This window comes from Thamnophis elegans, chromosome 1 (assembly GCF_009769535.1).
Source record: "Thamnophis elegans isolate rThaEle1 chromosome 1, rThaEle1.pri, whole genome shotgun sequence".
Classification (NCBI taxonomy): domain Eukaryota; kingdom Metazoa; phylum Chordata; class Lepidosauria; order Squamata; family Colubridae; genus Thamnophis; species Thamnophis elegans.
The window spans coordinates 81,972,875-82,037,514 of record NC_045541.1 but is presented as its reverse complement, the minus strand read 5'-3'; the positions used below and the strand labels follow the sequence as shown (position 1 = coordinate 82,037,514).

Sequence of the window (64,640 nt, the reverse complement as noted above, 5' to 3'; positions counted from 1 at the left end):
CAGAAAGATACTGTGCTCTATTTTAAACTTGTAGGAGGGGCTAAATTCTCAATCCTTCTAAGGGCATTTTACTAATACAGAGTTACAAATGAATTGTTCAAAATGTGAAAAAGATATTACTTGATGGTATCTATAGGAATTTTCTACTAAATTATTCCACATAAATTGATGGTCACATATATTAATGGTTTTGTTGGGTATATAGATAGTTCTGAGATTATTTAAAAATTTGAATAAAATGAATATATTTAAGTACATTTATTTATGATGCTAAGATAGTAAAGGTAGGCAATCCAATGCTGTTCAGATGTTTGGGGCTTTTGCTGAAAAGTAGTACATAAATATTCTAATTTACACATGTTTTATCAACCCTTGGCCCAAATTGGCCAACAGCTAAATATGATAGGAGTCATAAAAATCTGAAATGTACAATTGCTTATTTTTATAATACACAATATTTACTATGTTAATTACTTACTTAAGGCCATTCACTGAATTTCAGAGAAAATTGGTAATTTTATTGTCAACAAAAACACAACATGAAAACAACTGATCAAACTGAGAAAGTTATGTTTTCTATATAGCAACATTCAGTAACGTTGCTGTAGAATTACAAGTAGAATATGGGGTTCAGTTCTTATAATAGATTTTTCTTCCTAATATATTTTACTCATAGCAAATACACCTTAGGCATAATCCAGTCTACTGAGAGCCAGCAAAGCTCTGATTTCCTTCTTTCTCAAAATATGTAATGGAACAAGCACCAGGACTATATAGTCAAGGAAGACCAATACAAAAGGACTTTTGTACAAAATACAACAAGAAAGGCTTCCAATTGCTGTTAATAGCCCAGCAAAACGATTTCACCTTGATATACTATAAGAAAATTAAACAAGTGGAATTCTTGGCATACCTGTCTGGCAGAGGAAAATAACTTTATCACCTTCACATGTTTTGAACTGTGTGATCAATGGCAGACATAAAAACTTCATACTTCAAATTATTTGAAAGACCACTAGGTTGTCTGCTGCTGTTTTACAGAATCCCTGCATGCATTGGATTGAGCCTAAACTATCTCATTTGTTCTCCACAATAGCTTCAACAAAAAATTTAGAATGCTAGATCACATTTTAAAAAGCAGAAAATTCACAAAGCTCAAGTCAGTCTGGTATTTGAAGTTCCTTTACGTTGCAATAATTTGCTCCAGGACAGTATCCCAGACTTAAAAAAATAGTGTGCCTCAACCAGGGAAAAGACAATACAATCCCTTGTATTATCAGGACACTTCTGTAGGAACACAATCCTTCTACTCCCCAATTGCTAGAACTATAAAATTAACAGTGTCAGAAATCATATGAGAAGAAAAAAATCAGGATCCAAAGCCCTGTAATATGCTCTCGACGTGGAAAATACCGGTATTTAGACTACCACTTCATCTATTCTAAATGAATAGATTTCTAATCTAAGTAGGAGAGGAAAGCAACAAACTTATTTCCTTCCTCTTCTATTTGTTGGCTTATCGCCAGGATTATGTCCCATTCTTCAAAATCTGCAACAGAAAATCTTCAAAAATGGTAAGAATCTATTTAGGTTCTTTCTATAACTTAATTTTACTTCCTTAATCCCAAATAATTAGCGTTCAAATGAAAAAAAGCATTGCAGCGAAATACAATACATATTTTAAATATAGGAATGGACAAGCATATTTACAGATAGTCCTTAATTTTCAACTGTAATTGAGCCAGGGATTACAGTCATATGTTATGCTGGTCATTAAGTGGATCATCACATAATTGCTCCTGATTTAATGACTTTTGTCCTAGTTGTAAAGCAAACACCATGGTGGTTAAGTGAACACATTCTTCACAATGGACTTTTTTTTGCAGAAAACTGGAAGCAAACACCAGTATCAGCAAAAAAAAAAAATGTCATAAATTGTGGTCACGTCACTGTGGGACACCACAAATGCTGCAAATACCAGTTGCACAAATGTGATTATATGAACATAGGGGAAGGGACCGGAGGGGAAGGGGGGGAACAGACCATGGATCTTCAAAACCAGATCGTAAGAATCTTTTTTGGCGTCCAGCACAACTTTTAACTTTACAACCTGTGTGCAAAGCACATTCTCTTGCATTGAAACAATTTATAACATTAGCAGATAATGCTGGCTTCATTATTTTGACCAATTGCTGTATCCAAAGGATTACATATCCTTATGTATCCTTACTTATCCTGGACATAAATTGTTTCAACTTCTACCCTCAAAATGACGCTATAGGGCACTGCACATCAGAACTAGACACAAGGACAATTTTCCCCCCGAATGCCATCACTCTGCTAAACAACTAATTCCCACAACACTGTCATATTACCTACTAAGACTGCATTACTATTATTCTTCTCTTTCTTCCTAGTACCTATCTCTTCCCACTTATGACTATAACCATGTTGCTTGTATCTTTAAATTTTATATTGTTTTTTTGTTCCCTAGTATAATTTGATTGCTTATTAGTAACCTATGAATATCACTGTTGTATCTTATGATTCTTGATGAATGTATTCTATTTTTCTTTATGTACAGTGAGAGCATATGCACCAAAGAAAAAATTCCTTGTGTGTCCAATCACACTTGGCCAATAAAGAATTATCTTCTATTTTATTACTAGACTCGTGGGCAATTGGGAAAGAGAGTCTCCCTAGATGACAGGAAGATTATATTATTTAACAGAAAGAAACTAGAGAGCATACTAGCTGTGCAGGCACTTATCAGCTGCGCAGAAGCCATGGGAGACAGGTGGTCGGTCCCTCAAGTATCCTGGCCCTATGCCACACAGGCCCAACTCCTTTTCTAATCTTGCTTCTACCAAAGGAGCTGATAATGAAAAGATAGGAATCTCAGATATTTACAAGACTGGGGACAGGGCTTCTAAAGTAAATTCTGCTTCTCTGAACATGGACCTCTCCTGCTCTTGGAGGATAGTACAATATATTCTTCAAGATGCCCTATTATCAAGCCTCTTGGTGATCTTAAGTATACTTAAAGCTAGATTACAACAATATGCAAATTTATAATATAACTTGCTTGATTTATGGCTTAACAGGATACACACACACACAAACACACAGACTGTATATTTACCTATTGTACTTTAAAGAAGAAACCATGATAAAACAAACCATTGCTTCATGTAATGTGTGAATTCAGCTATTATTTCATATGCTATCTTAGTAATTCATCTTTTATTCTGTTTATGTAATAACGGAAGTTATACTGCTTTGCAGGAAGTATTCAAATTTGGCCAAGTGTCTTGAGAAACAAGCAAGAAAAACAGTAAATCAGCAAAGGCAAAGCTTAGAAAGTAAGAAATGAACAATAACAGCATTGTTTAAGTATCTTTCCATTAAAGATATTGAAACGGATGAGTTACAAGCAATGCTTAATGAAAAAGTGAGTTTTGTAAAATCAAAGGATTTGTTATTTTAGAATGAAGTGCATTCATCTTATTCAATGTTTTCCCCATAAAACACTTCAATACAGGTAGTCCTCAATTTATAAGAGTTTGTTTAGTGACTGTTTGAAATTACAATGGCATTGAAAAAAATGACTTTTGACCATTTTTCACACTTACGATGGTTGCCACATCTCCATGGTCATGTGATCAAAACTCAGACACTTGGCAACCAACTCATATTTATGACGATTGCAGTGTCCCATAGTCATGAGATCACTTTTTGCAACCTTCTAATACGAACTATCAATGGGAAACTATATTAATTTAACAACTGTATTACTGAGCCGTAGTGGCTCAGTAGTTAGAATGCAGTATTGCAAGCTAATTCTGCTGCCAGCAGTTCGAATCTCACCTGCTCAGGGTTGACTCAGCCTTCCATCCTTCCCAAGTCAGTAGAATGAGGACCCAGATTGTTGGGGGCAATATGCTGATTTTTTAAGCTGCTTAAAGAAGGCTGAAACCATTGTGAAGCCGTACATAAGTCTAAGTGCTATTGCTATTAACAACTGTAGTGATTCACTAAACAATGGCAAAAAAGGTCATAAAATAGGCCAAAGCTCATTTAACAAATGTCTCACTTAGCAATAGAAATTTGGGGCTTAATTGTGGTGGTAAGTCAAGCACTACATGCACATACATCTGATTAACCAGAAGTTAAAAGGACAGAAATGTTAGTCACAAAATACGCAATCTCAACTGCACTCGGGGAACAGCCTTTCTCAGAACACCTCAACAAAACCACTAAAGATTTCTAGCTGAAGATGAATGACATTCATTGTTTCCTTGGTTTCGTAGAAGGTTATTCAGTTATATCCATTTTATTCTGTTTTTTAAAGGAAAGAAATATTCTACTGCCTGTTTGTGCCCTGAATGCTATCAAATTCTATAGCATAACCATATATCCGTAAGCCAAATAATAAAAAGCACAACTTGATTAATATATGCTAGAATTTCTGGAATGTTAGGGCTGTAATTCAGCTATGTGAAATACAGTACACGTGTACATGGATACAAAGGCAAGTAAAGTTTGGAAGAATGTAGAAGTCTCTGCTCGATTACTACTCATGTACGTACTCTGTTTAGTACAACTGGCTATCATATATTTAACTCAAGTACCAAAAAAGCTTGCATCGAATACTCTCAGCTTAAACAAATTACAGAAAAATGAATGCAACTAACAGTTCTCTTGTCAGACTAAGGCCTTTTGCTACCCTTTCTCTCCCTCCTTCCATATGTATTTCTGAAGCCAATTCCCCCTCCCCATAACGCAATGTTTCTTTAATTGAGAAAGCAATCCTTTTCCATGACTTTTTTTTTTTTGTAAAATGGTGGGGAAAGGAAGAGAAAGACTTCGGAAATCCTAAAAAAAGTACCATATGTACATAACCATGAGGAAGTTAGTTTTCACTTCACTGACACCCTTGAACCAACCACCTTTCCGGGGGTTGAAAACAGCCCTTGCTGATTCTAACTCCGGTATTCAGGCTGCCAAGCTGAAAGGGGCAGGAGGCGACAGAGGTCTGGGTTTGCAATCCTTCTACAAAGCCTGGGCGGATTCTTCCTCTGTGTGTGTGTGTGTGTGAGAGAGAGAGAGAGACAGAGACAGAGACAGAGAGAAGGCGAATCCTTCTTCTCAAATACTCCGGATCCAGGGCTGGCTTACTCGGGCGAAGCGTCCGGAAAGGAAGAATTAGCGCAACAGTTTTATCATGGTTTCTTCTTTAAAGTACAATAAATAAAAATACACTGTATGTGTATATTATATATATATATGAGTGTGTGTGTGTGTATTCTTACACGGGAAAATACCCGAATACAACAAAACTAGCATACCTACACCCGTGAAAATCTACAAAAACATTGTGTGTATGTATGTGTATATGTGTATATGTGTGTGTGTGTATACATGTGTGTGTGTATGCACACACATACATAGACACACATGTATATATGTATGTAATAATAAATAGATATGATATAAATAAATAGATATGATATAAATAGATATGATAAACCATAATCAAGTCATATTATAAATTTGCATACTGTTGGGATCTAGTTTTAAGTATACTTACGACCACCAAGTTTGGGCATCCACGTCAACCCCAGCCCGCCGCGTCGTTCTCCCCCTTTCCCCCCCTCCCTTCCCCCTCCTTTCCTTCTCTCACCGACATGGCGCTGGATCCCTGCTGTTCCGAGGCCTTCTGGAGGACATCGCGGAAATCCATGACGGCCTCTCTCCAACGGTTCTTTTCCCTCCCCTCTTCGAAGGCGCTCGGGCGGCGTGGAGCGCCCCTCCGCTCTCTCCTCTCGCGCCTGCCTCTCTCTCTCCTTCCCCAGACTCGCTCCTCGCACAGCTGACGAAAAAAGTTGCTCGCGACGCCCCTCCCCCAATCCTCACTTCCGGCCCGCGGGCCTCTCTGCCTTCTCTCTTTTTAAACAGCGCCTCGGAGTTTTCGACCGAGTTGGTGGTTTGGGGTTTTTTTTTTTTTTTTTTTGTTTAGGCCAACGTCATTTCCGTCACTCGCTTCGTAAGCGAGCACGCACGCACGCGCCCTCCCCTTCCCGAATTATAATGATTTTTTTTTAATGTCCCTGCACATCACGTGATCTGGGTTTTTTTCCGGAAAGGCGGTGGGGAGCGGAAGGTTCTTCCACGTGTAGTGTGTGGGTTCGACAGGTTCGAGTCCTTCTGTTCCTCTCTTAGGGAATGATGCGGAGGACTGGGCTGGTGCTTTATACGGGCGGGTGCTTTCGCTGCGGTCTTCTTCGGAATCGGAAGCTAAGCAGCGTCGGGCCGGGTTGGGGGTTAGGGCTCAATGTAGGCTAGCTAGACTGGGTACATTGGTGGATTAACCATTAAGCAGACTAAGCAGGTGCTTAGGGCACCAGGCCCAAAGGGGGCACCACAAAATTGAGAAAGAAAAAAAAAACCCAATGAAGATTTGTTAAAAAAAAGTTTGTATAGTATGTACAAAAGGGGAGGGGCACCAAGATTTGTCAGTGCTTAGGGCACCTGTGAGCCTTAATTCGCCACTGACTGGACATTGCGATCCACTTGCGAAGGAGGGACTAAGGAGCTATTCCCCTTCTGTTGCAATTGCATGTAGTTGCATGAGTGTGTCGGGTAGTCGCTGGAGGTCAAAACTGGAAGCTTTCACTTTTGTATGGCTTTTTGTGTTGAACTTGCCATGAATTAATTCACTTTTCATCATGCATGTATGTTGAAGTAGGAATTTCTGTTATTATATTTTTATTCTAGCTTTGCTAAAATCACTGAAGGCATTGAAAGTACCTAATACAGGTAGTCCTCGACCTAGGACCACAATTGAGCCCAAAATTTCTGTGGTTAAATGAAACATTTGTTAAGTGAATTTCCCCCCATCTTTTACCACCTTTCTTACCACAGTTGTTAACTGAATCACTACAATTGATAAGTTAGCGACCTGGTTGTTAAGTGAATCTGGCTTCCCTGTTGATTTTGCTTGTCAAAAGGTTGCAAGAGGGGATCACATGACCTTGGGACACGGCGATGGTCATAAGTATGAACCAGTTGCTAAGCACCTGAATTTTGATCACATGATCATGGGGATTGTACAAAGATGCTAATTATGAAAAATGATCATAAGTCACTTTTTTCAATGCTTTGTAACTTTGATCGATCACTAAATGAACTATTGTAAGTTGAGGACTATTTGTAATTGTATGAGTGTACCTGGATACACTTAAGGTCAAAACTTAATTTTGTCTGGCTTTTTATGTTTAAGTTACTATGAATTCTTTTTATCATGCATGTATGTTAAAAAATAAATTTCTTCTATTATATTTTTATCCTACCTTTGCTATAAATAACTGAAGGTGTAGAAAATGCCTAATATTCCTCTTATTTTCCCCTCAATCCTGTGAGTGGCTTTGGCTTAGAGAGAGTGAGTGGGCCAGAGTCCCCAGCCATCTTTCATCTTTCAATTTCCTGGTTTCTGGGTCAACATTTTCACCACCACACCAAACTGGAACTCTTCAAACATCTTGATAAGAATGATTGATTTTATTTTTATTTGTAACATGCTCCAAATTGTGGAATTAGTACATTTTCACATTTCAGTTTCCATGTGAAGGTTTCTCTAATGTATCAGCACCTAAATAAGAAGTAACAGATTTTCTGGTCTGCCTGTTACATTGTAAGTATGTTACTTACACTTTATGTTATAGTCTGACCTTTGGACTTTCTATTCTGGATACAGTTTATGAAGGAGAGATTGAAAACCTTTGTTTCTTTTTTTTGGTATTGTGGTGGGAATTGCTACCTAGTTCATTGCAACAAATTTTGTATAATCTTCATTATGTTATTTTAATAAAACATAGTCTTAGTATGTTTTTCAGCCTTAGATATGAAGAGAAAATATGGTTCATCGAAAATAAAGCCAGAAATGCCTTATATCCTCTTCATAAGTGCTTGGTGACGAGGACAGGGATGCGGGAACTGGATTTAATAATAAACTTTGTTATAGTTTAATGTTGTTGTAAGTGATGATTATGTAACTGCTTCAACTAGCGTACCTAATTAACCTTGTCTGGATAGAGCCAGGTCTGATTATTTTCAATGAATACTAAGTCTATAAGATAGACTGAGAGTGAAGTATTCCAGAGGACAGCAGTGGCAAACTATTTTTGCATTGCTGCCAACTACATGGATGTGTCTAGAGGAGGTGGGGGAAACCAGTTCATCTTATTTGTTTGATTTATTAGAAGTTTAAAGTTTTACAACATTCACTCTTCATGCTTATTTTTCTGCAGTCCTGTGAGGTAGGTTGTCCTAAAAGTCACTGGATCAAAGTTATCCATTTAGTGGCTAAACGTGGACTGCAATCTGAGTTTCTGTGATGCAAGGCCAATATGTTAATACAATGATGTCCTAACTAGAAGATTTCATCTTTACATTGTAATCATTGGTATTATAAGGTTCAGGTATCATAGAGTAAAATATCTCAGAAGTGTTTAAGAGTCAGTTGTAGCAATAAGAAAGAGGGCCAGTTTACTCTAGTGGTAAGGCATCGTGCTAGAAACTAGAAGATTGTTAGTTCGTGTCTTGCCTTAGTCATGAAAGTTAGCTTGGTGACCTTGGGTGAATCATTCTCAGCCACGATATTGGGTTCTTGATAACAAGCCTGTTCAACAATTCCTTTTATAACCAATGGATTAATTCTTGCTTGATAAAAAAAAATCAAGCTCCACCTTAGAATGTTTTTAATTTTAATGAGAAAGGAAGAGTTATAAAAATAATGGGATTGAAATTGCCAATACTGTTGCTAGTAACTTCTCAGCAGCTTACCATTAGTATTTGAGTAAGTAGGTTTTCCATTTCACTTACTTTGGTGTAACCTTTGTTGAAAAAGTTTTTGGCATTATGTATGAATGGTATAGAATGAAAAAAATGAGAATCTGCTGAATGAAATCTAGATCTTTCACAGATTTAAAATATTGCTATAGAAAAATTCCACGTACAATGGCATCCAGTGTGGTGCCCCACTCCCTCCACCACAGGGCAAGAGTTCTACAGGTGTTTATTCAACACGCCCCCTCCAAACAGGTCCTCAGAAAGCACCCCTATTGCACGGGTCCAGATTCCAAGCTCAGTACAACAAGAGTCACTGGGTAACCAAGTCCAATAGCCACACAAGAAGTCCAGGAAAGCAGCCCAGGAATCCAATAGTCCAGGATCACGGCACGGGCACAGAACTTGGCACGTTGATCCAACAACACTAAAGGGCAAGGGCAAGGTAGCCCTTCATGAGAGGCAAGGTTGCCTCCTTGTGAGTAGTCTGGCTGACCGGCATTGTGCCTGTCTCCTCTTTGCTTTACATGTGTCATTGGATCCAGAGGAGGTATGGACTACACCACCTCATTGTTAAGGGAGGCAGCTGCTCCTGGTCCTAGGTTGGAGCCTCCTTCAGCCTCAGCTTCCCTCAACCTTAGACTCTGGCTTCTCCAATTGACCCAGCTGAGGCCACTTCAGAAGGCCAGCATTCTCTGAGCCCCAATTCTGACCAATACTTAGCTCCACACTTTCCTCTACAGACTCAAACTCACCCGTATCTGGAGAGGGGTTCCACCACAAAACCGTGATGCCCTTATCCGCGCCGACATAAGTGCGGAGGCAAATCCGCGGCGTCCGAAGCACTAAGAAAAAAACGACCCTACCGCTGCGACAACAGCGCGGTGACAGAAGGGCGTTCTACATGCTTCGTTCTTTGCCTCCAAAGGTAGCCCTCCTCCTCCAGCTGACAGCGGCAGCGGGCACGGGGCAAAGCGGGCTGCCCAGCAGCAGCAGCCCGCAGGAAGGGTCCAGCTCAGCCGCGGGGGGCAGCAGGAAGCGGAGGAGGATGCGGCAGTGGCGGCGGCTGAGGCTCTCCCGGGCCAGCGAAGCGGGCTTGCCCAGCGGAGGCAGGCTGCCCTCTTCTTCCTCAACAACATCTCCTTGGACGGGCGGCCTCTGCCACCAGCGCCTCCCCCGGAGGAAGAGGCAGGGCGGGCGGCGGCGGTGGCTGAGGCTCTCCTGGGGCCGGCGAAGCGGGCTTGCCCGGTGGCGGCGGCCGCCCATCCAAGGAGATGTTGTTGAGGAAGAAGACGGCGGCCTGCCTCTGCCGGGCAAGCCCGCTTTGCCGGCCCCGGGAGAGCCTCAGCCGCCGCCGCTGCTGCGTCCTCCTCCACCGCCTGCGTCGGCGGCCCTGCTCGGCCCCCCGCGGGCTTCCTGCTGCCCCCCGTGGCTGTGCTGGACCCTTCCCGCAGGCTGCTGCTGCTGCTGGGCAGCCCGCTTTGCCCCGTGCCCGCTGCCGCTGTCAGCTGGTGGAGGAGGGCTACCTTTGGAGGCAAAGAACGCCCTTCTGTCGCCGCGCTGTTGTCCCTGCGGTGATGACGCGCGGTGATGACGTCGCGACTTTAGCGACGCGATTTAATCTCCGCTATTTTGCATAGCGCGGTTTTGTCGTGCCACGCTGGAGAGGAGTCCAGGGGAGGATCCGTGACACTCTGTGCTTGTGAAACAAATGCCAAGGAGATCTCCAAAGTCCCTATGATTCTATATCTTATTAGTTTAAAAAGCAAACTAGCCAAATGTTCAATTAAGTACATGGATGCTCTTTTTACTTCAAAGCTTCCATGACGTGCTGCTATCTTTATTATAGATACAAATCAATAGGTTTTGAATGTGGGTTTTTAGTGGCAAGTAATTTTCCTCAATCATTTATCTTCGTCTAAAATATGTTTTTGGTTATAGAGGTACAATATCAACTGTCAGCTATTTTAATTTTATGAAAACCAAATGATGACTGTAATAATCGGTGAATCAGCAGATGGCACTCTTTCCTCTTAGTCCTGATCTGAGGCACTACATGTCAGCAAACGGTATGTGTTCTGTGTCTTTATCACATCCTGATCGTTCTTTTTAGAAAAATAAATACTATGAAATCCTAGATCATTGATACCTTGCCAAATGTAAATCTAAATAACACTAAGCTGAAGATTTGCTGTATCAAAATACAGATACTCCCTGATTTACAGTCATTCATTTAACGATCATCTGAAGTTACAAAAGCATTGAGAAAAGTGAGTAATGACTGTTACAGCAGTCCCAGAGTCAGCTGATCAAAACTAAGGTGCTTGACAAGTCTATATGTACTGAAATTGTTCCTTTAGTTCAGGATGATTTATACAGGTAGTCCTCAATTTACGACCACAATTGAGCCCAAAATTTCATTTGTTAAGTAAGTTTTGCCCCATTTTATGACTTTTCTTTCCACAGTTGTTAAGTGAATCATTGAAGTTGGTAAAGTTAGTAACCCGATTGTTAAGTGAAACTGGTTTCCCCATTGACTTTGCTTGTCAGAAGGTCACAAAAGGTGATCACATGACCCCTGGACATGGCAGGTGTCATAAATATGAGTCTTGCCAAGCATCTGAATTTTGATTATGTGACCATGGGGATACTGCAATGGTCATAAGTGCAAAATGGTCATAAGTCACTTTTTTCAGGGATGTAATTTTGAACACTCACTAAATAAACTGTCGTTAAGTTGAGGACTACCTGTTATCCCATTAGAATAAGAATGAATCAATTTTCTTGTACCACTTAAAACAGCAGTCCTTGAAAAAAGACATAATAGGCTTGGAAAAATGACTAAGCAGTACAGTCAAAGATTGGGGACTTGAACATCTTTCTTGTGTGGAAGAAATTAGATTGTGATTCTTTTGCTTGAAGACAATTTAGGGGAGACATGATTGAGGTGAAATCATGCCCCGAATTAAGAAAGTGACAAAGAACCCCCCCCCCCCTATTTCCAAGCACTAGGTCTGCCAATGAAGCTGGCAGGAAGAAGATTCAAAACAGGAAAAATAATTTACCACATAGCAAAAAATAAACCTTTGGAATACATTATTGCAATATAGTGATGGCTCCGAACATGGATTACTTTGAAAGGGGATTGGGGCTCATTTGTGAAAGTAAGGTCTTATCATGTCTACTATTAGCCTTGAACACTCAGTATTTCCATTGGCTAAGAGTAGCTTGTCTATAAGTACTGTTGCAAAGGAACAGGAAAAAGAGGGAAGTACTGTTTATCTCCTGCCTGATTGGCCTTTAAACGGGGTTTGGGCATGATCCAATAAATATATTGCTATGTTCTTGTAGAAATGTAGAAAACCTAGAAGTCTAGAAAATCTTTTTTTTTTTGTTCATTCTTGAAATGTGACTTTTGATAGCATCCTCCAAAATATTTTTATACATTTATTTGAATCTCATCTTTATTATTTTTATGAATAACTCAAGGTGATGAACAAAATAGGCTCCTCCTATCCCCCCCCCAATAACAACAATCCTGTGAGGAGGTTTGGGCTGTTTCCCCTACTGGCCAGTTATCAAACAATGTCAGGGGAGAAGATTTAATTTTTTTTAAATAATCCTGTATATCTAAAATAAAAGGCATGTTTTTATATAGTGTATTCGCTGCCCAAAGTTTCATCAGATAGATAGGCAACCTTGCAAATTTAAACAAACAAACAAATAAATAAATTGATGGGTCCATGTAAATCATCAGGATCTGAGTTCAGATCAAAGGCAGCTTCATTTTACTTGTATATTGCTTACGTGTATCTGCTCTATTTCCCAGCAATAAAAACTTTCAGGCCTGACGGCACTTGTTTGGTATTTGATTTCCTTGATTGGAGATTTACAGTGTTTGGGTTTCTATTTATTTCATATATTCTGGGTAAACATAAAATTAGGGCTCATAATGTCAGCAGTCTAACAAATCTCTGCTTTTGAACATTTCTTGAAAGAAAACTTCTTAGCGAGCTAAGTCCTCTCTCCTTTCGTGCACAGTTTTTATTTGGGAAAAAAAGATCTCTACCTATCTTTGACCTTCCTAAGGTCACTATGACCGGAATTCTGGATTCTGGATATTTATCACATATAGGGAATGTTAAAGAATTGAGGATTGCCCTCCCTTCCTAAAAAGTGTTATTTTATGGGTTTTTGTACAGTTGCTATTTTGTTATCAGTAAATGGGAGCAATAGCCTCGTTTTCAGCAATTTGACATGTCCAAAAAAAAAATTACCTTGAGCAAAGAGGTTCTCCGTAGAGCAGGCTTTAGTGTGTAGAGATTACTGAAAAATTATGTTTAGGCTGTGTGTGTTTGTGATTTATGTGTTAGAGACTTCTGTTTTTAAATCCATGAAACTAGGGGATTCTCCCATTGCTGAATGAACTTTCAATGTCGATTGAAAGATATCTTAACTGGCCTATTTGTTAGGAAAGAAATGTATGAACAAATCATCCTTGTGAAAATGCATGAAGGTGAGAAAAGTAGCTGCAGGCAAAATCCATAGTTTTAGAAGCTGGGAATGCTATTGTTTTTTGCCACAGTAGATAATTATGTTACTGCTTCAGCCAATAATGTACTGGAAAGTTACAGCTGAGCTGTTTTAAAGCATTTATGAGTCCTGTAGAGAAATTCTGGAACAGCTTTTGTTCTTCTATGTGTTAGTCCTGTGCTCCTAAATTGACTACAGTAGCTGGGCATTAGATGTATCAATTAAGAAGTTTCTTGTCTCTTTTAGTGATGCAAATGATGACTGTCATAGGCCTGGAAGGTAGAAGACTGTATATTCACTGCTGAGAGTCTCACATATGATGCAGTGTACTAAAACAGGAGAAGTGCAGGATATGCTACAACTCAGTTTTTACTCATGACTTTTTGGAGATGCTGAGCCAAACTACACACAAACATCATCCCTGCAAGTCAGAAACATGATATTCTCAAGCACATGTGTGCTTTAATTCCTCTACTACTTTATGTTTCATACAATAATAGGGGGTTTAGGCATACTATAAGAAATTGTATTAGGTTATATGCTTTTTAAATATCATTTTATATAATTTTTTTTAATGGTAAGAAATAACCCAAGCTAATATAGAGTAAGGAAGAAGAAAAAAGAAACCAGAGGCGGCTAAAAGTGCAAGAAAGAAAGAAAAGGAAGAGGAAAATATAAAAGAAAGAGAAAAATACAAAGAAGTGGCTTTCAATGGTTTTTATAGCATTCTGTGCATCTTGGCATACAGTCATGCTGTCCACATGAGCATGGAAATGTCTTCAGACAACTCTGGCTCCCTTGGCTAAGAAACAGATGAATACCACACCCTAGAGCAGTGTTTCTCAACCATGACGACTTTAAGTCCTGTGGACTTCAACTCCCAGAATTCCCAAACCAGCTGTGCTGGCTGGGGGATTCTGAGAGTTGAAGTCCATAGGACTTAAAGTCACCAAGGTTGAGAAACACTGCCCTAGAGCAAGATACAACTGGACAGGGGAAACATGGAAGTTCTATCTTCTCAAATTCCAGAGCAGGTAAGGGAACATCTGCTTCAGTGATGAACAAGTTTTGAGGTGTGAATGTTTTCCTATCATGCTATCTCAGCCAATGCTGTGAGACACCTGAACTGCAACTATTGTTTGGTTCAGAGAAAAGAAAATGAAGAGAATTAATGGACATGCTGTGGATCTTATTTCCTCCCTACCTATTACAAGCAAAGTATCCAGCTTTTTTTAAAAAAAAGATCCACTAATTAATGCTCTGCACCTAGAAACCCTAATGCATATCAGATACATTTATTACTCAGTCAAATTAATAAATAAAGCAGCTATGGGAGTTGGCTCTGTAGTAATAAACCTACCAGGATTCTAATACTTTACAAGCTTTAGAAATTTGAAAAGAACAAAATAATTTGTCAATGCAATGAACCTATATTCCAAACCAGGAAGTTTGTTGCACCATCGGAGGAAATAGGTTATCACATCACATGATTCTGTTCACAGTTGGTGCCCTTATCAGGTAGGTGAGTTGATTACTTTTGATGGGTCTGTAGTGCACAATAGATCACACTTTATTTTTTGAGATGCTGCAGCCTAGGGAATGGCAGGAATTCTTATCCCATGGTATTTTTCTGCTTCTGGCTGCTGATCTTAAGGGGAACATCACTAAAACTTGTCAATTCAGTATTTATATATGTTGAGTTATGAAATATTTTTATTTTGTATCTGTAGATGTTCTCTGAGTGGCTGAAAGGACAAAGATGAAAGCTGAAGAATGCAGACTATAACATTCAAGTGGCACTATTTGGAATGTATAAATCAACACTTATCTTTCACGAATGCATAGCTAATACCAATAGACAAGGCCATTTATTGCTTTTTTCCTTGAGAAAGGAACTGAAAACTTCAAGGTCCTAGTCTGTTATAAGAGTCCTTCACTGTAGCAGCTCTGAAGTGGCATACAACATATTGTAAGAAAAATACCAAAGATAACGGTTGATAGGGGAAGGCCTTTTGTGTTCTATTCTTGTTCAGTCACGTAGTGTTCTCAAGTAGTACAAGGATGACAATGGGGGAAAAAACTATTTTACCGATCTTGCTGGGTGAAAAGTTAGTGGTGCAGAAGTTCCTTGGTAGAATATAACTATATAATTTTTCCCTTCTGAAACAGAACATATCACATAATTTCCCTGCTAGTAGGAAAATCAGATGAAAATTCTCGTTTACAACTGCCTTTGTCCAAGCATTTAAGAGAACTGCATCTGGGATAGTCATGAAAACCTCAATACAGATTGCAAGATGAAAGAGTTATGCTCATTTTGCAACATGTCCATTCCTGGTTATAGAAATGTTCTGTTCATAGCCACAGTTTTGTAGTGCAGTTGTCTAACTAGCATCTTCTGCTTTTCTCCCCTCAAACAGGAAAATAGTAAATTTAGAATCAGGAGATAACAATGCTTTAAAAATATGATACCCACTTCCCCAGCAGCATTATATGTACCTGTATAGGGAGAAGTGGCTCTTCCCTCCAGTGATAACATACAAGTAGTGCTTGGTTAACAACCACTTGACAGTTACGACACCATTACCGAATGATACTTTTGTCCACTCCCCAAAGTTCCAGCCATCCCAGTACCCTATGATGATTTGAGTATGATCTGGGTGCTTGGCAACCAGCTCCCATATAAAGCATGGGAGCTGGTTACAGCATCCCAGTGTCAGATTACAATGATTTGTAACCTTCCCTGCTTGCTTCCCACAAGCAAAGTCAATGGGGAAACTGGCAAAGAAAAATTTAAATTTCTTGGGTAAGTATCCCCAGCCCATGTAACCTCCCTGAGCCTTGCTGCACTTGTTCTGCTGAAATGTTTTCAGTAGGTGCCCAGGCAATCAATAAAGGAATTGGTGGTACAAAGATTACTTTTCTCATGGTAGTTGTAGCACCCTATACAAATATATTGGGGACAGTTGTGGACTTTGTAAAAAGAAAGTTTGTCCTGACCTTGGTCTTCTATGTAACTTGGTAGAACCGCACTGTCCATCTTCTAAGAACGTACATTTCTTTCGTCTTTTTTATGTGTAACTCTCTGCCAATAAGTTAAAGCAAGAACCAAAACACTGGGAGCAGAGAAGCATTGTATCCAATTTTTCTCCGTGCCTCTTATCATAGCATGGCACAGTCACCTCAAACTGGGCGCAGTAAGAATCTTTGAAACCTCCATTCAGCTAAATGAGACAGTCCATTCATTGCTTACAATGAAGCATTTGTCTCTTGCAGTTGAACTATCAATGAAAGTTTATGGGAGAGATTTAGTAAAAACATTAGCTAAAGGAAGGACAATGTGAAATGGAAATCTGAATCAGGGATACATCCAAAATATCCATAGATATACAGATTTATAGACATCAGAGAGCAAAACTCACAAAGGAGTTTTGTGTAAGATGAGAATTTATGCAACAAGTTCTTTTGAAAAGCTTTCTGTAGGCTTAGCCTGAATCTGCTTTAAGTTGGCAAAAGGAAAAAGCATTATTCTCTTCTATTGTAAAACATGGAAGTAATTAATATCAATTAAAATTATTCCACAAATACATGAATTTAAATGAGAATATGTGCATTAGGAATTTCTCCTACCAGCTACTATGTATATTATGCATAATTTTAACAATGTTGATTTTTACACTCTAAAACTTTTTTCTTCTTACCTTTTGACAACTTTTATTTTTTTAAATCAATATATACCTGTATTATTGTTGGTATAATTTAATAATGTTTACTACATCATGGTTCCCATCTTGATAATATTCCAAAAGTCTTTCAAAATCTGGCTCATCTACTGTAGTCCTGGGGAGGTTTAAGGTAGTTATACTTCTTTTCTTGCTCTACTCTATATGCTTTCCTCCCTTCTAGACATGCATAATGTGTTTTTTTGACTTCATTATTTTTTCCTTTTTTAAAGTTTGCCCAGAGTTGTCTGGAATTGGACAACCTCTAAGTCATATAAGTTAAGTACATACATAAAGCCATTTGTAGATTTGGCTAAATCAATGACTCTCAAAGGTGCTTTTTCAGGAGGCAACTGGACTTTCTTGGGTTTTGTTTTTGTTTTGTTTTTGTTTTTTTAAAAGACATTTTGCTTTTCATGCAAGAAGTTTCTTCAGCTCTGACTGGGTGGTGTGGAATGGGGGATTCCATGCCCCACCATCCAGTCAGAGTGGAAGGAGCTTCTTAGATGAGAAGTGAAATGTCTTCAGTCGCCTCCTGAAAAAGCACCTTTGGGACAACCATGACCTGGATAACTGAGAATCTCCATAGACTAAATTAGTGAGGTGATTATTATGAAGAGTTTACAGTCCGGCTCAGATAGTGAAAGAAAAAGATAAGAAAAGAATGTAGAGAGATTTTTATAAGTTCAATTTGTGCTGAAAGTGTGGTAGAAAAGATGGGAATTAAAGGTAAGCCAGAAATCTCAAAAGAACATGGTTTTTCATAAAATATCATGATCTAGCAAATTATTTTAACTTCTTAGCCTTGGAGAAAGCTGTAGAGCATTGTAAAGCGGTATATAAGTCTAAGTGCTATTGCTATTATTCTTTCTCCTTGGCTGCTTCTATTTTTGGAATCATGTCAAGGTGGATTGCTTGGCTGACTGAAAGCAACACAGGATATTATGCTGATGGATCAGAGACTGCAAGTAATCCATAGGAAGATATGTGGAGAAAATCCCCTTTTGGATGATTAACCTTAATGTCGAAGACTTGGAACCATTCAAAGATGTTGTGATGTTGATGAATAAGGACAGAGTTCAATGATAGGAAGGCTTGGAGGCAAAATAAGTGGATTGGCATTGGATAGTATCGTTTGAGATGGTTGAGAGTGTTCAGTATGAGTACAGCAAGCAGATGAAAGTATGAGATCCACAGAAAGAAAAATAAAATGGATGCCATTAGAACAAGGGTAGTGAGAATTATAGGATTTGAATAGCTCACCCAACAAAGTTGTGGAAAGAGGGGAAGATGCTGGGAACACAGAGGAAACTCTTGACAAACAATAAAGAAAATGAACATTTATGAATGAGTTAACTGTTTTGGAAATACTAAGTCATGGCAGAATTCCAAAACGGGAGAGGATGATCAATTATAAATAAGGGATCACTCAAGAATAGAAATACTTGAATTTGGTGCAAAAAGCTATTTATTTATCATATAGGTGACCCAACTCAGCACAGACTAGGTGGCATAATGCCTAAAAACAAACAAATAACATCATGGAGCAGAACATAGGTGGAACAAATATAACCAATGCAAACTACACACTGATAGGCACAGCATGAATTTATCCTAAAGCTTGGAAAATATACTACATTTGTTTTAAAATGTCCAGAGTTCAGGTGGTCCAATATCTGGAGGGAAAATGTTATTCCAAAGGGCAGGTGCCATGACAAAATTCTTTGCCAGGGCAATTTCAGTGGACTATTAGAAAGCTGAAACCAGATTGTCAGATGCCCCTGAAAATAAGAGCAAAGAAATAGGTTCCGCCACAAAATCACGGAGGACAAAATTGCGCTCGACGAAAGCGCGCATTTGACGTCATCACAGCGCGACGAAAACATCGCGCTGTGATCGAAAAATGTAAAAATAAAGCTAAAACCTTACCCTAACCGCCCCAAACCTAACCCTAACCCTAACTCTAAACCTAACCCTTAACCTAACCCTAAATGTAACCCTAAACCTAACCGTTAACGTAACGCTAAACCTAACGCTAACCCTTAACCTAACGCAAAACCTAACGCTAACGCTCTAACCCTAACCCTTAACCTAACCCTAACCCTAAACCTAACCCTTACCTTTATGTGATTGGCTTGCTTTAATTTTAATTTTATTTCAATTTTTAATTTTTTTCATCATGCTGTGATGACGTCACATGCGCGCTTTCGTCGAGCGCGATTTTGTCCTCCGCGCTTTTGACAGGTCACGAAGAAATAAGCTTATTCACTTGCACATGGCATTGACTCTACTACCCAGTCCACCAAAGCAATTTTGAGGGTTATCTACCCATCATCTTCATTTCTGCTGAATTTGAAAAACTGAGAAAAGAATGAGCCAATCAGCATTTCCACTCAAGTTGACAAATGGGAGTGTACAAAAAAAGATCATTAAATCATTCCCTTGTTCACACTGCTGCTAATCCTGGAGAAAAAGTCCCTTCACCTCCACCCAAAACAAACAGGAAATAATAATGTTAATGCTTGGTTCCTATCCACATTTTCAGTTTATGGTTGTGTGTGCTGGATTGTTTGCAAATAAGGATCTCAGCATCTGCACAGTAATTTTGATTTTGATTTTATTAACATTTGTAGGCCGCCCTTTTCCCTGAGGGGACTCAGGGCGGCTCACATAAAATCAGGGAGGGGAAGTACAAACAGTAACATAGACACATATAATAAAAGTAATAAGCAACATACATTCATCATTCGGGAGGGGCGGCTATCCTTGTCCCCAGGCCTGACGGGCTAGCCAGTTCTTGAGGGCTGTGCGGAAGGCCTGGACGGTGGTGAGGGTACGAATCTCCACGGGGAGTTCGTTCCAAAGGGTCGGGGCAACTACTGAGTAATAGGATGAAACTGCCAGGCTACCCACCCAAATCTCTTTAAAAATTCACCAAGAGCTCTATAGTTGACGTGATATTGTGTCATTGATTTTATAATCAATAATCAACTGGCTACAGCAGAGGCTAAAAGGGGAAAAGTTCTTCACAAAATATATTTTTAGGATGTAGGAACTGGTCAGATTGTCAGGTGGCTATGATTTACCTTAACCAGACTTCTCTACCCACACTCAATCCATATATATATGTACACTATCCCAAAATGGAACTTAGAAACGCAGAATTTGGTTGAATGCCCAACAAAGCTTATGTGGGGTTGCCAAGGTCCAAAGTGGTTTTTGAATTTGTATAGAATCTTCCAGTGGAAATGCCTTTTGTTAAAATATAAGATTAGATCAAGGGAAGGATTTCTTTGTGTGGAGATGATCTTCATAGAATGAAATGAATTGTATGCAACTATAACACATACTCAATTCACAAGAGCTCACATTGTTTAACACCTCTCTTGATGTTTCAGATATAGGTAAGTAGGACAAAAATTAAGTTCTGATCCAGGTAAAGATATTTTACTATTTTAATCATGCATCCTATATTTTACTAAAGTTCATGGGTACCAGTGAAGAGGCAATGAATGCTCCTATCACTACACTAGCAAATATGTTAATAGCTTTACAGACACTTCCTTTGCAAGTCACTGTGGATAAAATAATGGGTAATCATTTTGCCACTCCCAGATAATTGCTTACTGCATCTTCAGTAACATCAGAATTTTCTTCTGAATTGTGTTTTTAATCTAGGTTATGATTCTTTAATAGCTCAACTCTGTTTTTGAGATAGACAGATATTGACTGTCTTCTTTACTGATTTCACCTGAAATATGATTTTGGGATCTTTGGTGTTGAGCTTATTCTTAGCTAAGCTTATGCAGGATGTGGAACTGTTAGCCTTTACCAAACAGGTGTCTTCCGTGAATATTGAACTACAGTTTTTTTTATAATTCCTAATCGGCAGAAGAGTGGAAATTAGCTGTTCCCCATTCTACAATTCAGAATTTCTCTCCATGTGTTGACACAATGGAAGTAGCTAAATTGGCCAAGTCTACAGTATTAACGTGCAGTGTATTTGGAGCCAAGTTCTAGAATGGTGCCACAGTTCTTGGTTACTATGGAGATTAATCTGTGAAAAGACATGAATACAAAATAAAATGTTAAATTGGGACCCCAAGCATGAATTTCCTTACTCTTTTATCTCTCTTTCTGTAAAGTACCCATGGAGATAGAGGAATGTCTCCTGGGTATAACAGAAAAGTCTACCAAGACTCCATTATTGATAAACTTTCTTTGCTCCAAACAATCAGCAATGAAGACAAATTTATCATAAAAGGCATTAAGGAATTAGTAAGGAGATTAAAATACAGCACAATACAATACAAATATAATATAACTTACCCCCTCTCCCTCCCTCCCCCTCTGTGTGTGTGTATTTTTCCATTCAATAGTGTCCACTTCTCAGAGACTGCTGGACAGATACCCTGCAGTTTTCTTGGCAAGGTTTTTCAAAAGTTTTTGGGCATTGCCTTTTTCCAAGGGCTGAGAGAAAGTGACTAGCCCAAGGTCACCCAGCTAGTTTTGTACTTAAGGCAGGACTAGAATCCAGAGTTTCCCAGTTTCTAGCCTGATGCCTGAACCACTACACCGAACTGGGGCTCAAGGGTTATATTGCTGCTGCTAAATCTAGTTAATCTACTGTGTTTTGACCCCCAAAATAAGAGCTTGGCCTTATTTTCAGGGAGGTATAATTTTTGAGGTGCAGGAGGCAGCAAGCGTGGTCACCTCATAGCTGCTGCCGTGTTGCAATATTTGGGGGGGCTTATTTTGGGGGAAGGGCTTATTTTAGCGCATGCACTCAAATGCCTGATTGGGCTTATTATCTGGGGAGGTCTTATTTTTGGGGAAACAGGATAGTTAATTATGATGTTCTTTGTTCTTGCATCAGTTACTGTCAGCCAAACAACCCACGTAATCTGAGTATATTTATAGGAGGTTCCTAGGGCGTTCCTGGGCTAAAATGATTGTATTCCCAAAACATGCTTAATATTGCTACTAACTTAATCCATTTTATGGATTTGTGCAATAAGCTAATCCAATCAGTTGTGCAAGACATTAAACTTTCAAAAGGTACCAAGTTTAACCTTATATATAAATTACAGATATAATTGCTAGGATTTTACTGAATGTTCATACAACTGAATTGTGTGACTTGAACAAAGCCACCGAGTTAAAAGAAAGACCAAGCAAACTGCAATATCAGTAGCTCACTCTGCAGAATTGCTGATGGTGTTACAAATGAAGGCCAACAGACAAACCCAAAGGTTTGGAGTGAACTAGATTCAGTTTTAAAAGTAATCATAATTGAATTATAACTGGAAGCTTTTTCATGTACACCTGAGTGGATGTAAAAACACCAGTTCATATACAGACAAGTTTGAGGTAATCAAAAGGTCCATTTGTTTTTGATTCTATGAGCCACGGTGGCACAGTGGCTCCAGTGCAGTACTGCAGGCTACTTCTGCTGCCTGCCGACTGCCTGCAATTTGGCAGTTCAAATCTCACCAGGTTCGGGACCGTGGCAGCCTGGGTCATTGCCAGTTCTGTGACCCAGGCTGAATCACCACTACCGGTTCGGCCGAATCGGGCTGAACTGGGAGCAACCCACCTCTGATCTGGAGATAGGACATGCATTCAAAATGATAGAGTAAACTTCCCTCTAAACCCAATAACGACAAGAAAATCTCAGGTGTGCCCATGTGTACGATGTGGCATCATTACCTTGACCATATCAGCTTTTGCCTGACACAAGGTAAACTTCACCCTCCATCTTTCAAAAGATTCCCACTCCGATTAAGTCTGCCACTGAGCAAGATGGGAGTTGTAGTCAAACACACCTCTTCCTGTTTCCATCCACAATAAAAATAAAGGACAAAGTATAGTTTTCTATTGCTAAATTGTTGATGCTGCCAGCTTTAATAGAAGGGAGGGCTATTTTGCCCAAGGGGATCAGGTCTCTTTGTCTATGCCTATGAATTAGGAATAAAGCCACTACTGAAGCTTGCAATTATTTGAATAAATGGAGATGTAAACATACAGGGCCAACCTTTTTTTTTTTTTTTTTTTAATGCTGCTGAGCTTATAATAGGATTTCCTTTGCTAGTGACTGGTTGTCTTTGCATAAGAGGCCCCATTTTAGCAGCATCTCTCTGGGATGTCTCAATCATACATAATTAATAGGGAGGTTAACACACCCATTAAATATTTAGATAATACGGCTGATAGAAATAGTGACTAGCTCCAAATGAACTCAGAGTTGTTTGGGGCCAGGGTTAACTCCCTTAGGGTTAAGTGTCTGGGGTAGCTAGATTATGGAGTTCATACCTTCCCGATTACACAGTTCAGACTTTTGCGCAAACAGAATCAATAATGCAGATGAGCTCCCATATATCACAGCATTCACAGTTTGGTCCTATAAATCAGTGGGATGCAAACTGGCGATACTTGTGGGCAATCTGAAGGGACAAATGTGGCCTTAGAAATTTTCAAATTTGTCCTCAAACCCCCTATCTATGTCCAACTCTTCCTTTCCCAACTTCAGATGCTACAGGGCTGTGCAAATGCTCCACCTGTCAGTTGTGGTTTTCCATCTATTATCTTCAATAGCACTTCCTTCTTCTGTGTCCCATTTCCCATCCCATTAGCTGTGCCCATTTCCTTCCTTTCTGTTCCAACCACACCCTTTATCGGGCCTGACCTTCATATGACCCCCTCCCCTCTTTTTTCTTTCTTCCTTGACTTGATTTGGCTTGTATCTCCCCCCCCCCATTTCTATGTGAGCGTTCTGGCTTGTATCAGTTATCTTGAAAATGTTTCTTGGGGTGGGGGGAATGTGTATTTCAGAGGCACTTTCCTCTATTGGATAGCAGAAATTACTTCATTTTTTTATGGGTTGGTTGGATTGCAAATTGGATCCTGTTTGTAGTAGATCTCTGACTTTTTTAGTGGCAAACTAGCTAACTAATAAAGAATGCATAGAGACTAATAAATAAATAATAGTAAAGTAATGGAAGTTTTGGCTATGCCGGTAGCAACTTTCTGGATTTTCTCAGTACCTGCTGAAGAGTGCTAGAAATCACTGGTTGAAGGGTGAATTAGAGTTGCCTTGTCTCCTTTATGACACTTTAAATGTAAATTCCTGGTTTCCGTGTGTGTGGTGGAAGAAAAAAAGGAATGCTAATTCCATGCTTTTCCTAAGAAAACTATAAATGTATATCCATGTAGGTAATGCAAGGGCATCCGTGCTTTCAATGTTTACTATTTAGTTATCTGTTTAAATTTCAGTTAGGTAAAGGTTCCCCTCCTACATATATGCTAGTTGTTCCCAATTCTAGGGGGCAGTGCTCATCTCCGTTTCAAAGCTGAAGAGCCAGCGCTGTCTGAAGACGTCTCCGTGGTCATGTGGCCGACATGACTAAATGCTGAAGGCGCACGGAGCGCTGTTACCTTCCCACCAAAGGTGGTCCCTATTTTTCTACTTGCATTTTTACATGCTTTCACTGCTCGGTTAGCAGAAGCTGGGACAAGTAACCGGAGCTCACTCCGTTATGTGGCGCTAGGGATTCAAACCTCCGAACTGCTGATCTTTCTGATCAACATGCTCAGCATCTTAGCCACTGAGCCACCATGTCCCTCTACATTTCAATTAATATTAGTACATTTTTTTGCTGTGGTCCTGCTCACATTGATGAACTAGCCCAGGTGCATCACTCAATAGTGTGTCTCTCAGCCTGCCTAAACCTACACAGCCTTGCTGTACATGTCTATTTACAGGTATATCTTGCCTTGCCCTCTTGCAGAGCAGGATTATTTCTTAAGAGATAGAGGCATTGGACTGAAACCTTGGTAGCTACTGTTGTGTCTGCAGTTCCACTGAGTACAGTATGTACAACTTCCAGTATGCATTCGAGTGTAAAAAAGCTGCAGCCTGCCTAGTTTTTTTTGTTTTGTTCTTCTGTTGCCTCCGATAAAGGCAGCCTTACTTTTTATGTTTTGTTCTAGTGAGCCCCAGCGACAGCTCTCCTTGTTCTTAAATCGGCAAAAGCGATCAAGGAAAGGACGATGAAAGACAATTAGAACCGGAAATAATAATAATAATAATAACAGAAACTGGCGATCGATGCAATTATATAGGTTTGTTGAGAACAAGTCAACATCTTTTGAGGGGGAAGCAGTTCTTACAATCGGACACCTCCCTGCTCCCCTTACCATAGGCATCGGGGACGGATCTACTCACCAGCGAGTGCAGCCCATCATAGGAGGAGAGCGGGGAGGAGACGTATTCGCTGCAGGACCGCCCCCCCTCCCCGCTCTCTTCCCTCTCTGCACATTCGCTCCGAGCATTATGACGTCACGGCGTTCTTTAAAAAGCACCGAGAAAACAATCGGCATTGAGAAAAATAGATGCCCTCCGATCTTACTAAAAGCGGTGGCTGTGATCCGCAGTTAGAGCGAGCTATATAAGCAAAGGCGAAGAACTACCTATAGAAGCCGCCTCGGCAAACATGGTGTCCCCGGTGACCGTGGTGAGTTCAGTCAGTTGTTTCTGTTTTCTTTTTGGCAAGAGTAAAAAAAAAAAAAGCCAGGCAAGATATTCAGGTATCATCATCAGGCGGAAAGGAGATTCGGTATCTGCAAGGCGACTTTGTGACCCCCCCCCCGGAGGAGTCTTTTTGATCGATAACAATAGATATAGAGTCGCTATGCGGCAGTAACGCTGCCTCCAGCACTCCGGGGTTTCTCCTCCTAGTGCGTACTCTCGCTCTTGTTTTCAGCCCTTTTCTTCCTTTCCTCCCCCCCCCCCCCCCCGGCTTTGTTAGAAAGAAAAGGTGGCATGCCAAGTGTTGCTTTTCTTAGCGCCCCCCCCTCCCCACCAAAAGCATCTGAAAGCTCGATTGGATGAAAACATTAAACACGTGACAAGAAAGCGTGACTTTGTTGATTTCATTTCTTGGATCCCCTCGGTTGGGGGTAGGCAACAGGGAAGATGTTTAAGGGGAAGGAGGAAGAAAGAGGATCCAGAGTTAAATCTCCCTTTAATGTCTGGCTTCGGAAGAGAATTAAAGTGCACCGATGTTTTGGGCGCTTTTGCTTGCCAACGCTTGGGTCTGCCCCGAGGCTGGCCTTGTAGTAGAACGTGAGCCGTCTACATGTAGATTGTCGGTCACGAGTTGATGTTGCCTTTGCCGAAGGAAGATCGGGGAATTCCTGTGAGAGAAAATCGGCATCAGCATAAGTTCTATTTCTTACTTTCCTTTGTCCCTTTCTCCTCCCAAAAACCAACCGTTAGATTGGCAATAATGAAACAGAAGCAAAAAACGGGAGAGCGACAAAAGTCAGCAATTGCTCTTATGTGAGCAGAATAATGAAAATTAACTAGATTTAAATTTAGGATGAGCCAGTTTGGCCTACTGATTAAGGTCCTAGCCCAGGAACTGTGAGTTCTAGGCATGAAAGCCAGCTAGGTGACTTTGGACCAGTCACTCTCTCTCTGTCCAACCCACCTCACAGGGTTGTTGTGGGGGAAATAGGAGGAGGAAGGAATGTTAGGTATGTTCACCATCTTGAGTTACTTTTAAAGTAATAAAGGGAAGATAAAAATGTAATAAATGAATGTGACCCCTGTAATAGATGAATGTACTGAAGGAAAATACTGGCCAGCTGATATAAGTAGTATGTATCTTACAAAGACAAGAGGTTTCAGACTTATGACAGCTTTACAATTTGGGAAGGAGACTTGAATTTGGTTCTCTGATCAGCCGTGAAGCATTCTTATTTTGCAGAACTATTAGAAAGATAATGTAGGCTTTCCTTAGAAATCATTTCCAGATTTCCTACAGGAGCAGAATAATAAATGCATGCCATTTTCTGTCAGTTTGAATATGCCACGCAGAGTTTGTTCATTTTTATCACTGAATGGCGTGGAGAATTTTGAATAACATTGCAACTATACAGGTCATGAACTAACAGTAAATAATAGGATAATTTGTGATTGATGCCTTTTAAAAAGTTCCTTTGAATCATGCTTTGATTTGGATTAACTTATATATTGTTTTTCTGCTTTAGGGATTGTTCATATTGGCTAACAGAACTGGGAAAAAAGACTCAGAATCCAAAAAGTTAAAAACATAAATCAATACTTTAATTAATACTGGTGCCATTTAAAATTAAAAGCTTGATGAAAGAAAGGTGTTCTTATCTAAATTAATTTATCTATCACAGAATCCTGAGCTATGGGATCTAAAAGCCAAAAAACCCTTCATTCCATAGTATGGAAGCAACAAATGAGAAGCCCTCATGCCAGAAAAACAGACCTGTGGTAGCAGAAGTATCTTCCAAAAGAGACATTTCTGCAGATCCATCAGCTGTGTAGGGCTGGTAACAGGAGAGAAATTCTTGGTCTCTAAGTGATTTAGGACATTAAAGTTTAATATCAGCAAATAAAATACGCCTGGTTTAAAATTGGCAGCCAGAGCAGATTTTTCAGTATTGTAAAGGCATCATTGGTCTGTATGCCTGTTAGCAACCAGGCTGCGTCCTATTGCATCAATTGTAGTTTCTGGCTGCTTTTCAAGTGAAATCCCAGGTACCACATATTGTAAATTATGCAACAGTAGAGATACTGCCTGGGAATTCAGTGACGAATTAGCTTTCCAGAACTGAAAACCTGCTGTTTCAATGAGAGTATAACTTCATCTAAAACAAGCTGAAGCTCTATTCCTACGTTCATTTTTCTAATTATAGGTTAATTGCAGTTGAGACTAGAAAATAGAAAAATGTTCTTTCAACACATTTAGAAGTGTAAAGGTTGACCTTTGGGGTGACAAGTAGGCTATTGGCATGAGAGGTGATGAACGTGCTTGGAGCTATCCTGCAAATTATACATTATTTTGCCTTCCAGAAAGAAAGAAACTTCTAGCTGTTTGTTTTTTAGTACTGATAAGAACTGCAAAAGAACAAAAGCTAGTTTTCTCTGATGGAGAATTTCTCCCTGATGACTGCATTATTGCAATCTGAATGTACAACATTACTGTACATTTTGCTTTTATTATTTGTCGGGAAAGGCTTCCATTGTGTAGAATAGGAATCATACTATTATATATTGATTTATCTGATTGATTATAGTCTACACTGACTGGCAGCAGATTTTTTCCTGGGATTCCAACCAAAATCTTTTTCAAACCTACCTGGAGAGACTCAGAATGAAACCTAGAAATGTTGACATCAAAGCAAATCTCTGTAGATTTACACCCCTCTACTTCAGGGGTGTCAAACTCAAGGCCTGGGATCTGTATCTGGCTAGCGGGGTGCTTAGATCTGGCCCACAGGGCCATCCTGGAAACAGCGAAGGACCTGTCCGTGGTGCCTCTACCAGAAAAATGGAGCATGCAGCCCTCCCCAGCTCCTTTTCCACTGGCAGAGGGTTGAAGGAGTCCATCACAACCAAACAGAGCTTACAAGGGCCGCCCACAGCCCTAACTAGCTCCATTTTTGCTAGCAGAGTATTGCAGGAGGCTGTCGCAGGTGAAAACGAAGTTCAGGAGTCCGTTTTTGCTGGCAGAGCGCTTGGGCCACCACAGCCACCCCTGACATGAGTGACATCAAGCTGGCCACACCCACCCTGGCTACACCCCCCCCCCAAGGTCAAACACAACCCTGATGTGGCCCTCAATGAAATTGAGTTTGACACCCCTGGTCTACTTCATCTGGGAAATATTTATGATCATCAGGTAATAGTGAAACCTGCATGGAACATCTTTCCCCATTTATATTGGGAACTGGGGAAATAAATGTACGCAGCAAGGATGTTGTGCACTGTTTTATTTTCACAGTGCTGATTGGTCTTTTTTTCTTCTGTCAATGTAATACAATGTCTGTATTATTTACACAAAGAGCATTATTTTACTACTGTTCCTGGATCTATCTATGTATTTGTTCCTGAACTGCAACTATTGTATCTGGTTACAGATTTTTCTCCCCAATAATTGAAAATATCAGAATTTTGCCACTTTTACAGTTTTGGTAACCTATCGGATTAGGAAATGGGTTCATCATTTGATCTTGAGCCATTTATATAGTAAGATTATCCCTGTCTTTTCCAGTGGGTAAACTAAACTAAACTAGACTAGATTAAATCTTTTATGTCTTGGTTAAAAGCCCCAAGGAAATTGTTAAACAGTGCGTTGCCTTCAAGTTAGTTTTTGACACCTCGTGAGTGCCTGGACTAGTCCCTGCTGTCTTCTTGGCAAAGTTTTTTGGAAGTGATTTGCCATTGCCCGCTTTTTAGAGAGAGGGAGAGACTGACTTAAAGTTATGAAGCTGGCTTTTTGACAGAGGTGGGACTAGAACTCACTGTCGCACAGTTTCTAGTCTGGTACCTTAGCCACTTTTCCAAACTGGTTCTCCTAATAAAATGAAATAACTAAAGAAGGAAAAGTAAATGTATGCTTAATCCAGATTAGATAGATGTGTTCTATTTACTCAAGAGGTAGACTGAGGATTTAATGGAAAAGAGAGAGCTATAAATCTATGTGAAGCAGAATCAATTGTTTGCTTTCAGTTATCAGCTAGTCAGCGTCCTATCTCTTAGTCTACAAAGGTCTCTGCCACATCAAATAATCAAATACTTTTCTTGGCTTCCTTCGGTTATGTAACGCTGCTTAATGCAGCTTGCAACCCATCTCTAAGCTCTGTTCTCTAGGTAACAAAGGCACAACAAAATTATTCAGATACTTAGACACTTATTCTGAGTAGCTACCTGCCAAGTTTTCTTATTATCAATGGAAATCTAAGAAAGATTTCCATTCAAAAGGCAAAAGAAAGGAATATCTGAGGTTTTGCTTAACACTATGCTTTTATTTATATAATTGGGGGCATTTCCTCAATTCCTTAATGTATGGCATTGCTACTACAGTAAATCTTCCATACAGTACATTTACTGTACAGTTTTTTTTAATTAAAAAGGGCAATGTGAAGAAACTACATAAGAAACACTGACCTGCTTTGAAGGAGAGCCATGCATCCTCTTCTCCTTGTTCAAATGAACATACTGCCACTGTTTTTGCAAGGTGGGAAAACATTTAGAGTCTCCCCATCACCATCCTACCTTTTGCAACAAGTACATTAACCACTAGTTTGGTCTAGTGGTTAATATGCAGGCATAGGAGTCTAGTCTAGTCCTGCCTTAGGCAGAGGAATCAACTGGGTGACAAGTGATCTCTCACTTTTAGGAAGAATGTAGTAACAAACCATGTTTCAAAAATGTTGCCCAAAAAATGTCATGAAAGTCCATGTCCTGCCCATGTAATCATGAGACGTCAGGATTGACATGACACACAGGCACATAATTATGATGACATTATTATAACATGCCATTTTAAAAAATGTTTAGAAATTTTAAAAAATCATATTTCAAGAAATATGAAATATTGCAAATACCACTCCTTTATTCATATGAAAAGAGGTTAATGAAGAATCATACTCCGCTAGAATATCCTCAACTGAGATATGTTAGATAAAAACTGAAGAGAAATTGAAGTATTTCTCATCTACAGCATGCTATCCCAGGGGATTGGGGTAGTCTCATTCCTAAGCCTCACTACCATATGCTGTAGATGATTTATTTCTGTTATATTTAACAACTGTGCTTACAACATTGCTCCTTAGTATTCCAGGCATATCTCACATGCATTAACACAGTCCTGTAAGATAGGCAAATAGAAGAGATTAAGGTTGAAGCCAAGAAATAATGGAACTACAGAAGTTCTCATCCTTTTAGGCTTATGACTGAAGTTGGCAGTGTGAAGGCAATGTATTGCTTACCAACCTCCTTGCTCTGCTTAATTATAACAATGAAATCCGAAGTAATTAACTTTAGCAATAATGTTAAAATGAATTGTTTTAATTAGAAATACACTGTAAGAAGCTTACATAGTGCAAACACAATATACTCCTCATTCTAATTGATTTTCAAGAATGGGAAGGTTCTTAAAAATAGTAGTTGTGGGTGCATCCTTGGTCTTTGTCTGGAAGTATGCTCACCTGTTCAGCTCTGGAACAGAAAGAAAACAGAAAACATAGGTTTGAGGTGGTTGACAGCATCCTGGAGTTGAGGGTTAGATGAGATGTTGGGCAGTAATTTCATCAGTTTGCCTTACTAATAATTGAATTACTGGCTATGTGCCACTTTAAATCAACCACTTTAAATCAAGGTGTTTCCATCTCTTTTAATCATTACTTTGCCCTACCTCAATCAATCTTCATAAGTGAGTAATCCCCTCCTGCCTTTTTTATCCTGGAAGAGACTAAGGTGAGAGTCTGAATAGGTCTAGGAATAAAAGATCATATTTACCTCATTAATAATCAACCCAGTGTGAAACTTACCTTCACTATCAGTTCACAAATGTGAGCACACATGAGTCAAAAACGGACATGATGACATCCGGGTGGGTGGGCGGAGCCTGCTACTGAGCGCATCTGAAAGGTAAGTACCGTGTTTCCCCGAAAATAAGACAGGGTCTTATTTTCTTTTTACCCACAAAGTATGGCTTGGGTCTTATTATGAGGGGAGTGTTTATTGTTTTGGGGTTGCCGGGCAGCTGCTCTTTTCTGAGCAGGCTCCCAAAGAGCCTGGCACAGCCTCAGGGGCAAATGGCTGTGTTGCGTTGTCGCAGCAGTGTAACACAACAGCCATGAAGCAACCACGGTCACGAGCAGCCACCTGAAAAAAACCCTTTCCAGCTGGGCACAGTGCCATTCACTGACCTAGGGGTATCGCCAAGCTGTGTGAGCCCCTGTTCACCGCTGCCTGGCTCCTGCGGCTCGGCGCCTTCAAAATGGCAGTGAATGGCGCTCTGCACGGCTGGAGAAGGGGGTTGTGTGAGTGGCTGTTCTGCTCCCACTCGTGCGCCTCCCAGCCTCACAATGCCCTGGCCCAGCTCTCCCCGCAGAGCCAGAGCACCTCTGCTGCCGCCGCCACCGCTATCCCAACATGGCTTTTTCGGCGGCTTCCAAACCGAGTCTTCCGGCAGTGGTCGCTCTGGGCATATGCTCTATGGTTGTATGCTCTGCCAGCAGCTGGCCTTTATATCTAAACTGTGTAGAATACACTCTACCAAATTATAGCATCTGTTAACATTGTTTTTAAAAACTCTAACCACATTGTATCTTAACTATGAGATAATACTTAGAAAAGTGAGGATGGTGAGGCTCAACCATTTTCATCATTCTGTCTCTAGATGTTTCCATTTATTTCTATTTTTTCCTGTTCTTTGAAACTGCAAATGAAGTGGCCTGTTTTATCTGGTTTCATTGACTGAAGTTGACTGTATTGCAACAGAATAATGGGCATTCCGTGTAGGCTAAATTCAGTAGGTATATATTTGAATGATGCTAATACGAGATTTTGCAGATTTCAATTTCTGCTACCTGTATTAGAACTACTGCAAGCTCGCAGAAATATTTGGGTAACACATTTGTGTTCTTTATTGATTCTAGCCCCAGTCTCATATGAAAGAGGAATGTTAAATTCCATTAATTTCTATGGGAAATATTTAAAACCAGCAGTAGCAGTTGTTAATAAAGCTAGGCTAGGAAGTATTTTGCTGTGTAATATCTAATACATTCTGTACTGTGTGCTTTTAAAGGGTTGTATTATGCTAGCTAGTGTGATTGGGGTGAGCCATAAACTGTTCCTAATGGCAATTCCTTTGTGAGTAAGAGAATTTCCCAGAATAAAATGACAATAGATTATTCACAGCCACTTCTAGCCTAAAACCCAGTGGAAAGGCAGCTGAGAAGATTTCTAATGTCAGTTTCAAGAAAGCCCTGTTCTTAAGCCAGCATTAATTATATATAGATATTGTTCTCTATTAAATAGTTTATTGATTAAATCATTGTCCATTCTTAGTGATCACCTCATAGATTTTCTTCATGATGATCTATCCCTGACCTGGTGCTTCATTTATGGTCGGATCCATCCACCTTGCTGTTGATCATCTTTTTCTTCTCTTTCTTTCCTCTTTTCCCAGCATTAGACCCTTCTCTAGAGAGCTAGGTCTTTGTATAATGTGACTGAAGTAGGAATAATTTCATTTGTACCTCAATGTGAGAAATTTGGGTTGATTTATATCTGCTCATGTGAAGCTTAAGGATATAAACGCTTAGAGAGAAATTAAAACTATCCACAGGAGCAAGAATAGATTAAAACGATGTAATCTCAGATCTGTTCGGTTGTTAAAAATCATTGCAGTTTGGATTAATTGTATAAGAAGCTTCATCTCTGACGAAATCGTGTAAGAAGCTTCCTTTCTGATGAAATGGTCTAGATAGCCAGTCGGATACTTTCTTTTTGGTGGTTCTGAGTTTACATTATAAAAGGACTCGCTAATTCTGAGTAGATGGGTTAATGTAAGAAAAAGGCTAACAAAAGGATACCTACAGGGAATAATTTTTTCACCAATGTGATAAATTAGAGATACTCTGGGAGCATTTGTAGAGCTCTGTTCAAGAGTCTGTCATAATTAATGGGTGTAACAAACATACTTGATATTTGAGAATAAAGTAGTTTAAAAATCTTAAAGAGTGCTAGGTTGCCAGTAGGAGAATCCCAAGTGAATCAATACTTTTGTCTGCTTTTTGTGCCAAGCTTCACTATTGATCACTGGTGGTAAATGGCTGATAGTGCTTTTGGAGGTGAAATAATATTGGCCTGGTTTACATACTACATTATGTTATCAATCATGATTTACTAACTGCAGTGTCTGGGATCACATGTCAAGGCAAAACCAAACCACCTTTGGATCAGTATGATGTACGAACCAAATCAATGGAAGATGGGAGAAGTTGAGAGGGCTATCATTGCAAGTAGATTGAAATGTTATATTGCTAACTTTTAAATTCCATTCCCCTCCCCTACTGCAATTGTTTTCTTGGGTTAAGCATCAAGTGCCAATTATCCTCAGACTCTCTTGAAAGCGTCTTGTAAATCTTTAATGGGAACGTCCTTATTAGATCATAGGAAAAGAGGTCACTTTTCATTTGAAATGTTCTGCTTGTTCTTGTTGACTTTGTTAAAGATGCAGAACAGAAAAAACCAGACTAAAAAACTACCTACCGGTAGCAAGGAGCAATTAACAAGGATCTTCTGTCCTATTCTGAGAAATACTATCCCATGTAGCACAGTGTTTTCCTTTTCATTCAGCCCTCCATATGGCCCAAGTGTCAGGAAACAAAATTTTCTTGGAAAAATATTACCAAGCAGCCTAATGAAATGCCCTTGTTTACTTCCTTGTGAATAAAAAAGGAAAAAGAATCCTTCTTGTTTAGTTTTACAAGACAGCTGTGTGTTCCATTTCCCTCTTAGTTGTGCTTTGTCTACAAAGACTGCAAAAAGTGTTCCTTCTACTTTCCTGGACAAGTTTATCAAATCCCCAGTGGCTTAATTCCTCATCTTAAAAGGGAAAAAAAGACTGTTAGGGATAGTATCAAATGTAATTCCCATCATGCCCAACTGCCTGCTGCTTAGGAATAATAGAATTATTATATAATAGGAATAACAGTTCAATGTATATAGAAAATATTCAGCAGAGAGGACTCAATGTCTTGACTAGCCACAGCTATAGTATTGGGTTATATAACCTCTGAGTACAGAGTATGTTTGGTTGTTATGAATGGAAATGCTGGATATTGTAGTCTCCAGCATATTGAATCAGAACAGAGATGGAAGGGACTTTGAAGCTCTTCTAGTCCAACCTCCTGATCAGTGGTGGGTTTCAAAAATTGTTCGCACCTACTCTGTGGGTGTGGCCTCCTTTGTGGGAGTGGCTTGCTGCCCATGTGACTGGATGGGAGTGGCTTGCCGCCCATGTGACCGGATATGAAGATGCCGACGACACTTCTCAGAACCACCTTAAATTACCTCACACACAGCACTGGCATGCATAAGAATATGATGTAAACTTGTTTTTTAAAAGGCATCTTTGGTTTGTGTTAAAACAACTTCAACACACGGAATGTTCTGACTGTACCACAAATGCAGTAGTCATCCTTACCTTTCACAGAGGCACTGAGTTTTATAAATATGAGCATGATAGTGCAGAATAATCATATCCAAGGACCAGTGGTGGGTTTCAAAAAATTTTGGAACCTCTTCTGTAGGTGTGGCCTGCTTTCCGGTAGATTTGATGAACCGGTTCTACCGAATAGGTGCGAACTGGTAGGAACCCACCTCTGCTCCTGATCAAAGGAGGAGATCCTATACTATTTCAGATAAGTGGCTGTCCAATCTTTTTTTTAAAAAACTTCCAGTGATGAAACACCTACAACTTTTGGAGGCAAGCTGTTCCACTGGTTAATTGTTCTCTCTGTTACAAAGTTTTTCCTTAATTCCAAATTGTTTCTCTCCTGATTAGTTTTCCATCCGTCGTTTCTTGTCCTGCCGCTGGTGCTTTGAAAAATAAGTTGACGCCCTCTTCTTTGTGGCAGCTCCTCAAATACTGGGATACTGCTATCATGTCACCTGTCCTTCTTTTCCCTAGATTGACTATACCAAATTCCTGCAACCATTCCTATCCGCAGAAAGAAAACATTTTATTTCCCTTTTTTTCTCATCCCTGAAGATTACAGTCTTAAATATACTTACTATCAAGTTCACCTGTTTAATTATTTATGTGCTAATACCCACAGGATTATATTATACATGTTGACTCTCTTCCCACTTAAGTGGTTGGTTGTTAAGTTTTGTAAACTATCCTAAATATTTTAGAACTTCCTCATTGGCAAGTCTAGCTTTTTATTGCACCTTTTTATATGTAATTTTTTAAAAACAGTAGAATGCCCCCCATGGCTTCCAAGCCTGACACCAACATTAGTACCCGTGTTTCCCTGAAAATAAGATCTACCCCAAAATAAGTCCTAGCTTGATTTTTACACATGCCCACAATATAAGCCCTAACCCCCCCCCCAAATAATCCATAATTAAGAGTCCACCCACTCCAGGGTGCATGGGTAAAATTAAGCTAGGGTAGGGATGGGAGTATGGAGCTACCCTACTACTTTACCTTCAGATAGTTGCAGCAAGGCCTCAAGGCACCTGCCTTGACAGCCCATTTGTTGTGCAGCCGGCAAGGCTTTCCTGAAGGCCATTGCAGCTGATAACAAAGCTCCAGATCAATCCGGAGCTCTGTTATTGGCTGCAGAGACCTTCAGGAAAGCCTTGCCAGCCGCAGAAGTTCTTGAAGGCCTCTAGCAGCAAAAAGGAGGTCGGGGGTGACACATGCAAGTGAGGTGAGCTAGTGGATGACTCCCCCCCCAAATAAGACCTAGTGCCTTTCTTGTGGCAAAAACATATAAGATAGGGTCTTATTTTTGGGGAAACACGGTATTTACAAACATCTTGGAATGTTGTTATTCCTTTTCTAGTAACCTTTTCCCTTCCTCTAGTGGCTATGCATTACATTAGTGCTCTCACTGAGTGTTCTACTTATCACCCTAAGATTCCCTTTTCTGATTATCATTCTCAGTCCTGAATCTTATGCTGTGAAGGTATTGGAGATGGTTGTTCCAGAGTTAAACAGAAAAACTGCTTATAGAGGTTGCTTAGGTTGATAGGAAATAAAAATATATTAAAATTTGGGTGGATATGCAGTATTAAACCATATTCTATATTTGCACAAAATAATTTTTAAGTAGTTTATAAATATGAGTACTGTGGCACACTTACTATTTCAGTTTATATGCCACATATAATACAAATACCTATATATTTTGTTCTTTCTTTATTACATTTCTTTGCCTTCGATCTCGCCACTTATGCCTGATAGAATTACATTTTTAAAATGTAGCACCTCTTCCTCCCCTCAAAACATCTGGAACCGGTCCTCAGATATGTAGATTAATTGTGGAGCTTCCAGACTGAAAGGCATCTAGTTGGGCTGTGCCTTGAGTAGCAATTAGGAGCTTAGCTGGTTTTTGAATTAAAAGCAAACACCCTTTTCCCAGTACAACTGCTCCTGAAAGAGACCATCGTTTTTCTGCACTGTATTTCCCATGGGACTATTTTGCAAATGCTATCATCACCAAAAGCATCTCCTTCTTTTTATAGCATTCTTAGAAGTGAATAGGTGGATTGGAATCTTAATGTGCTCATTCATTCATTATGATAATTTTGCTGTTAAGGAGTAATCACTTTGCTATTCCTGTTTTATGGAGTGGAAGCCATCCTCAGCATGTGATCTGAATAATGATGGATACTCACTGCAAATCTGAGTTTAGGAAATGAATAACAGTTGTGCCTCCCTATGTGGCAAAGAGAAACTGAGCATGTACTACATGAAGTTTCCACAAATCCCATGAACAATGAGTAAGAGAAAGTTCTTTATATTGTAGGACAGGGAGGGTAATGTTTGAGGGATCAGGGTCCGCAATTCAGCTTTTGATCTTTTACTGTGTTGTGGCAAGATGTCTGGTGACATTGACATCACCAGAAGAGACAGCTTAAATGAGAAAAGGAAGCAAAGAATTTAGAATCTAGCGTCACAATGAAAAGACCATTCTTATTATTTACTGTTTGCATATCTACATTGAAATGCCCTTACCTAATAGAACTACTACTTCAGCTTTAACCACAACAATACACAAGCTCACTCAGATGCAAACTCAATGTAAACCCCTCCAAACTCGATGACAGAAAATACAACTTCAGCAACAGAGTGGTCAATGCCTGGAATGCACTACCTGACTCTGTGGTTTCTTCCCCAAACTCCCCAAACTTTAACCTTAAGACTATTTACTGTCAGCCTCACCCCATTCCTAAGAGGTTTTTAAGGGAGCATGCATAAACGCACCAATATGCCTACCATCCCTGTCCTAATGTTCCCTTTTATTCGTATCCATATATTCAAAATCATGTTTATGCTTACATATGTTATATAATACATGCTTGATGAAATAATAGATTTTTTTTTTCATATTAAGGTTCCATTGACATTAGTACATAAAAAGTTGTAACAGATCATATTCTTTTACATGGAACACTCATGTTTAATTTAAAAAAAAACCCCTCTCCGTGGTGATAGTATAACTTGCATCCAAGATGCTTCTGGATAGATGGCTTTAAATCCTGTCAATCCAAATATATTATAGAATTCTTCTTCCTTCCCTCCTAAATGGATTTTGTGTAGGAAATGAACTTGGGAAAATACAGGACAGTTTTAAATCTGGGTCATTTGAAATCTCCTTTACAATATTCTGTGAATAAGAATGCTTGAATGCCTTCACTTGATGCTTTTATTGTTTAAAGATAAACAGGCATAAAAGTACATCCCTACAGGGATGTCAAACTGGCGGCCCGTGGGCTGCATGCGTCACGCCCAGGCCACACCCATCCCAGCTCCGCAAAGGGGAAAATGTTGTGATATATCACCTGACAGCAATATGACGCTGCGAGTTTGACACCAGTGATCCATAACCATTGCCAAATTTATTCCAATGGGAGCCTTATAATTCAGTCATTTGTTGCCTAAAATGATTTTTTTCCCTTTCCCTTGATAATTATAGTTTCTCAACAGTGGTGGGTTGCAGGCAGTATGCCCCAGTATGGGCGTACTTGTGCCTTCCGGGAGCACCGGGTAACGTTCCGGTATGGTGCTCCAGAGGGCCCACCCGCATGGCTGAGCACCTTACCTATATTTGAGCTCTTCGGTGCTTCCATGCACGGAGCATACAGTGCTTGCACAATACTCTGCTGAGCAGCTGGAGTGTCGCGGAGGTAAGGATGAATGTGCGCTCTGCGCATGCACGCACGTGCGGTGTGCGTGCATATGGGGGATGACGGGCCCTGTTGCATTATACCGGTTGCAATGGGATCCGGAACCCACCACTGTTTCTCAACTAAATATTCTTATGCTATTTTATTTCAGTATTTGTCTTCATTCATTCATTCATTCATTCATTCATTCATAATCAATAATTTTAACTGTTTCAAGCTTTGGATTTCCCTTCTACTTCTGGTTTCTCAGTTGAGACCCTTTTAACTTTGCACCCTTATTATAGAATTTTATCATTTTACAGTGGTCGTTGGTATTCCTTGTTTAATTCCCCCCCCCACTTCAGCCATATTATCTTTGCAACTGTTCAGATCATATAAATATTTTTCATCAACCAGTGTTGTTGTTGTTGTTAGTTGGGAAGTTGTGTCTGACCTATGAACAACATTCCTCCAGGCCTTCCTTCTTCTACCATTTTCTGGAGTCCATTTAAGCTCATGCCTACTGTTTCAGTGACTCCATCCAGCCACTTCATTCTCTGTTGTCCCCTTCTTCTTTTGCCCTCAATCTTTCCCAACATTAGGCTCTTCTCCAGTGAGTCCTTCCTTCTTATTAGATGGCCAAATATTTGAGTTTCATCTTCAGGATCTGGCCTTCTAAAGAGCAGTCAGGGTTGATCTCCTCTAGCACTGACAGGTTTGATTGTCTTGCAGTCCAAGGGACTCGCAGGAGTCTTCTCCAGCACCATAGTTCAAAGGCCTCAATTCTTTGGTGCTCAGCCTTTCTTATGGTCCAACTTTCACAGCCATACATTGCAACTGGGAAAACCATAGCCATGACTATATGCACTTTTGTCACATCAACCAGTGGGAGCTCTTAAAACAAAGGGAACTTTTCTTAAATAGTTTACAGCTAGTCTTTGGCCAACCCAATTTTATGATCCTTTTTTCAGTGGTTGTTAAATGGATGCTACAATTGTACAGGGGCCATTGCAGTTGTTAAGCAAATCAATGGTTAGTTACATGTGCGTTGAAAAACAGAGATAAATGTGGGTTTTCAGCAAAACCATTATAAAACATAGTCACCTGACAGCAGCAGATGGCTGTAAATGTGGCCTGGTTGCTGAGTACCTACAGTTCAATCATGATGACCGATCGAACTTTTGAATCCAGGTCATAAGTAGCCCCAGTTAGGTCTGTTGTAACTTTAAATGATTGCTAAGTAACTGGTCATATGTTAAGGACTTCCTGTACACCCAGGAGGTTCAGTGGTTCATCCATGGCAAACAATCCATTCACTTAAATCATAATTGTGGGTGAGTGATTCTTGGAACCTGTCACCTTCAAATTGTATTCTCTTGGGTACATGGATTCAAATCCTCCTCCACTTTTTTCTTGTGAAGCTGAGGGCAAGATTCTTTTTAAAACTTATTATGCGTAATTCATTGCCAGATATGCTTTGTAAATAAATCCCCCTCTGCTGTTTAAAATGCAGAGTCAGAGTCAAATCTGGTGTAAAATCAAAGCAAAAAGCAAAACCAGTTAAGAGGTTGCCTAGTCAATTTAAGAACCTATCCTACCCTTAACATTGCTGTATCTCATTCAGCTTTCCAGTAACCTTGCAGCACAGCTCAGGCTTATTGTTCAAAAGGCAGTGCTACAATGTCTTCATTAGAAGTTGAGGGTTGAACATTTCATGGCCTGTGATCAGGAAAGCATGTTCTATTTATTGATTTATTTATATTCTAACCCTGCCTTGATTATGTTTATAAATAACTCAAGGTGGCAAACATTCCTATTATCCTTCTGCCTTTTCCATAACAACAAACCTGTGAGGTGAGTTGGGCTGAGAGAGAATGACTGGTCCAGAGTTACCCAACCAGCTTTCATGCCTGAGGCAGGCTTAGGAATCTGTCTCCTAATTTCTAGGTCAGCACCTTCGCCACGTCACTAAACCTTAATCTTCCTGTTGCTTGCGACTGGCCTTGTGAAGTGTTTCCATCTCCCTTCAGGTACACAGAAAACCCAAGATCAGTTTAAAATGCTGATATTTTCCCCCTCCGCTATGTCCCTCTTTCAGTTTTAGAATTGCTTCCTCCAAATCATATAATTGTAGCAAGTTTGGAATGGATGGATCAGTTGCCAACAGGTTGAGCACATCAATAGCAGCATATCTATCCTGTTGTTATATAACCTGTAACCCATTAGCTTCACCCACCAATGGGACAAAGTGAAAGGGATTGTTAAACTTTTTTGTCTCCAAACCCTGTGCTTTATCCACCAAAAGATGCTGGCTGAAAAGCAATGTTTTGGTAATAATGTGAGTAAATAAGGCATTTTTGTGTCTTCCTAATCCCTCAAAAGTTGATCTATGTTCTAGAGAGGTGTCCATGGGTTATGGTAAAAAAAAAAAGGCCAAGCAGGCATCTATATCATTTTATGGGAGAATGGCAGGGAATGATAACTTTGAGTATATTAAGTATATTCTTAGGAGACAGTAATCTGTAAATAGGGAGAGCTTCAATTGCACCATCATAGCTACCATCTTGTCTTTCTAGGTCATGTAAACATCCCTGCATTTAACGCATTTGCAGATTGTGCAAAGAAACCAGGTCCTATTCGTGCCACTAATAGCCGGGGAGGAATAAAAGACCCCTCTCCCCTTACCAACAAAGGGGGAAAAATAAGACCCACCCTTCACTAGCTTAGTTTCCATTGCTTTGGTGCTTGTGGGCTAGCTTTCTTCTATAAAATCTTGAGAAATAAAGAGAAGACAGTGGTGACTTCATGTGGAGATAACTGAATAAGAGAATTGGAGGGACCTAGGAGGTCTTCTAGACCAATCCCCTGCTCAAGCAAGAGACCCCATAACATTTCAGAAAAAAATGGTTGTCCAATCTCTTCTTAAAAACCTCCAATGTTGGAGCACCCACAACTTCTGGAGGCAACTCATTCCACTGATTAATTGTTCTAACTGTCAGGAAATTTCTCCCTTAGTTCGAGGTTGGTTTTCTCCTTGATTAGTTTCCACCCTTTGCTTCTTGTTCTGCCTTCAGGGTGTTTTGGAGAATAGGTTTAACCCCCCCCTCTCTTCTTTGTGGCAACTCCTAAGATATTAGAACACTGCTATTCAGTGTGATATTAAGGGTAAGTTTTCCTGGGAGCCAGAAATGAGAAGGAAACAATACTGGATTTTCTACTAACAAGGGATTTAGATTGAAGATTTTATTGCATAGTCTAAACTCAGTATAGGAGGTGCAATCCCCATACACCATCCTGCACTTTTGGACTAAATCTGCTCCCCACTACAAATTTTATGCCATGTAAAGGTTGTGTTTCTTCCAATTAATAATACAAAAGTGTTCTCTGAACCTTGTTGCCTTTTAATTATTTTTTTTAACTTTCATTATGCTGGCTGTTTTGCCTATCTTTTCTGTAAATTCTTCTTTCTCAGGACATTATTTACTCTGCCCACCCCTTCAATTCTCCAGTCATATTCTTCCTCCAACTTCCTGATCCTATCACAGGGCATGCTTAACGTTCAACTTTGCTTGACCAACAGAACCAGCAACTAATATCACTGTTTCACACCAGCTCAAGTTCCCGCCTGCCTCTCTTCTCCTTTCTCAGTGAAATAAGAGAAGACAAATCTCTACCAACCATACATCCGTTTCCTTTGTATGCATGGTATGCTTCTGTGCCCATCAAGGCAAGTGATATCCTGCCAGGAATAGTGCATTTGGGTTGCTTTGCTCAAGCTTGTAAGAAGGCAGTCAAACTGTGTTCCAAAGGTGGCAGAAAGGATTTAAAACCTTGCAATTTGGACAGTGACATTCACTGTAATCGTAATGACCCATTCCTGAGAAATAGAAGCACAAAAGATGATCAGAATTCCTTCTTCCTGCAAGCTTCCTGTTGGGGTAGCATCTGATTGGGGATGGTGGAGATAGTGGTAAGGGTGTCTCACTGCAGTTCCTTTTTTAATAGTTGTGTTGATAAAATGTAACAATAAAAAAGTGAAGCATCAGCAATAATCCAATAAGAAATATATACATTACAGCAATTAAAATAAACTTAATGTCTTGGGAAGAAAACAGAATCTAGGCAAATAAAGAAAAAATAAACTCAGTTACATATGATGCAATATAAAATTAATCCTGTCTTTAGACATATTGTTACACCAGACCATATATAATATTGCACTGTCTTCTCATTTTTAAAATACAAAAGCATTTTGAAAATGGATTATAATGTGTTGAATCCATCCCATAACATTAAGGAAGTTATACATTTCTTTCTGTCTGTATCTCACAATCCGTAATTTGATCAGCCTCCCATCTGGAAATCTCTATATGATTATGCGTTTTATCATGGGCTGCGCAAGAGAGGACAATGTAAACTCTGCTGCATCTACCACATATTGGCAGCCTCTTCCCTGCTCCAGCTGCTTCCTGCACCCAGCTAAGAAAAGGGAGAGTTTATCATTCCAGATGTAACATGAAATGAGTAACTTGGCCTTGCTGCCACCTGGCCAAGAGATTATAGAGAAGCCAACTATTCAAAATGATTTGTTTTGAATGTGGTTGCATTCATTTCAAAGGACAACGCTATCACATTGTCCTTGACAATGGTTTCACATCCTTACTACATTTTACATGCAGATATTTTTTTAAGCTTGAATTTTTAAAAAAAATATCTAGAAGTGGCTTTTATTTTAAAAAATAAATAGGGGAAGGGCAGAATCTTGGGGAAGACTTTTGGTCACATCATATGCCATGATTCTGAGAGTCAGATCCATTGATGTAAACTACTGGATTTCCTCTTGCTAACTTTAGCTTACATGTCTGGACATTGTTTTAACTTTGGACCACAATTGAAGCTGGGTTTGATCATCTTTTTTCCTAAATGTAAGGCATTGGTGATTTTCTGCTCAGTTGCATTACAGGGTCAGGTCAATATTTTGTAATCTGATTCAGGAAGAAATTATTATAAATGGCATTGATTGTCTAGAAACATGCTGCTCTTTTGTCCTTGAGGTGTTCCTTTCACTTAAACTAGACAAATCATAATCAGAACATGCTTCTGGGATGCTTGGAACATTTGTTTTAGAAATGAAATTGGTAATCTGCCTGAAATATAGCCAAGGTCCAACATTTAGTCTTAATAGAAATGTCCTTACTATACCTATTTTTGTCTTTTTGTTAATGCTTTAAAAAAAAAACAATTTTCATCTCGGGAACTAACTGCATAAATGGTATGACTCAGTCTAATGCATCTCTAAAATTGTATTACAGAATTTCTGAAGACAATTCAAAGAAATAAGAGTCTTTTATCCTCTCTAAAGGGGAAAGGGAGCTTGCTGCAATCTTAAATAAACCATAATTTCCCATTAAGAGTAGAACACAGCTACTCTTTTTAAATTGTTACTGTGCTCTGAATATTTTACCTGCAGAAAATGTCAGCTAGTAAAAGAAGATAGAAAAATAGACAGCTGGGTATTCATCTAGGACAGTGGTTCCCAAACTTGGCAACTTTAAGACTTGTGGACTTCAACTCCCAGAATTCTGGCTGGCTGGAGAATTCTGGGAGTTGAAGTCCACAAGTCTTAAAGTTGCCAAGTTTGGGAACCACTGATCTAGGAAGTTCCTCTGGATCCTTATGTTAAGCTATTAGTTCTTGAATCAATCAATAAAAAATAATAATTTATTGTATTGTAAAATGTGGGTCATCTATTTTACTACAGGTGTAATGTAAATTTTATTCCATCCATATTGAATTTTAGTATCTTTCAAGTATAGGTTAAGGTTTGTTTTTCTCAGCTTTAATTTCTTTTATACCATTTCTATCCCAACAGTTTAGTACCCACTTCCAACCAATAAAAACTGTAAAGTTTGAACGTTTAAAAAAACAAAACACATGCTGTTTTGCATTCCTAAACAACAAAGTCGGAGAACAAAGCACCAACAGCATCTACCACCTGTGCCAGAAATATTTTCCACCATTTCTCATTCCCATTTTCCACAGCTACATTTTTTAGTTATGTTTTCTATCCAGTGCTTGGACCTATACATTTTTACCCCAGGGTTAAGTTTGAATGAGCCAAAATATGCTGGGCTTTTCTAATGCCTTAAGAGCCAGCCAATTGAATTAATTTCTGGGCTAGTGAAATAAATTTCTGTAACGTAGGGTGAGGCTACTGTTGTCAAGATCAACATAGTTCTATTAAGGATCATCATACCTATCTTTCACCACACAACCTGATGTGGACACTGTACAGTAGGTAGTGACTTTCTAAGCTCCAATGTACCCGAGGTTGATAGAAGAATATAGTCTTTCTCCACTATAGTTTCTTTGCCCAGATACTGAGTGTGGAAGTCTGTGTGGAATTAGGTAAAGAAAATAAGGGGCAGGGGACTTTGGAGGCCATCTACTGCTCCATGAATCCACTATTACAGTATCTTTGACAAATAGCCATCCAATCTCCATTTAGACCCCTCCGCCACTTCCCCAGGCTGTCTGTTGTTGAGCAGCTCCTTTCATATATCCAACTGAAAACAATTTCCTTGTACAAGTAGTCCTTACTTAACAATGCTATTGAGATCAGCAACTCCAGTGGTAAGTGAAGTGGTCATTAAGTGAGAAATCAGGTGACCGCTCCAATTAGCAACAGCAGTCCTGGCTTAAGTTCTTAAATGAATCACCCGTGGTCATTAAATGGTAGATCACATGACTGCAACTTGCAAACTCCTGCTGGCTTTTCCATTGTTTACCCTTGTCGAAAGCCAACTGGGAAAGTCACAAACCTGTGATCATGAGACACTGCAACTGTTGTAAATGTGCAATGGTTGCTAAGTGCCCAAATTGTGGTCACATGACCACAGATGCACTGCAACCATCATAAGTACAGTACGAAGACTGGTTGTAATTCCCTTTTTCAGCACTGTCATAACTTTAAACAACCCCTAAACCAATGGTTGTTAGGTGAGTATAACTCGTATTTTTAATCTAGCATTTCTGATATTTAATTTTTTTAACAATATGAAACAATTCTGTCTCATGACAGTCCTTCATCATTTTGAAGATGACTGTCCTGTCTCCCAACAGTCTTTCTCTTAGCTAAACATACCCAACATTTCAAATACTTTTTTAACATTTTATCTTCCAGGTGCCTTATTATCTTGGTTGCTTTCTTCTGGACATCCTCTGATGTGATAGCTAACTTTTTTGGGATCGCTTGCCAGAAGCGGAGCGAGTGCAGGGGGGGTTGTGCGTGGGCATGCCACACCCATAATGCTATGTGCACAACTCTGCACATGCACGCACGATTAGTGCTCCCTCCTGATTTTGGCACACTTTTTTCCCCTCCCCAGTCTCCAGAGGCTTTGTAGGAGCCTGGGGAGGGCAAAAACAGCCTCCCCCACCCCCACCGGAGACCCTCCGGAGGCTTTAAGAACTTCCCTGAAGCCTCCAGAGTGCAAAAAATTGGCCCTATGGGCAAACCAGAAATTTAGGAATGGTGACTTCTAGTTTGTCCGTAGGGCCGTTTTTCGCCCTCTGGAGCCTTCAGGAGGCTTCCTAAACTTCCGGTTTACTCCTAGGTTCAAGGAAGCCTCCAGAGAGCAAAAAACAGCCTCAAAAGAAGGCCAAAGAAGCTGGCCAGCACGCACATGTGCACTGGAGCTGACAGGGCAACGCCTCGCATGCCCTAACAAATGGCTTCGCGTGCCACCTGTGGCACGCATGCCATAGGTTCACCATCACGGCTCTAGTCCATGAGTGTCTGAAATGCAATGCCATAAGTGGCCCCATTATTCTAGTTTCAGTCTGATCAATACAGAATAGAAAGGAACGATAGCTTTGATATGAATAGTAGTATCTTGGCAAGGAAATAAACTGTAGGCTTAAAGATTTCTTGCGGTTCAACAAAAATGAATATTGTTGCATGTTTGCATAACCTGCTTTCCCAGTTTTGAAACTGATAAATGGATAATCTGCTGCAGGTAAACTTAACTTCAGATGTGTGTTTCTGTCAAAAGTAATTCCAGGAAAAATAGCCAACATTTGTTTATTGCTGTTGGTTTTCTTGCCTCTTATCTAGCTTTTTCTTTAAATTGTTACGATTTTGCAGATGGAATGGTTGGAAAAGGCCATAAAATCACAAGAGGCAACTGGACTTTCTTTGCTAGAAACTCCAGTTGCCTCTTGAAAAAGCACCTTTGGGATAACTATGACCTAGATGACTGAGAATTTCCACAGACATAAAATCACAATATTGTAATACATAAATCAATTCAACTCTTCTAGGACAGCACATGATTCCCAGAATGATCAATGCAGCTTTTGCAATCCCCACAAATGCTGCTAAATTGATCTTTTTAATGGATGGAAGAACTTCAGTAAATATACGAGAAATATCAATTAGTATTTAATTTAAAAATTAATTAAAAGATACTTTGATCTCATCCTTTCCTTCTTTTTAGCTCATTTGCAAATGAAAGGACAGCTGTTACCCACAAACATCCAGATATAGATCAGCTACAGGAAAGCACTGAGTAGAAGCATCAAAGTTGAAGCATGCTGGTTGGGGAATTCTGGGAATTGAAGTTCACATACCTTAAAGTGGACAAGGTTGAGAAGAACTGCATTAGAAAGAGGGTCACACTAGCAGGATGGATATAACTTTGTCATTGGTTTCCTAAAAGATTTGGTAATATTCAGCAGCTTTTCCCAGCTTAGAAATTTTGGATATGTTAGGAAAATCAGCATTTCTAAGTGTGCTGCTGTACAATAATCAGCATTATTTAATTAAAAAAAACAGTATTCAAAATCTGCATAGAAATGCTGGCAATTGTATTTCCTTCATAGTCCCAGAAAATAGGTTGCCAGTAGCTGATAAGAAATTGTAAGGATAATCACACAGAGACAGTACATTCTGATATCAAAATGATAAAAGTTTGCAACTCAGCTTCCCAGCCTTGCAATACAAAATGTTCCCAAATTGTTAGGCAGAAGCTCAGAAGAAGGCTACACTTGGGGAGATGTACCGTATGCAGCTTTGTAAATAATACATCAGGTCAAAGCATTTTTACTTCTGTACCAAACAAAGAAATCTACATTCATTTCATAATGAAGTATTGGACCTATTCTTAGTTTGAGGATACAAAGCTACATGCTTTTAAGTTCATTTATGCTTTACTGTTATATTTTAGGAGTGAGAGACTTACCAGTTTACTTAAATCTTAAATCTATTTGCATGTACCATGTTAACTTTCTAGTTTTGCTAAAGCAAGATCTTTCCTACAAATTTTCTATGAATTTTGATTAAGGTGATATTTAATTCCAGCTCTGATTTTCTCAGGAGGCTGGTATTTCCTACATATTATATGGTAGTTTTATGGAAACCACAAATTGACTACTATATGCAGATTATGGGTAATCTGTAAGGGTGCACACATCACCGTTGTCCTTCATATACTGCTCCCTCCATCACATAATTCAATCATCAATAAAGGTGTCACCTAGCAGCTTTTCCTCTCCATATTTCATTACCAATTCTTCCATCTTGCCAATCCTTCTCAGGCAAAAATACAAATGCTATGAAACGTGAGGGGGGGGGGGGGAAGCACCTTTTCCCTTTGCTGCAATAATGGACAATCCATGTTCTTTCCATAGAAGATTGTAGAATAAATGATTAAGTGGCCTCTAGAGAAAGTGTGATTTGAAGCATAGAAAGATTTAAGTTCACCCAGAGCCTTTTTATTGTAGAGGTTTTGAGTCAGCTTTGTTTGATTAACTGTGTCAGAGCTATGCCGTGATGGAGCAAAAGGGGTGGTGTTAAAAAAATGAAGATGGTGACTACAAGTGTGATCAGTGCTGCCACTAATACCTTTTTTATGGTCTTGCAGATGCTTTGGTGCCTGAGGTAGAAAATCCAAATACTGTAAAAATATAGAGAATAAAATAAATAACAGACCATTTTCTATTTTTAACTATGTTCTGCTATTAGAAATAAGTTTTAAGTAGAGCTGGATCTGAAAGACGAAAATAAGTGTTGACTCTTAGTGGCCATTCCATGACAATACGTGTGCGTGTGAGAGTGTAGGAAGGTAGGTAGATACACACTACACACATACTGTATATACTGTAGTTTCTGTCCATCATTAGAGCCGAGGTGGCGCAGTGGTTAGAGTGCAGTACTGCAGGCCACTTCAGCTGACTGCAGTTCTGCAGTTCGGCTGTTCAAATCTCACCGGCTCAAGGTTGACTCAGCCTTCCATCCTTCCGAGGTGGGTAAAATGAGGACCCGGATTGTTGTTGGGGGCAATATGCTGACTCTGTAAATCGCTTAGAGAGGGCTGAAAGCCCTATGAAGCGGTATATAAGTCTAACTGCTATTGCTATTGCTATTATCAAATTATGTTCATAAAGCCATCTTATGCAAAGAGTTTACTGTTAGGGGCCTTTTTATAAGACAGCTTTTTCTCCATTTCTACCTTCCCTACCCCTCACTGAAAGCAGTGAGAAGCAGATTTTTAATTGTCTTCACTTATGCTAGGAGATATGGGTAGCATATTAATCAAATGAATGAATGAATGAATGAATGAATGAATGAATGAATGAGTGAAGGCAAGGGACAGGAGAAACCAGGTTCCAATCCCTTCCTCTTCATCTGACAGATAAAAGGGTTCAAAAATGAAACCCAACTGGGGTCCTGTTTTTTGAACATCACAAGCACCTTCTCACACTTACTCCTTAGAAAACAAGATTAAAATATTTTGGTAGCCATCACCTTAGCACTACAGGAAGGACCCTTGCTTTCTGTTAAAAAGACCCCCATCTGCAATAATGGAAGGGCAGGATGACAGCAATCTGCTACATGCACTCTACATAGTTGGAACACAACTGCTCTAGCTATGATTGTAGATGGTAATTTAGAGCCTCTGCATTTCTGTGGCCTCCTTGATCTCTGTAAGGAAGAGAGGCCAGTTCTATGCACTGTGAAACTGCCCAAACCCAGCAAGTTAGTAGAGGAATTGAGATCTAAATGTCTGATAAGGTTGCTTATGTAGGCAGGGAAAATCAAGTGCTGATTGTCCAGGGCTTATGAAACATCGTGAAGTGGAGGCTTGCCTAAATTCCTTTCTTTTCATAATTAAATTTCAGGGCTACTGAATTTGCTTGCATCCATGAACTGGGTGGCATGATGTAGTGGTAAAAGCAAAGGCGATAAAAAGTCCAGACATCCATAAACATGATGATGAAGAAGAAAAAGAAAGAAGTAATATTTTCTCCAGTTTTGGATAAATTGACAGCCACCTAGCCCGCCTACCTCAGCCCTTAAAATGAATCAGCCTCCTGGGTCACTAGCTAATCTGGGAACAACACAAAGTGTGATTGTGCTAAGAAGTGCCCTCACTTATTCTCCTCTCCTTGAGGAAATCAATGAGTGGTATGCTTCTTAGGCAAAACGAGCATTTCTTTGCGTAATATGTTCTCATTTTTCATTCAAGAGTAGCAGAGCTTTAATAAGGGGCATGAGTATCAGGAGATGACGAGTCTCTCTAGAAAACCACTGATGCTATTGAATGAGGAATTTTGGGGTTAGGGAACAGGGTCCATAATCAGAAGGAATACTCTTTGGACTTAATACGTTTATTCAAATAATGGTGTTCTCTGAACTTGGTTGGCTTTTTTGGAAGAGATTTCATTACCCAAATTAGGTAACATCATCAATGCTAACCATCTAGCACTGATGATGTTGCCTAGTTCAGGTAATGAAATGTCTTCAAACAAACAGCCAAGCTCAGAGAGCACCAAGGATTCCACATTTCAACCCTGAGCTACAAATAGTTTCCTTTATTACAATAAATGAGGCTTTATTCACTTCAGGGAAACTTAGTAATAGCAGTTAGACTTATATACCGCTTCATAGGGCTTTCAGCCCTCTCTAAGCGGTTTACAGAGTCAGCATATCGCGCCCACAGTCTGGGTCCTCATTTCGCCCACCTCGGAAGGATGGAAGGCTGAGTCAACCTTGAGCCGGTGAGATTAGAACCGCTGAACTGCAGATAACAGTCAGCTGAAGTGGCCTGCAGTACTGCACCCTAACCACTGCGCCACCTCCAAGTTTCTTGCTCAAACTTGCTCTGAGGTTACTGTTAATAAGATTGCAGGTTTTTGGATACAATCCTGCAACTGGAAAATGAGTGACATTGAACCTTCTATTTTGTAAAGGGACATCGTTTATGTCAGTAGGAGCAGGAGAATTTTGCTATTTTTGCCACTTTTATTGTTAAAAAAATAAGGGGACATTTAGGCTGAAGAAAGCTCCCTCCCCCAGCAATGTCTTTCTCAAACCTGGGTTGATCATAAGAGCATTAATTTGGAAAGAGAAAAGGGAACTACTTGTCAGTTTGTACTTCATTCTGATCAATATGACCCACTTACAATGGAAATTGAAGTAAATTTCTTAGATCCCCAGTTATTTCCTGAATGAGCATTTTAGCCTTGACTACCTACTACATTCCAGGCAGGAGGTTCATGGTATTGTTAGTTACTCTTCCTCAGTTGTTTAAATCAGAATTCCTTTTGTCTGTATCTATTTCAGGGATCTAGTATTTGTGATGGGTGGATGCATATATCACTATATTCTGTTTACAGGGGAGTATGGCAGAGTTGAATGGCCGTGTTGACTGTATGCTTTTCCTGATCTCTACCCTACTGCAAATGACTTCCTGTTAGCATTGTTTTACCCACAATTTGTGCTTAATCTGTGCTTAAAACTATTTTTAAGGAATAGTTCCTGCAGCACATGGCGTATGGAATATTTCTTTCAAATCAACTCTGGTGCAGAGAAGCTGTAAGTTCTGTTTTTTGTCTGTGTGATTTCATAGGTAGGAAATTTACCTGCTTTTTTCTTCCCTGGCTAGTTTTAAATTTTGCTTCTTGATAGCTCTGACCACTCCTCCTTCACATGACCATAAGGGGAATCTTTGTTTTCATTATTTCTCATTTAGGCTACTTGCTTTGCTTTCAAGAGGCTGCTTTGAAAATTGTTCTGAAATTTCAACACACCAAACACAATACGCCTCATCAGCCTGGAGGCTGGGTTGCTGGGTCATGATGTTGGCTCTGAAACATCTTCAGAGTTGGCTTGTCCCTGTCTGCATTTGAATTATGCAGTAAAATATTCTGATTAAGTATACCCTGAGAAATTCTAGGGAGTGACTCTCCTCAATCTCTCTTTCCAAATCCAGCTCTTATCTCCCCCTCCTCCCAATGTGATCCTTTCTTCCTGGGAACCTGCCACGTTATTTCAGTCTATCACATCACCTCCCCCTTCGTAGATTTTTTCCATAACACTATTTTTCATTTCACTGTGCCTCCCCCCGCCCCCCAGGCTTCTATGTACGGAGCTACTTTAAGAAGTGTCTCATTAACTTTAATAAGTGGACTTCTTGAAGCAATGGAGGTCTGAAAAAGGTCAGGCTAATTTAATATGTAGCAGATTGATACTCTGCTTGCACAAGAGCCAAAGTAGTTATCTCCCTCCCCCTCCCCACCAAATCAAAGTGTATACATCCCTAATAAGTTATAATCTGTATGTCTAAACTATGCATACATTTGGAAGGAAGGGGCAAGATTTTATAGGTACTATTAATAGCAGGATTTATTTTACCCCAGTAGTATATCTGGGCTGCAAAACTCCAGATATTTAAATAATATGATCCTTTGAATAGATGTCTCAAGTTTCTGGGGATAAAAGCACATGCTAATATATAACTCTAAGGAATTTGTACCTCCTTTGATAGGCCAATTTTTTTTTAACGCTGACTTGATTAATTTTCATTGACTCATTCATTCTCTGCACCTTTATTATTGTGCCAGGATTCTTTTGTCTTTTAATGCCAAATTAAAGTAGTGACAGGTTCAGTATGAAGGGCTTTAAGGGCCTGTTGCCCAGGGTTTAATTATATTTTTCTGGCAAATGTTCTGTGTTTGCTCTTTCAAAAAAGTCAGACTTTGCTGGATATCAACTCTGCTGAGGAAAGATGCTGTGTCTGAGGTGATGCAAAAGGCTCCTTTTGGTGAGAATCAGCAGTCAGAAAATGTCAGCTTTGAGACAAATCTGGACATATATTTGATTTAGGAAAACCTTGTGACCTTATTCCTGGGAAATTTTATATGATAGCAATTTGCATGGGATCTAGTTCCCTCTCTCAGATAATATTGATTATGTGAAGAAATTGCAGTAGTTTCTCGTTACAGTTACCAGATATACTGCATAATCTGAGGTTAACATATGCTGTGATAATACAGTGTTAACAATTTTCTGTTTCTGTGCTGTATTCTAGTAGCTAACTAGATTTTTGCAGCTCAGATTTTGTCGTGCACAATTTTAATGAATTTCTTAACAAATATAAAAATTAAGCAAAAAAGCAGAACCTGCAAATGGCATTTAACCAGTTCAAAGTAAAGTCTCCCTTTCTCTCAAACTCTGAATATTACAAACTACATGATAGCATAGATACAAAAGAAATAAACCCAGGGAAGAAGATTAAAAAGAAAGACATAAACAATGACATTTATCTAATTTTCTATAATACATTAGGCCACACAGAATCATATTTTCTTATTTTTCCCTTGTTGCCATAGAGCCAACTCAAAAGCTGAGAGTTGACCAATTTTATTAAATTACCATTTACACTCTGGGGAACAAATATAATTGAAGTAGTACATAATCACATTTTTTTCCCCGGGAGCGTTGTTCAAGTGCAATATAACCAATGCTTCTTATACATAGATAAATTTCAAAGTTCTGAATATAATTTACCAATGTATATTAAATGGTTTTATTTCATCCCAAACACCTGCTCCACCAAAGTGTTAAATGTCAAATCAGAAAGGCCAAATCATACATATTAAAGTGCCTTCAAATTTGCATTACATTCCCAATGTAAGAAGGATGGTGACTAACACTAAACCTAACTCCCCCTCCTCAATTTTTATTGAATTGGTTTAGCCTCCAACTCATAAGGAATATATTTGGTATTCATGAAAAATGGGACCATTGATTTTATAAGGCAGGATACTCCAATTTGTGTCCTGAAATTTAAAAATATTTAAATTTCTTGTATGTTATCAAATATTTGTTTTTAAATTTAACTCAGATCTAATAGCCTTATTGTAATGCTCTATTGGGAAGAGAGTCAGAAGTGAAGAGGTAAATCACAGAGTTTGGATTAAAGCTTGCTCTAATGAAGGCGGTGACCAACCAACAGGGCAGAAATTAAACTGAGAACAGTAAGAGACAAATGAGGAAGTAGTATGCTTGGGGAAAGATCCCGGATTTGCAATGATACAGAAAATTCTTTTAAAAACACTCAGAAAGATAAAATCCATTCAACACAGCCCAGTTATTATCACTCATGCTTTATACCAACGATGGCTAACCTTTTTGTCATCATGTGCCAAAAGTGCAAGCGCATATGGGCGATAGTGTGCCCACGTGTTTGCACCCATAATGCAATGTGTACGTGACAACCCCCCATGTGAGCCCCACCCCTGTCCATGCACATGCCCCTATGCTCTTCCTTGCCCATTTTTTGCTTCCAGGTGGTTAAGGAGGCTTTCCATGCCCAAAACAGGGCATGGGGGCCCTTCACTCACCCCATTTTGGGCCTGGAAAGTCTCCTGCACCAACCTGGAAGCCAAAACGGGGCATGAGGGTACCTACCACGCGAGGCTCCAAAATGCAATGTGAGCACCCCCACAAATGCGCCCCATCTCCTGTGAATGCACGCACGCTTCCCCTGCATGCACCCCACCCCCACGCATGCACGGAAGACACCTGAAGACCAGCTGGCTGGCGGGAGGTGCACGCACATGTGCGGTGAAGCTGGGCTGAGGCGAAGGCTCTGTGTGCAACGTGCAGCACGCGTGCCTTAGGTTTTATCACGGCTTTATGCTTTGAAATGTAGATTAAGCATTGGAAAACTAAAATGAAATACTAGATAGTCATTGATTTACAACCAGAGGTTGGTTGTTACTGATTCGGACTGGTTTGGGTGAACCTGTAGTTCCGACCACCAGCTGGGCCCGCCCACCCATCTTGGTGCTAGCCCACTCAATTTATCTCATTTTGTTCCCCACCGCCGAAGCCCAACTGATTGACGTTGCACACCTGTTCTACTCACTGCGGCTGTTGAGAAGATTTGCCATGTGTTTGAAGCCGTGTGAAAGTGAGGCAGGCGCGCGTGCAAGTGAAGCAAGAGTGTGCGTGTGCATGCTCACATTTCTGGTGAACCAGTTGTTAGCATATCTGTAGCCCACTTCTGCTTACAACAATTATTTACTGACCGTTTGAAGTGACACCGCCACTGGAAAGAGAGATATGACTGTTTTTCTTTCAGAATGGTCACTATGACCATTGCAGCATCCCCAAGGTCATGGGATTTACATTCGGGTGCTTGACAACTGACTCGCATTTATGACCATTGCAGTGTCATGTGATCACTTTCTGCAACTTTCTTACAAGCAAAGTCAATGGGAAAGCCAGATTCACTTAACAGCGGTGTTACTAATTGAACAGCTGCAGTGATTCACTTAACAAATGTGGCAAGGAAAGTTGTAAAATGGGGTAACATTCACTTAACACATTTCTCATTTAGCAACATACATCTTGGGCTCCATTGTGGTCTTAAGTCGAAGACTACCTATATAGGAAAAATGGAATGAGCTGTTGGGCAGAATGGGCTGGCTTTAACCTAAAAGGGGAGCATTCCAGTGGTGGGATTCAGGCCGTTTGCACCACTTCGGGAGAACCGGTTGTTAACTTTCTGAGCAGTTTGGTGAACTGGTTTTTGGAAGAAATCATTAGGGCAGAGAACCGGTTGTTAAATTATTTGAATCCCACCACTGGAGCATTCAATTTGGTTGAAGGAAAGATGGCAAGCCAATCCTGCATCTTCCATCTGTACGTCTCTATTCCTAAGCTGTTTCTCTATTCGATGTTATTAAAATAAACCACTCCCTATCACAGGACCCCCATCCATAGAAAACACCCATTTTCCGTTAAGGCACCACCATTTCCAGGTTGTGGAATTTCTTCTGAATAATTTGCATTAACAAAAGTGTTCTCATGCCATGCCTCTCTTTTAAACAAGTTGGCCAATGCATTATTTAAACATATTGATTTGAATGTTTTCCAGAACTTTTATAAATGGGTATAGGATTTATTACCACTGAATTAGAATGTGTGGTGATGGACAATGCCGGTTTAAATTAGTGAATCGTGTCTTGGAGATAAAATATTCAAAGATTTCTCAGTTCAGCAATACATTTTTTCCAGGGGAGACCAAGCAAACAACGGCATAGTAAACTTTTGTCCTAGTAGGCGATCCTCTCCTACCGCAATTGTAGCAGATGTTATCGCTCTTGTAGAAATCACTTTGAAATGATATCTTTTAAAGTGAATTGCTTTGGAAAAACCTTTTGAAGGAACACCTTGTGCTTTTTGCAAATATTTACACATTTATCCAGCTCATGTTAAAAAAAACCAGGTCCTTTTGTGCAGACTTATTAAGGCTGATCTTTTGTACACTTATTGAAAAACAAATTCTACCCCGTATGCCTATAATTTCAGTGTTAAGAGTATATATTTGTCCTATGGATGGTAGCTAACAAATAAAATATGATGAGGTAATGCAAAATACATCGTTATTCATCGAAAACGTAGAAGGCTTGGGACATAATTTGCGAAAACAAAACATAGTGATAGGTTTGCATAGAATCAGCTCAGAAATGGGCTTGGCCTGTCATGGAATCATGTATGTATTATAGCCATAATTAAGGCCAATGTTTATTTGGGTCACTCTGAATTTAAATTCCTAATCGTTTGCAGCCTTAATCTTGCAAATTGATGAAAAAGGAGGTTGAATCACAAATTAACATTAGCTGTCATGTTCCAGAAAAGTGCTAGGACTATCCATATTTCTAAAGCAATTAAAAAGAAATTGTAGGGAAGGTAAATTCACACAATTAAAGGAATGCATATAATCCACACTACCAGGAAGTTTGATTCTACCTAGTATCATGTTGAGAAATGCTTACTGAATGATAGTGGATGAGTGGTTATAGCTGTGTGAGGATCCTGATGGCAGTGATGACATGTCAAAGTCTTTGGTAATCTTGTTAGGGAAGGTTGGGCAATCCATGTCTGAAATTGTATGCTCCTCCCTACCCATTTTATACCATAACATTTGGCTGCAAAATGGGTGGCAATTGCTAATTTGTCCTCCTATTTTCAAGCAAACTTAAGTGGAGAAATACATTTCATCTCCATGCATTCGATGGCATTACCACATCACTGCACATAACACTCTTGCTCACATTGGAAGCCAAAGTAATTTAAAGTCATTCTGATCTTGGCTAAAAACCATTATCTGCTCTTGATCTAGCCTAATATTCCCTAATTCAGTGCCCTTCATGCTGACCAGAGAACTTAAAAGGGTAAAGGCCCACACATCTTGAAGGACTCCTTACATCTTAAGACTTTCCAAGATTCTGTCTTCCTATATATGCATATAAATAAATGAATGATGCCAGGAACTGACTATAAAGCAACATATGCCCTGCTGAGGCTATGGTTTTAGAAAATTATATTTGTTTGAGCATGTACAGTATATGCAGAATAGAACATATATGTGTTATGTATGAGCACATGTCTGTGTGTGAGAGAACTAAACTTTGGAACTAATCTAGAAGAAATTTCTCCTGTATACAAACACTAGTACAGTACATGTAAAAAACCCTAATCATAATCAGATTTCCAAGATGCTGATATTTTGCAGGAAGTAAACGTCTGTTCTTGGCATGGGAAAGTTCTGAAGCTAAACAGCTGATGACATGGAGAGGGAGAAAGTATGGTAAAGTTCAAGATACTTTGGTTTTTGAAAATGCTGCTGATTAGCAGGATTTTTGAATATAAAGGGAAGTAGGCTTTTTAGACTCAGAGGAAGGATTTGGCCCCGTTGTTTACTGCTACTCTTTGGGGCTCAATGACTATTGAATAGACCTTGACATCCACTTCTTGTTTCTTCTAGGTGAAGAGTGAAGGTCCTAAACTCGTGCCCTTTTTCAAAGCCACCTGTGTCTACTTTGTCCTCTGGTTGCCAACCTCCAGCCCTTCCTGGTTCAGTGCCCTCATCAAATGTTTGCCAATCTTCTGCTTATGGGTCTTCCTGCTGGCACATGGGATCAATTTCCTGACAGCCCATCACAATGCCTGTAGGATCTTTGCTGGCTTGATATTCTCTGCCTTGGGAGATGCTTTCCTCATCTGGCAAGAGCAGGGCTACTTTATTCACGGTTAGTGGGTTTGTCTGCTTTGAAGGGAACTCAGAACCTTTGGAGGGAAATGCCAAGTTGCTGTCAAGGATAAATGAGTGGAATCAACACCCACTGTTGATACTAGAACTGGAACTGGTCTGTTCCCAGGTCAAGCATTAGTATATAACTGGAGATGTGAGGAGCAGTAACAAGAGGCTGGGGTGAGACAATGCTATGTTGCTAAATGGAGGGATGTCACTGCCTGCCCTAACTTCTTTACCTTCGGTCCAATTACCCTAATTTGAGTCACAAAATGTGGAGAAATTGGATTAAGCCTGGGGTGCCATGTGGCTCATACAGGAATAGATCTACTGATAGTGAAGGATCTTTCCCCTGAAATCTTTTCGATTGTCTTTCTTTTATTTTTTGGTCCCAGGATGAAATTTTGTAGTTTCATTATATTCTTTGTTATCCCTTTGCATCCTGAACTAATTTTTCTAAAATCACTCGTGCCCAGATGTTGAATTCATAATTCAAGAAACAAATTCATAATTACAATAGGTGCCAGAGATCTGTAGTATTTTTAGTCTGTCATTCATACATCCCAATTACCCTTGAAGAAATGAAGATGTGACTTTTTGTGACATCTTCTCTGGCAGGAGACATCGACTGTTTTTTTTTACGAGTTACAGGTACACTATACATTTCCTATAATATACTGTACGTTCACTTAGTTTCCTCCCAACAATAAATTTTGCAGATTTTTGTCGTAATCCAAGGTATCCTTTCAGTATCAGAATTAAGCCAGTCATCCCATCTCCAAATAGTGGGTTTTACCATTATGCACTAATGGTTGTATAGATGAGGACAGTTGGGTCTGTGTCAGGCTCTCCTTGGCAAGGCAGGCAGAACAGTTTTCCAAAGACACAAACTATCCAACGGGAAGATTTATTGTAGAAAAGTTTTGAAGACATTACAATGCAATTCTGCCAACTGCTGGGTATTAAACATAAGCTCTGTTTCTAGTAAAATCAAGGTTGTACCTGTTTTCCTACCCACATGATGCAAAGGACTAGAGGCCATTCTTCTTTGAGTGGGAGAGACAATTTCTATCTATTTCTTGTTTAAAAAAAGCAGGACAGAGCAAAACAGAATAAATATAAGGTATTTTCTTTTGGCTGCGTGAGAACAGCTCTCAGTCTGAAATGGCATAGCTATTTTTGCATTCTTTTTACTTACTTTAAAGTTGAAGACAAAGCTGACATTTTCTATTCCACACGTTTTCATCCACACTGATGCAATCAGATTTTCAAGAAAGTATTGGACAACCATTTGTCCAGAATGGCACTGGGCCGGAGATTAGAGTAAGAGGTCCCTTCCAGCCCTATGAGTCTATGATTTAGGGAGGCCATACCTGGGTTTCAAAAGATCCAATAGTTACTAAAAGGCAGCAAAGAGTTACAATTTTTCTGTAGAAGTGACTCGGCAGGTTTTTTTAGCTAACACCTGGTAGCTTACAAAAGCTAAAGCTTAATTCAGAGGTGGTATTTTGCCAAATCTGTTCGCCAGAACCGGTAGCAGAAATCATGGGTGGCCTCTCCCACACGCCTCGGCTCTATGACATCCCATTTAGGCCCTTTTTTCACCAACAGCACCTGCACGTAAGGCTGTGCATATGCACGCTCACATTTGCAAACCGGTAGGGAAGGTAAATGAATACCACCCCTGGCCTAATCCCAAAGTTAATACAACATGAGTGACTTAATCTAAGGTCACATCTGTGTTTCTTCAAAGGTAATTGGGATGTATAAATGACAAACTAAAAATACTACATATCTCTGGCACCTATTGTGATTATGAATTTGTTTCTTGGTTTATGAATTCAACATCTGGGCAGGAGTGATTTTAGAAAAATTAGTTCAGGATACAAAAGGGTGACAAAGACTATAAGGAAACTATGAATTTCATCCTGTAACCAAAAATAAATAAATAAAAGGAACAGACAACAGAAAAGATCTTTATTGTCCTGTTATGGAATTCCCTATGCAGGGTAATTTTTCACAAATATGTTTGTACTTTTGCAAACATTGACAGTACCAAAACTAGTGTTTCTAGTGTTTCCTGACTCTGGGAATGACACTGTTTTTGTGAGGTAAATGGTGGCATTTGTAGAAATGAATTGGACACAGCATACACTATTTTTTCACTTGTAATTTTTGCTGAGCATGGTTCTAAAATTATATTATTGTGACCTATGTTAAGTACTTTGTTCTCTCCTAATTCAGACCATTTGTTCTCCTTCCCCAGGCTTGTTGATGTTCGCTATTACACACATATTGTATTCCTCAGCATTTGGAATTAAACCTTGGGACCTGAAAGTTGGCCTTGGGTTTGGCTTGGTGTCCAGTTTCTGCTACACTTTCCTGTATTTCTACCTTTCAGGCCCATTTACCTATTTGGTAGCTGTCTACGTTGCCTTAATTGGCTTCATGGGCTGGCGGGCTATGGCTGGTGTGCAGCTCTGCAATGACCTTTGGACTTGGACCAAGCTTTCTGCTTGCATCGGCTCTGTGCTCTTCATGGTATCTGACCTGACTATTGCGGTCAACAAATTCTGCTTTCCTGTCCCCTACTCAAGGGTCATCATCATGGCCACTTATTACGCGGCTCAAATGCTCATTGCACTTTCTGCGGTGGAAAACAAGGATGAAGAAGTTTTCAAAAAGAGAAAATAAGAGACTGATGCCCGCACATCCATCAGCTCTGTTGGGGATGCTACAGCTGCACTCATCCTGGAGGATGTTTCAGAATCTGTGACTGCAAATCTTGCTTCTTTGAAGCTCTTCTTTATATTATTTGGATGGTCTTGTCTAGTCCTATTGAATGGAGTATGGAACTCACAGTGGAGGTTTAGAGGTTTAGGTTTTTAGAGTATTTACTTCCTGACCCTTGGAAACCTCTCTTAACACATTAGTATATTTGTATAATAGAGAAACTGGTGCTGAACATTCCAGTGGGACAAAGCTCGTTTCAGGACAATATTATTATTAAATAGGGTAGGCAATACACTGGAATGTAAGAGCTTTGCCTTCAACATGGAATGTGCAAAAATCACACACAAAAGAGTCTCCATGCTGCCTAAGCCCCTATATTACATACATTGCATTAGAACTGTGAGCCATTGTGAGTCTACACAAGAACTCTTTGGGACCTGAAAAATAATCACAGGATGTAGGAGCACTCATGTCAATCACTATGGGAAATGTAATTTATGCTGTCCTTGGGAGAAATCAGCTTAAATTCCAGATTTGTGAAATCATGTATTTATAGGCCAAGCATAGCCTTTTTATTTTTATTTTGGTGAATGTGAATCCTGCAGAGCATCTGTTTTTCTGCAGATTTTAAAAGCAACAACAAAATGCAATGAACTTTCTCAGGCTGGTAGAGGTTGGAGGCAGGAGAAAACGTGGAAAAAAGGGGTTTTAACCATAAAACAAGTCATGCTGTTCAGTGAATCAGCACTTCCAAGGGAAAATGTCCAATGTTATTAGTACTGAAACAGTAAGAAAGACACTTGGGCGTTTTTAAGACACCAGCTGCTTTGTAGACATAATAGATTGGCCAAGAAAATCACCTTCTTGTACAAGATTCTCAGCCTCTTCCTCTCCACAATCAGTGCCAGTGTGTCTTGGAAGAGAACGCACATGCAAGAATCTGAGTCAGATGTCACGAAGAATGACTGTGAAATGGGTTTCTAAGGTACATTTGCAATTCACTCTTCACCTGTGGACTATTTAAAGCGAAGCCAGTGTCTCCCAGGCATTTGCTCTCTTCTTTCTGTAGATGTGCACATCAACATTTCCCCATCACATCCAGCAAGAGCTGTAGACTTTGCAGGTGCCTTCATGCCTACAGCTGCAGCATGGATCATGCTGACGGGCACATCCAATCACCAAAGTGCTGAGAAACTATCGCTTCACCATGCTCCAGAGCCACTCATTTGCTCATTTTCCTCTGGCGACAAGGAATTACCACCGGACCAGTCAACCTGGGTGGGAAGTCGAGTGGCATGCTGGCACTTTCCCTTGTTTTGTGGCATCCAGCATACAAAATAGGTTCTGTTGACTCGCACTGCAACAATCAAGTGTGAAATCCCTTGGGTCCACTCCCTTCTGCTTTTGCTCAGTGGCATTTTGGGGGACATAATTTCCCCTACGTATTTTTCTTATTACATTTTTTCTTCTTCTTCTTCACGATCTGTTATATATGATTCATGTCAGTGTTTATTTCTAAATATTTTGGTGGCTTGATGCCATTCAGATTTGTTAGAACGTCTGCAACACTCAGAATTCTTTGTCAGCATTAACAGCTATAGGACTATAGGAACTGTAAAACTCCCTGGAAGACACCATGTTGGGGAAGACTGACATAGATCAGGGGGCCCCAACCCCCTGGCTGCAGCCCAATACTGGGCTGCAGTCCATTCAGAACCGGGCCGCGCAAGTGGGCAAGCGTGCTGATGTGCATACCTCCACTTGCGTGAGTGGCAGGTGTGTTTGCTTGTGTGCAAAGCTCCATTTGCATGGAACCATCCCCTCCCCGTTGCCACCACCGCCAGTCTGCAAAGCTGGAAAGGATGGGGACCATTGATGTAGAGCATCTCATTAGATTTCCCCCATCATATTATTTCATGAGGATTCTCTTTCTGCTTGCAAAAGTAATTGTGTAGAAATGTAGTCACGGGAGTTATATTTTTGTATAACTTCTTGCAAAACCTTCACAGTAAATATTGTTGGGAATGCTAAACAATCGACATCTGGAAGCTGGTTCTCATTCAATAATCCCTTGTTCAGCATGTGTTTGAACTTAGGATAGTGCTGATTGAGTGGTGTGTGTATAAAATCAGTCCTTGAAGCTGCAGTACGTGCAGCAATCCCTGTAGTTATCTGATTGCGACCCAAGTGCTTGGCAACCGGCTTGCAATGACAATGTCGCAGCATCCCACAGTCCCTTGATTGCCGCTTGTGATCTTCACTTCAGGCTTCTGACGAGGCAAGTCAACAGGGAAGCTGGTTGTGAGTCACAAATGGCAGCCATATGACATCACTCTTTTAACGGCATTGTGAGAATTGCTTAATAGTAACAAGTGCCAGAACTGCTGTCAGGAAACAACACAGTTAGGTGACATTGCTCTTTGCAACTTCACTTAGTGATGGGAATTCCAGTCCAAATTGTTGTTAACTAGAACTATCAGTATTGGAAAATATTTCAACTTGCTCTCCTTTTACCCAGCTATGTCCTATTAATCATAAATAATCCTAGACATCCAGCCCATAATCTCAGTGATCCCATGTTTCCCAGAGATGCAACTATACCCCAGATTTTAACCATGAAATGGAAGAATGCATTTTAAGACTTTTCCTAATTATGCCAGCAACACATTACTGTCAATTCAGGAAACTGGGAATTTTTGCCATGGTATAATCTGACGTCTTTACTACTATTTCATTAGAGCAGCATGTTTTGCAGATAGCTGCTAGAATAGATTTGATTTACGGAAGAAATTATTCAAGGAATAATTCAAAGTCAAACCGTTATGAAATCATTTTGTTCCTTTATCCCTTATTCAAAGATCAGGGGAGGAAAAGTAAAAGTGACATATAGTTTACAATTTAGGTAAGACTTGAATGAACCACTGAGTGATTTTTCAATGGGCATTGCTTGCTGATATCTCTCTGAGGAAAACCTCCTCTGATTTTATATCGGGGTAGAAATCTGGCCAAGTTTTAAATCAACATAGCAATAAGGGACATGGTGATGATATCCAAATTTGCTAACTGCTTCTTTAAAAAGTATAGAACTCCCACTGCAGAGCTGTTCAAAGAACCAGCCACAGAGGAACAAGGCTGCTTGTCATGTACTGTATTTGTATCCCATGATTGATTTGGTTTTGTTTTTTCCTTAAAAGAGTTCGCTGATTGTATGACTTTTTTTTAAAATGTACCTGTGCAGTTTGGCTGATTATGATCTCTTCTGAATTAGGATATTTGACCTGGGACTGCTTAGGCAGCTGCTCATAAAACAAACTGATTCATTTGTGACTTTGCCTTTGATACAATTTAGATACACTCTTGTTAATGTGAAAAAGAAGAGGAGGAGGAAGAAAAGAAGAAGAAGAAGGAAGGATGTGAGTGAATATGGATATACATGAGCCAAACATGGATATACCTTTTTTTAGTGGGAGCATCATACATCATGTTCATCTATAGGTGATGCTCTTGTAGTATGCAAGATCTTCCATAGTCTTTCAGTGTATTATGAAATTGTCTTCTCCATCTGTTCTTCTGTAGTCCCATCTACTCTCTTAAGTCTAACACTGTGTTTAGTTAAATTGTTAGTCTAATTATTTTGATCTATAGAATTCCAAAATTTTAAGGAAAACTAATGGTGTAACAGTA

General features: G+C 39.7%; 2 protein-coding genes across 3 annotated transcripts in view; one reads left to right on the top strand and one right to left on the bottom strand.

Moving 5' to 3' along the window:
* Window positions 1-5,992, bottom strand: part of SPTY2D1 (SPT2 chromatin protein domain containing 1) — a 17,998-nt gene extending 12,006 nt beyond the window's left edge. The window contains exon 1 of one of the 2 annotated variants that reach the window (XM_032224388.1): window positions 5,684-5,992. In XM_032224388.1, the coding sequence (XP_032080279.1) occupies window positions 5,684-5,743 (60 nt within the window). In that variant the 5' untranslated portion in view covers window positions 5,744-5,992. The remainder of the gene's footprint in view (window positions 1-5,683) is intronic. The other variant, XM_032224380.1, reaches the window with a different exon arrangement.
* Window positions 5,993-25,425: 19,433 nt separating this feature from the next.
* On the top strand, window positions 25,426-63,305 carry TMEM86A (transmembrane protein 86A). Its single transcript, XM_032237405.1, has 3 exons — window positions 25,426-25,615; window positions 57,957-58,221; window positions 60,490-63,305. Exons 1-3 carry the CDS (start codon window positions 25,595-25,597, stop codon window positions 60,915-60,917), a joined length of 714 nt encoding a protein of 237 aa, XP_032093296.1. The 5' UTR covers window positions 25,426-25,594; the 3' UTR covers window positions 60,918-63,305.
* The last annotated feature ends 1,335 nt before the right edge of the window (window positions 63,306-64,640 follow it).

Excerpts from the sequence above, each read along its gene's own strand:
- TMEM86A (XM_032237405.1), top strand. The coding sequence starts at position 25,595 with ATGGTGTCCCCGGTGACCGTG. Across the intron at positions 25,616-57,956 it reads TGGTGTCCCCGGTGACCGTG|GTGAAGAGTGAAGGTCCTAA; the intron begins GTGAGTTCAGTC and ends TGTTTCTTCTAG. Across the intron at positions 58,222-60,489 it reads GCAGGGCTACTTTATTCACG|GCTTGTTGATGTTCGCTATT; the intron begins GTTAGTGGGTTT and ends CTCCTTCCCCAG.